At 46.0% G+C, this 72089-nt stretch overlaps 1 pseudogene; it reads left to right on the top strand.

Moving 5' to 3' along the window:
• Positions 1-49882: 49882 nt before the first annotated feature.
• LOC141155342 (alpha-1-antitrypsin-like) lies at positions 49883-67922 on the top strand (annotated as a pseudogene).
• Positions 67923-72089: the final 4167 nt, after the last annotated feature.

The following is a 72089-nucleotide window of genomic DNA, read 5'->3' as shown; positions in this document are numbered from 1 at the left end:
CTGTTTTAAAAAGGGACCAAAAGTAATTGGACAGATTAAATAATTGTAAATAAAATGTTCATTTCTAGTACTTGGTTTAAAACCCTTTGTTGGCAATGACTGCCTGAAGTCTTGAACTCATGGACATCACCAGACTCTGTGTTTCCTCCTTTTTGATGCTCTGCCAGGCCTTCACTGCGGTGGTTTTCAGTTGCTGTTTGTTTGTGGGCCTTTCTGTCTGAAGTTTAGTCGTTAACAAGTGAAATGCATGCTCAATTGGGTTGAGATCAGGTGACTGACTTGGCCATTCAAAAATATTCCACTTCTTTGCTTTAATAAACTCCTGGGTTGCTTTGGCTTTATGTTTTGGGTCATTGTCCATCTGTAGTATGAAACGACGACCAATCAGTTTGGCTGCATTTGACATCAGAATTCATTCGGCTGCTTCTGTCCTGTGTCACATCATCAATAAACACTAGTGACCCAGTGCCACTGGCAGCCATGCATGCCCAAGTCATCACACTGCCTCCGCCGTGTTTTACACATGATGTGGTATGCTTTGGATCATGAGCTGTACCACGCCTTCGTCATACTTTTCTCTTTCCATCATTCTGGTAGAGGTTGATCTTGGTTTCATCTGTCCAAAGAATATTCTTCCAGAACTGTGCTGGCTTTTTAGATGTTTTTTTAGCATAGTCCAGTCTAGGCTTTTTATTCCTGATGCTTATGAGTGGCTTGCACTGTGCAGTGAACCCTCTGTAGTTACTTTCATGCAGTCTTCTCTTTATGGTAGATTTGGATATTGATACACCTACCTCCTGGAGAGTGTTCTTCACTTGGTTGGCTGTTGTGAAGGGGTTTCTTTTCACCATGGAGATTATTCTGCGATCATTCACCACTGTTGTCTTCCGTGGGCGCCCAGGTCTTTTTACATTGATGAGTTCACCAGTGCTTTCTTTCTTTCTCAGGATGTACCAAACTGTAGATTTTGCCACTCCTAATATTGTAGCAATTTCTCAGATGGGTTTTTTCTGTTTTTGCAGCTTAAGGATGGCTTGTTTCACCTGCATGGAGAGCTCATTTGACCGCATGTTTATTTCACAGCAAAACCTTCCAAATGCAAGCACCACACCTCAAATCAACTCCAGGCCTTTTATCTGCTTAATTGAGAATGACATAGCCAAGGCATTGCCCACACCTGTCCATGAAATAGCCTTGGAGTCAATTGTCCAATTACTTTTGGTCCCTTTAAAAACAGGGTGGCACATGTTAAGGAGCTGAAACTCCTAAACCCTTCATCCAGTTTTAATGTGGATACCCTCAAATGAAAGATGAAAGTCTGAACTTCAACTGCATCTGAATTGTTTTGTTTAAAATTCCTTGTGGTAATATCTAGAACCAAAACTAGAAAAATGTTCTCTCTGTCCAAATATATATGGACCTAACTGTATAATGTCTAATTAGCCCCTTTATGATGTACACATATGACCCTTTAGATAACGAATACCAAAAGGCCAATAATTTCAAAGCAATCCTGGTCAATAAATGAAAAAATACAGTGCTATCAAACATTAGTGATATGTGTGGATCTCACCCATTTTTTGCATGTGGGCATCATTCAGGGTTCTTCATCCCATTCAGTCGATTTGCTCTTTAGAAGAAATCTACCCTGTCGTGCCCCTGGTGTTAGCTCCCGCCCTAACAAGGGCAGTACCCAAGTATATCTTACAACATCACCCACAACAAGTACCTCCCAACGCGTTTCTTCCTCCTTATCGAGGATTCATCAGGGGAGTGTATTTGGTATTTTGGGGAGCACTAGCAGTACATTAGAGCAAAAAAAAAAGTGACTCTGTGCTATAAAGTGCCAAGTGACTTAAAAGACATAACTTACTGAACCTCACAATGGTGAGTGTACATTTCAGTGGTACAGAGTGCTGTTGCCACTTTCCACAAATGCAAAAAAGGGGGATGATCCCCCTTGCTCTTATGTATTGCTAGTGCTCCCCAAAATACCAAATACACTCCCCTGATGAATCCTCCATAAGGAGGAAGAAACGCGTCGGGAGGTACTTGTTGTGGGTGATGTTGTAAGATATACTTGGGTACTGCCCTTGTTAGGGTGGGAGCTAACTAGAGATGAGCGGTGTTCGACTAGAACTGTTCGCCAATCTCAAATTCGAGCTGTTTTGGGCGGTGTTCGAGTTGTTCGACGAACCCGAACGATTTGCAAAAAATTCGGCTGTTCAAGGTTATGTTCGATAACTGTTCGTGCACCAAAAGCGTGTCCTGCATGTCTGGCGCTATTTAGAGCACCAATCATGCAGGGATTGTCTGCCACTCACTGTAATGCCACAGCCATGGTGGTTGTGGCATTACAGTGATTGCCCAAATCGATGGGAACAGTGCTCACAGTGAAACATGAAAAGCCGGCAATTCAGCAGCGGCATACACCTGTACCCGACAATTTATAACAGAAAGAATAGAGAATCACACATAGATTAGATAGATAGAAACATGTCAGTCACATATATAAGAAGCACAGTGACAGTGTTGCTTACTGTACTTGTCATTTAGTGTAAAGGATTTATCAAAAAAAAAAATAGTGTTTTCATGCACCGTCTCTTTAAAAAAGCCGGCCAGCAATTCAGCATCTGTACCCGACAATTTAGAATAGAAGGAATAGAGAATCACACATAGATTAGATAGATAGAAACATGTCAGCCACATATATACGAAGTACAGTGACAGTGTTGCTTACTGTACTTGTCATTTAGTGTAAAGGATTTATTAAAAAATATAATAGTGTTTTCGTGCACCGTCTCTTTAAAAAAGCCGGCCGGCAATTCAGCAGCGGTACCCGACAATTTATAACAGACAGAATAGAGCTTCACACATAGATTAGATAGATAGAAACATGTCAGTCACATATATATGAAGTACTGTGACAGTGTTGCTTACTGTACTTGTCGTTTACTGCAAAGGATTTATTAAAAAAAATAATAGTGTTTTCATGCACCGTCTCTTTAAAAAAGTCGGCTGGCAATTCAGCATCTGTACCCGACAATTTAGAATAGAAGGAATAGAGAATCACACATAGATTAGATAGATAGAAACATGTCACCCACATATATATGAAGTACAGTGACAGTGTTTCTTACTGTACTTGTCATTTAGTGTAAAGGATTTATTAAAAAACATAATAGTGTTTTCATGCACCGTCTCTTTAAAAAAGCCGGCCGGCAATTCAGCATCTGTACCCGACAATTTATAACAGACAGAATAGAGCTTCACACATAGATTAGATAGATAGAAACATGTCAGTCACATATATAATAAGTACAGTGACAGTGTTGGTTACTGTACTTGTCATTTAGTATTAAAATAAAGGATTTATTATTAAAAAAAATTGGCGTGGGGTTCCCCGTAATTTTAGTCTCTAGCGGAGGTTAAGCAGACAGCTGGGGCAGATGTTTGAAGCCTGGGAAGGGGGTAATACCCACGGAGCTTCCCAGACTACTAATATCAGCCCCCAGCTGAATACCTAGCCTTTACTAGCTATTAAAATGGGGGACCCCCCAAAAAAATGACGTGGGGTCCCCCCTAATTTAATAGCTAGCAAAGGCTAGGCAGACAGCTGGGGGCTGATATTAATAGCCCAGGAAGGGAACCATGAATATTGGCCCCCTCCCAGGCTAGAAACACCAGCCGTCAGCCGCCCCAGAAATGGCGCATCCATAGGATGCGCCAATTCTGGCACTTAGCCTCGCTCTTCCACGCTGCCCTGGTGCGGTGGCAGGGGGTAATAGGGTTGGGGTTGATGTCAGCTTATAATGCCAGCTGACATCAAGCCCAGGTTAGTAATGGAGAGGCGTCTATAAGACACCCCCATTACTAACCCCATAGTCAAAGTTAAAAGAAAACACAAACACCCAGAATAAAGTCCTTTAATTGAAATAAAGACACATTCCTTTATTGTTCTAAATTAAACCATACTTACCGTCACGCCCATTCCAGCTGAAGCCAACGATCTCCTGCAATAAAAGAAAAATAATAAAGCAACCTCATCCTTACCTTTCCATGGTTCCCACGACAGCTTCAGCTCTCCTGCACTCAGCGCTTCAGCGTGAGAATTTTCCCACGCTGTCAGTGACGTGCATGAGGTGAGCTCATTCATGTCCAATGAACTCAGCTGACCTCATGTACGTCACTGACAACGTGGGAGAATTTTCAAGCTGAAGTGCTGAGTGCAGGAGAATTCTCCCACGCTGTCAGTGACGTGCATGAGGTGCGCCGAGTTCATTGGACATGAGCTTGTCTCATCTTTATGCCGTCACAGCGAGACACTGAGGAGCGTAAGCATGCCTGCGCTTCTGAGTGTCCGCGGGATGACAGGCTGGATGGCAGCGTTCTGCTGTGGTCCAGCCTGTCATCTCGATGTAGCAGAGCTGAAGCTGTCGTGGGAACCATGGAAAGGTAAGGATGATGTTGCTTTATTATTTTACTTTTATTGCAGAAGACATTGGCTTCAGCTGGAATGGGCGTGACGGTAAGTATGGTTTAATTTAGAACAATAAAGAATTGTGTGTTTATTTCAATTAAAGGACTTTATTCTGGGTGTTGTGTTTTTTTAAATACTTTACTAGAAATTCATGGTGGTCATGTCTAATATTGGCGTGACCCCATGAATTTCGGGCTTAGGGCCAGCTGATAATGCCAAGCTGGCCTTAACCCCTTTATTACCCAGTGAGCCACCGCACCAGGGCCCTGGATGAGTTGGGTACAGCGCCAGAAGATGGCGCTTCTATGAACGCGCCATTTTCCGGGGCGGCTGCGGACTGCAATATGCAGCGGGTGGGGTCCAGAAAGCTTGGGCCTCCCTGCGCTGCGGATTCCAGCCCCCAGCTGCCTAGTTGTACCTGGCTGGGCACAAAAATAGGGCGAAGCCCCACGCATTTTTTTTTTAAATTATTTCATGAAATTCATGGAATAATTAAGAAAAAAAGGTCTTCCCTATATTGTTGTGTCTGGCCAGGTACAAATAGGCAGCTGGTGGTTGGGGGCAGCCCGTTCCTGCCTGCTGTACCTGACTGGACACAAATATAGGGCGAAGCCCCACGTCAATTTTTTTTAAATTATTTCAGGAAATTCATGAAATAATGAAAAAAAAATTGATGTGGGGCTTCGCCCTATATTTGTGTCCAGTCAGGTACAGCAGGCAGGAACGGGCTGCTCCCAACCACCAGCTGCCTATTTGTACCTAGCCGGACACAACAATATAGGGAAGCCCTTTTTTTCTTAATTATTCCATGAATTTCATGAATTTAAAAAAAAAATACGTGGAGCTTCGCCCTATTTTTGTGTCCAGCCAGGTACAACTAGGCAGCTGGGGGCTGGAATCTGCAGCGCAGGGAGGCCCAAGCTTTCTGGGCCACCCCCGCTGCAAATTGCAGTCCGTAGCCGCCCCAGAAAATGGCGCCTTCATAGAAGCGCCATCTTCTGGCGCTGTACCCAACTCATCCAGGGCCCTGGTGCGGTGGCTCACTGGGTAATAAAGGGGTTAAGGCCAGCTTGGCATTATCAGCTGGCCCTAAGCCCGAAATTCATGGGGTCACGCCAATATTAGACATGACCACCATGAATTTCTAGTAAAGTATTTAAAAAAAACACAAACACCCAGAAAAAAGTCCTTTAATTGAAATAAACACACAATTCTTTATTGTTCTAAATTAAACCATACTTACCGCCACGCCCATTCCAGCTGAAGCCAATGATCTCCTGCAATAAAAGTAAAATAATAAAGCAACATCATCCTTACCTTTCCATGGCTCCCACGACAGCTTCAGCTCTGCTACATCGAGATGACAGGCTGGACCGCAGCAGAACGCTGCCATCCAGCCTGTCATCCCGCAGACACTGAGAAGCGCAGGCATGCTTGCGCTACTCAGTGTCTGGCTGTGACGGCATCCAGATGAGCCGAGGTCATGTCCAATGAACTTGGCTCACCTCATGCACGTCACTGACAGCGTGGGAAAATTCTCACGCTGAAGCGCTGAGTGCAGGAGAATTTTCCCACGCTGTCAGTGACGTACATGAGGTGAGCCGAGTTCATTGTCGGCTCATCTGGATGCCGTCACAGTCAGACACTGAGGAGCGCAAGCATGCCTGCGCTTCTCAGTGTGTGCGGCATGGCAAGCTGGATGGCAGCGTTCTGCTGCGGTCCAGCCTGTCATCTCGATGTAGCAGAGCTGGAGCTGTCCTGGGAACCATGGAAAGGTAAGGATGAGGTTGCTTTATTATTTTTCTTTTATTGCAGGAGATCGTTGGCTTCAGCTGGAATGGGCGTGATGGTAAGTATGGTTTAATTTAGAACAATAAAGAATTGTGTCTTTATTTCAATTAAAGGACTTTATTCTGGGTGTTTGTGTTTTTTTTTAACTTTGACTATGGGGTTAGTAATGGGGGTGTCTTATAGACGCCTCTCCATTACTAACCTGGGCTTGATGTCAGCTGGCATTATAAGCTGACATCAACCCCAACCCTATTACCCCCTGCCACCGCACCAGGGCAGCGTGGAAGAGCGAGGCTAAGTGCCAGAATTGGCGCATCCTATGGATGCGCCATTTTTGGGGCGGCTGAGGGCTGGTGTTTCTAGCCTGGGAGGGGGCCAATATTCATGGCTCCCTTCCTGGGCTATTAATATCAGCCCCCAGCTGTCTGCCTAGCCTTTGCTAGCTATTAAATTAGGGGGGACCCCACATCATTTTTTTGGGGGGGTCCTCCATTTTAATAGCTAGTAAAGGCTAGGTATTCAGCTGGGGGCTGATATTAGTAGCCTGGGAAGCTCCGTGGGTATTACCCCCTTCCCAGGCTTCAAACATCTGCCCCAGCTGTCTGCTTAACCTCCGCTAGAGACTAAAATTACGGGGAACCCCACGCCAATTTTTTTTAATAATAAATCCTTTATTTTAATACTAAATGACAAGTACAGTAACCAACACTGTCACTGTACTTATTATATATGTGACTGACATGTTTCTATCTATCTAATCTATGTGTGAAGCTCTATTCTGTCTGTTATAAATTGTCGGGTACAGATGCTGAATTGCAGGCCGGCTTTTTTAAAGAGACGGTGCATGAAAACACTATTATTTTTTTTAATAAATCCTTTGCAGTAAATGACAAGTACAGTAAGCAACACTGTCACAGTACTTCATATATATGTGACTGACATATTTCTATCTATCTAATCTATGTGTGAAGCTCTATTCTGTCTGTTATAAATTGTCGGGTACCGCTGCTGAATTGCCGGCCGGCTTTTTTAAAGAGACGGTGCACGAAAACACTATTATATTTTTTAATAAATCCTTTACACTAAATGACAAGTACAGTAAGCAACACTGTCACTGTACTTCGTATATATGTGGCTGACATGTTTCTATATCTAATCTATGTGTGATTCTCTATTCCTTCTATTCTAAATTGTCGGGTACAGATGCTGAATTGCCAGCCGGCTTTTTTAAAGAGACGGTGCATGAAAACACTATTATTTTTTTAAATAAATTCTTTGCAGTAAATGACAAGTACAGTAAGCAACACTGTCACAGTACTTCATATATATGTGACTGACATGTTTCTATCTATCTAATCTATGTGTGAAGCTCTATTCTGTCTGTTATAAATTGTCGGGTACCGCTGCTGATTTGCCGGCCGGCTTTTTTAAAGAGACGGTGCACGAAAACACTATTATATTTTTTAATAAATCCTTTACACTAAATGACAAGTACAGTAAGCAACACTGTCACTGTACTTCATATATATGTGACTGACATGTTTCTATCTATCTAATCTACAGTACAGACCAAAAGTTTGGACACACCTTCTCATTTAAAGATTTTTCTGTATTTACTTGACTATGAAAATTGTACATTCACACCGAAGGCATCAAAACTATGAATTAACACGTGGAATTATATACTTAACAAAAAAAGTGTGAAACAACTGAAAATATGTCTTATATTCTAGGTTCTTCAAAATAGCCACCTTTTGCTTTGATGACTGCTTTGCACACTCTTGGCATTCTCTAGATGAGCTTCAAGAGGTAGTCACCGGAAATGGTCTTCCAACAATCTTGAAGGAGTTCCCAGAGATGCTTAGCACTTGTTGGCCCTTTTGCCTTCACTCTGCAGTCCTCCTCACCCCAAACCATCTCGATTGGGTTCAGGTCTGGTGACTGTGGAGGCCAGGTCATCTGGCGTAGCACCCCATCACTCTCCTTCTTGGTCAAATAGCCCTTACACAGCCTGGATGTGTGTTTGGGATCATTGTCCTGTTGAAAACTAAATGATGGTCCAACTAAACGCAAACCGGATGGAATAGCATGCCGCTGCAAGATGCTGTGGTAGCCATGCTGGTTCAGTATGCCTTCAATTTTGAATAAATCCCCAACAGTGTCACCAGCAAAGCACCCCCACACCATCACACCTCCTCCTCTATACTTCACGGTGGGAACTAGGCATGTAGAGTCCATCCGTTCACCTTTTCTGCGTCACACAAAGACACGGTGGTTGGAACCAAAGATCTCAAATTTGGACTCATCAGACCAAAGCACAGATTTCCACTGGTCTAATGTCCATTGCTTGTGTTCTTTAGCCCAAACAAGTCTCTTCTGCTTGTTGCCTGTCCTTAACAGTGGTTTCCTAGCAGCTATTTTACCATGAAGGCCTGCTGCACAAAGTCTCCTCTTAACAGTTGTTGTAGAGATGTGTCTGCTGCTAGAACTCTGTGTGGCATTGACCTGGTCTCTAATCTGAGCTGCTGTTAACCTGCGATTTCTGAGACTGGTGACTCGGATAAACTTATCCTCAGAAGCAGAGGTGACTCTTGGTCTTCCTTTCCTGGGGCGGTCCTCATGTGAGCCAGTTTCTTTGTAGCGCTTGATGGTTTTTGCAACTGCACTTGGGGACACTTTCAAAGTTTTCCCAATTTTTCGGACTGACTAACCTTCATTTCTTAAAGTAATGATGACCATTTGTTTTTCTTTACTTAGAATTTGTATTATGGCAAGAAAAAAGCAGCTAACAGTCTATTCAGTAGGACTATCAGCTGTGTATCCACCAGACTTCTGCACAACACAACTGATGATCCCAACCCCATTTATAAGGCAAGAAATCCCACTTATTAAACCTGACAGGACACACCTGTGAAGTGAAAACCATTTCCGGTGACTACCTCTTGAAGCTCATCAAGAGAATACCAAGAGTGTGCAAAGCAGTCATCAAAGCAAAAGGTGGCTACTTTGAAGAACCTAGAATATAAGACACATTTTCAGTTGTTTCACACTTTTTTGTTAAGTATATAATTCCACATGTGTTAATTCATAGTTTTGATGCCTTCAGTGTGAATGTACAATTTTCAAAGTCATGAAAATACAGAAAAATCTTTAAATGAGAAGGTGTGTCCAAACTTTTGGTCTGTACTGTATGTGTGATGCTCTATTCCTTCATGTCTAAATTGTCGGGTACCGGTGTATGCCGCTGCTGAATTGCCGGCCGGCTTTTTTAAAGAAAGCGTCTTCTGAGCAGTTTGTCAGCTTTTGGACACCTTTGAAGGTGTTTTCTATGTGTTCCTATGTGTTTTTGTTTGCCTGCCATTGGTTTTAACGGTGTTCGACGGTGTTCGACGAACAGTTCAACGAACAGTTCGACGAACAGTTCCTCGAACATCCCGGTGTTCGACGAACCGAACCGAACCCAAACACTACGGGTGTGGCTCAACACTAGAGCTAACACCAGGGGCACGACAGGGTAGATTTCTTCTAAAGAACAAATCGACTGAATGGGATGAAGAACCCTGAATGATGCCCGCATGCAAAAAATGGGTGAGATCCACACATATCACTAATGTTTGATAGCACTGTATTTTTTCATTTATTGACCAGGATTGCTTTGAAATTATTGGCCTTTTGGTATTCGTTATCTAAAGGGTCATATGTGTACATCCTAAAGGGGCTAATTAGATATTATATGTCTTAGGTCTATTTGTCTATTTTTGACATTTTTGGCCTCTTTTTTGGTATGTTATCTAAGAGGTCATATCTGTTCGTCCTGATGTAAATAAGATGTAACGAGTAGCTAGTATCAGATATTGGAGGTATAAATGTTTTTTTAGAGATTTATTAAAGGTTATATTTTAAGAGATACCTCTTGGCTGTTATATGCATTCGGTAATGGAACAAAATGAGACATTTTACTGAATCTATCAACCACTACAAGGATTACAGTTTTCTCGGCCGAAATGGGTAGATCCGTAATAAAAATCAACCGATAATTGAGTCCAAGGTCTACTGGGAATCTCCAAAGTTTGAAGAGCCCCGACGGACGAGTATGAGGGGTCTTTGAACGCGCACTGCAGGCGGCTACATACTCTCGGACATCCTTATGAGCACCTGGCCACCAGAACCGCCGAGTAAGCAGATCCGCGGTGGCTTTATTACCAGGATGTCCAGCCAACACCGAATCATGTTGTTCACTGAGGACTCTAAGATGGAGATTTACAGGAAAAAAACAGTTTACCAAATGGACAGCAAAGACGTCCCCCTGAGCGTCAACAATCTCTCTTTCCAGATCAGAGCATATGGACGCCATAACTACCCCTTTTTGAAGAATGGGTACCAGTTCACACTTCTCTCCTTCCCCAGGAAAACAACGGGATAAGGCATCTGTCTTAATGTTTTTGTCCCCCGGTCTATATGTGACAAAGAAGTTAAACCTGGTAAAGAACAATGCCCACCTAGCTTGACGAGATGTTAAATGCTTCGCCGATTCCAGGTATACCAGATTTTTATGATCCGTGACTACTATCACAGGGTGGACCGCCCCCTCCAAAAAATGATGCCACTCATCAAAAGCCCAATTGATAGCTAAGAGTTTCCTGTTCCCAATGTCATAATTTGTCTCGGCAGGTGACAGTTTTTTAGAGAAATATGCACAAAATTGCCATTTACCAGGAGACGCAACTTGCGACAACACAGCCCCCACCCCCACCTCAGAAGCATCCACCTCCACTATAAAAGGATAAGAGACGTTAGGCTGTATAAGAATCGGCGCAGAAGAAAAACACCTTTTCAACTTATCAAACGCCTCGCTGGCAGGACTGGACCATCTGGAGACGTCCATCCCCTTCCTGGTCATATCAGTGACAGGTTTGGCTACTACCAAAAAATTCTTTATGAACTTGCGGTATTAGTTGGCAATACCTAAAAACCTTTGTAACGCCTTCAAATTCTCCGGATGATCCCAATCCAATACCGCCCGGACTTTCGCTGGATCCATGCAAAAACCAGTGGAAGACAACACGTATTCAAGGAAAGGAATCTCCTCAACAGAAAACTGTTAGAACTCTCCTGTTAGGTTTTTTTGAGTTTGCTGGTCACATGACCATTTTTGTCTATTTAATCCGGCTCCGCCCTCCTTGCCTTGCTGGACTTCATTGTATTTACTACTCTTGAGCTAGCTTGGTGCTCTGTTGCCGTTCTCTGTTAGTTTTGCTAGGTCTTCTGACCTCTATGCTTTTTGTTGTGTGTTTGTCTTTGACTGCTACTATTTCTGCTAGGAGGTGTCCAACTTATCCCAGTCCCTAGTTCTTGTAGGGATACCTCCCTCACATCTATAGGTCTTCGTACAGACTAGCCGAGGACTTTAGCGGGTCTGATCGCAGGATCAGGTTCCCCGTTACATCGTAGGGATCTAGTTTAGTTCTATTGTAGGGACAGATCACCTGTCTTTCCTTAGTCTCTGTAGCAGATCATAACAGTAAGTCCAGCCCTAAAAAAAAAAAAAAAAATTTCTCTAAGGAAAGACCTCCAGTTTTCCATCATGGTCTCGGTTCAAGATTTGGCTCAACGCTTGCAGGGACTCTCTCTGGAGGTGGTCAAGCTCCAACAACACGTGAGTAGCTGTACTGGAGCACATTTTGTTGAACCAAAGGTACGTCTGCCTGATTTATTTTTTGGCGAACAACAAGATTTTTTTTCTTTTAAAAATGCTTGTTTATTGTATTTTCGTTTGAGACCCGGATCCTCTGGTGATGAATCACAGCGCATTGGGTTCATAATGTCACTTTTGCGCAAAGATCCTCGGGGATGGGCCTTCTCTCTCCAACCTAGTGATCCGTGCTTTAGAACAGTGGATAGTTTTTTTTCTGCTTTGGGTTTGTTGTACGATGATCCTGATCGTGTCTCATCTGCTGAGTCTGAATTAAGACGTTTGAGGCAGGGATCGGGTAATGTGGAAAAATATTGTTCTCACTTCCGTCGGTGGTCTGCCCAGGTGGGGTGGAACGATTCAGCTTTGAAAAGCTTGTTTCTTGCAGGGCTAGGTGAAAGGGTTAAGGATTTACTGATTGCTTATCCCACACCTGGAAACTTGCAGGAGGAAATGCAATTAGCTATACGGGTGGACAGGAGACTGCGTGCAAGAATTAATGAGAGCAAATCCTCTGCTATGTCAGCTCCAAGTCTTGAGAGGGTCTGTGCTGACAATGGAGAGCCAATGGAGATTGGGGCGATGGCACCCTGCTCTCAGGAAAAAGACCGCAGGCTTTCTGAAGGCTTGTGCTTCTATTGCGGAAATTCTGGTCATTTTATTAAGAGCTGTGTGCTTCGTATGAAGAAAGAAAAAAAAAAGGTCAGTCATGCCCGTATTGCCTGTTTAAATTCTAAGGGAGTATTCCTATCTGCCACTACTGCTGCTCAGGATGAATTAATTGAATTTCGGGTATTTTTGGATTGTGGTTCTACTCTGAATGTGATTGATGGCGGATTCTTGGAAAAACTTAGATTAGAACCTAAAACTTTGTCATCCCCTATTTCTGTGGTTTCTGTTGATGGCTCTCCCTTGAAGAGTGTTACTCACAAGGTCTGTGAATTTCCCCTCACTATTAATGGTATTCATCAAGAGAATTTGGATTTGGTGGTATTGGATAATTTGCCTTCTCCAGTAATATTGGGGTTACCCTGGTTAAAATTGCACAATCCTGTATTGGATTGGTCTACCAATAAAAATTAAGTCCTGGAGCCCTAAGTGTTATGACAAGTGTTGTAACGGGCGCATTGCTGCTGTGGAAAAGGGGGAATTACCTGTACCTATTCAGGATTTTTGGAGAGTTTTTTCTGAGGAGGAGTCGCAAATTTTGCCTCCCCATAGAGACTATGATTGTACCATTGTATTTGTCCCTGGAGCGACTCTTCCTAAAAGTCGTTTATTTAATCTGACTATTCCTGAGAGAAAGGCTTTGGAGGAATACATACAGACAAGCTTGGCCGCCGGTCACATTAGGCCTTCCAAGTCTCCTGTGGCTGTTGGATTTTTTTTTGTAAAAAAGAAAGATGGCGGTTTACGTCCTTGTCTGGACTTTCGTGAGATTAATAAAATTACTGTACGCAATCCTTACCCACTGCCATTGATTCCTGATTTATTTAACCAGTTAGTGGGGGCCAAGTGGTTCTCTAAAATTGATCTCCGGGGGGCATACAATTTGTTGCGCATGAAGGAGGGTGATGAATGGAAGACTGCTTTTAACACTCCTGTGGGTCATTTTAAGAATCTGGTGATGCCTTTTGGTCTTACCAATGCTCCAGCATTTTTTCAGAATATTATTAATGACATCCTTAGACCTTTAATCGGCAAAAATGTGGTTGTGTATTTGGATGACATTCTGATTTATTCGCCTGATCTGGAATCTCATTGGCGGAGCGTACGTGAGGTATTACAGTTATTAATGGACAATTCGCTTTTTGCTAAGCTGGAGAAATGTGAGTTCGCTGTACAGAGAATTAGTTTTTTGGGCTACATTATCTCCAGTGAAGGTTTTGAGATGGACCCGGTTAAGGTTCAAGCTGTGCAGGAATGGCCTAGGCCTATTGGTTTGAAATCGATACAGAGGTTTTTGGGTTTCGCCAATTATTACAGAAAATTCATTAAAAAATTTTCTATTATTGTCAAACCGCTGACCGATCTCACCAGGAAAGGTGCTAATGCGGTTCAGTGGACTTCTGAGGCCATTGAAGCTTTTGTGTTTCTAAAGGAGAGGTTCACCTCTGCTCCCATCCTTATGCAGCCTGATGTGACTAAGCCGTTTTTGGTTGAGGTTGATGCTTCTTCGGTGGGGGTCGGTGCGGTGCTGTCTCAGGAAAACAAGGATGGAGTACATCCCTGTGCCTTTTTTTCAAAGAAATTTTCTGAGACTGAACTTAATTACGATATTGGTAATCGGGAATTGCTGGCGATTAAACTCGCATTTGAACACTGGCGTCACCTCTTGGAAGGTGCTGAATTTCCCATTCAGGTTTTCACTGATCATAAAAATCTGATCTATCTTGATGCTGCCAAGCGCTTGAATGCCCGTCAGGCTAGGTGGGCACTTTTTTTCTCGCGGTTTAATTTTTCCGTTACTTACATCCCGGGTACCAAGAATGTTAAAGCGGATGCTTTGTCTCGCAGCTTTTCTCCCATGGTCGGTGTTGAGGAGGAAGAGGAGACCATTTTACAAGAAGGTGTTGTGATTGCTGCTTTGGACTCCGTTTTGGAGGATGAGATTCTTAAAGCTCAGGAGAATGCCCCATCAAACACTCCCCATGGGAGGTTGTTTGTGCCTAGGACCTTTAGGAGAGATTTGTTTGTTGAGTGTCATGAGTCTCGGTTGGCAGGTCATCCAGGAATTTCTGAGACCAAGAGACTTGTGGGTCGCAGTTTTTGGTGGCCTGGATGGCAGAAGGAAGTCATTAAGTGGGTGCGCCAATGTACTGTGTGTGCAAGATACAAGTCTTCGCATGCTCCTGCTGCGGGGTTGCTTTGCCCTCTGGAGGTTCCTAGTGCACCTTGGACACATCTAGCTATGGACTTTATTACTGACCTTCCCCCCTCTGAAGGTTTCACGGTCATCTGGGTGGTCGTGGACCGTTTTAGCAAGATGTGTCACTTGGTTCCCTTCATCAAACTGCCCTGCGCTAAGACACTCGCTAAGGCCTTTGTCAAGGAAATTGTCAGACTACATGGTGTTCCTACTGACATTGTTTCTGATAGGGGACCTCAGTTTGTGGCTCGTTTTTGGCGTGCCTTTTGTGACAGGTTTGGAGTTCATTTGTCGTTTTCATCCGGATATCATCCTGAGTCTAATGGCCAGACAGAAAGGAATAACCAGGATGTTGAGCAGTTCTTGCGTTGTTTTGTGGCAGACAATCAAGAGGGGTGGTCTGAGTTTCTGCCACTTGCTGAATTTGCTCTTAACAACCATACATCCTCTTCTGCTGGGTGTTCGCCTTTTTTTTGTTGTTCTGGGAGACATCCGTCTTTTGGGTCATTCTCCAAATTGGTTTCGGCTGTGCCTGAGGAGGAGAGTTTTTCCGGTGATTTGGAGAGAGTTTGGACGGATGTGCGTGGTAATCTTCAGGAGGCTAACAAAAAATCTAAGAGGTACTTTGATAGGAAACGGCAAGAGGTTTTGTTTGCTGTTGGTGACATGGTTTGGTTGTCCTCTAAGAATCTGCGATTGAGGATTCCTTCTAAAAAATTGGGTCCCAAGTTCGTAGGGCCCTTTAAGGTGCTTCAGATAGTTAACCAATCTGCTGTTAGGTTGGAGGTCCCTACGTCCTGGAAGATTAACCCAGTGTTTCATGTTTCTATATTGAAAAAAGCTGATGTGTCGGATGGTGACGCCTCTGCCACTGTTCCTCCGGTGGTGGAGGACGGGGAATATGAAATTTCCCGCATCCTAAATTCTAGACGGTATAGAGGGAGTTTGCAGTATCTCGTCGCTTGGAAGGGTTTCGGACCTGAGGATAACTCATGGGTGAGGGCGGATGATGTTTCTGCTTCCAGACTTGTCAGAGCGTTTCACAGGAGGTTTCCTGGTAAGCCTGGGCCTAGGGGATCCGGAGGATCCTCTTAGAAGAGGGGGTACTGTTAGAACTCTCCTGTTAGGTTTTTTTGAGTTTGCTGGTCACATGACCATTTTTGCCTATTTAATCCGGCTCCGCCCTCCTTGCCTTGCTGGACTTCATTGTATTTACTACTCTTGAGCTAGCTTGGTGCTCTGTTGCCGTTCTCTGTTAGTTTTGCTAGTTCTTCTGACCTCTATGCTTTTTGTTGTGTGTTTGTCTTTGACTGCTACTATTTCTGCTAGGAGGTGTCCAACTTATCCCAGTCCCTAGTTCTTGTAGGGATACCTCCCTCACATCTATAGGTCTTCGTACAGACTAGCCGAGGACTTTAGCGGGTCTGATCGCAGGATCAGGTTCCCCGTTACATCGTAGGGATCTAGTTTAGTTCTATTGTAGGGACAGATCTCCTGTCTTTCCTTAGTCTCTGTAGCAGATCATAACAAAAACATACACTTCTCAGGTTTGACATGTAATTTATTATCTCAAAGTATACGTAATACCTACCTGATGTGTACCTGGCGTGACTCCAAGTCAGGAGAATAAATTAGTATGTCATCAAGGTAGATAACCACAAACCTGCCTATAAAGTGGCTAAAGATGTCATTTATAAAGTGTTGAAATACGCCGGGCGAATTCGTCAACCCAAAAGGCATCACCAAATTCTCACAGTGTCCCTCTGGCGTATTGAACGCGGTCTTCCACTCATCTCCCTTTTTAATACATATGAGATTATATGCCCCCCTGAGGTCCATTTTAGAGAACCATTTAGCCCCGACAATTTGATTAAAGAGGTCAGGAATGAGCGGAAGAGGATAGGGATCACGGACAGTGATTGCATTGAGTTCACGGAAATCCAGGCAGGCCCCATCCTTTTTTTTGACAAAGAAAACACAGCGGCAATGGGGGAAGAGGATGGTCTGATATGACCCTTAGCCAGGCTTTCCGTGATGTAATCCCTCATGGCCTGTCTCTCAGGACCAGATATATTATAGAGCCTGCTATTGGGCAGCTTGGCCCTAGGCACAAGATTAATGGCGCAATCATAGGGACGATGGGTAGAAAGTTCTTGGCACCCCTGCTCCGAGAACACATCCCCAAAATCCGACAGGTAACTAGGCACAGACCGGGTATCCACCCTAGTCAACCAGGTACTCAGACATTGTTCTTGGCAATACTCACTCTATTTTACTACCTCCTGAGCTTGCCAATCTATCACTGGATTGTGCAGAGCGAGCCACAGGAGTCCCAGTACCACAGGTGAAGGTAGACCCTCTAGCACATAACAGTTTAACACCTCTATGTGTATGTGTGCCGCCCCGGCAGGGCCGCTGCAGTCACGGTACTGGTGCACGGCGGTCCGAGTGCTGGTTTGGTCCTACCGGGGGCGCGCGCCAGTCTTTATTAATTGTGGGGGGGTTAATAAAATAATAAAAAGGTTTGTGACGCCAGTTGGGATGTTCTGCCTGGTATGGCCAGGTACTAATGAGGGCCCCTGGGTGTTTGGTGGTGATGAGCAGTGCCAGATGATTAACCCTTCCCAACCAGGGCTGTCTCCCAGGGGAGATGGAGCAGGAATGGCGCAGCAGGAAATAATCAGCTTGAGACAGGGTGATAACCAGTTTGTACCTTTTACTGGAATCCAGCACACAGCTCCAACAGCTTCTGTACAATTCACATACAGGGTTTTGGTCAGACCTGCATGGTGAGGGTTCAGTTTCTCTGCTGTGAGGTTGTGTAGCCTTCCTGCTGCTAATTTTACCTCTGTTAGATGATTCCTTGGATCGACCAGAGGTCCAAGGTAAACAGTTACTGGATCTGTGATCCCTTTCAGCAAGCAGGGAACATGAATCCGCTCAGAACACTCACTTTCTATTGCAGCAGTGTCTCTGTGACTCCATGTGGCTGCTGAGCTCCTGGGAAAACACTTCACTGCTCGTTGTATGAAGACCGAGCAGGCTCACAGTTTAGCACAGACTCTGGAAGTCTCTGTGCTCTAGGGACTGGACCCGGCCTTGTGCAGCCAAAACATGCAGAGAGCAGACTTCTCTCTCTTGCACAGTGGACTTCAGGATGCTGCTTATTCCTCACATACTACAAACTACAACTAACAACTAAGCATCTCCTCCCCTCTAAGGGATTGTGCATAACTTCCTGGTTTAGTCAAAAGTGTACAGTCCTTCAGTAAGGGATCGGGTAACAATATGTGTATGCAATGAAAACAGCTGAGAACTTGCCCCTCGCCATTGCTGGCAATATATATGAATTATATTACACATGCAGGCATTTTGTGGCACTATAGACACGGGCGCCACATATGGCCCCCACCTGGAGCTGCAAGTCACGGACGTTGTGCGTAAAATACTCCTGTCTCAAGGGGGCGAAGTTGATGGCAATTATAGGTATGGGTCTGAACAGAGTATGTAAACAGAGGTCTTGGGCATGGGCAAACCTGGAGTCAATCAAATTAAATCCCGCCCCACAAGTACTACGGCAGGGAAGAAAGAACTGTGTCCTACCCACGGAGGTGATAAGTACACCCGGGTCACTAACCTCCCCGCAACCCGGGCCTTCTAGTTTTCCGGCGGTTGCTTACTCTGAGGATGGGAAGGGCACGTACCCACGAAGTGGCCCTTTTTCCCACAAAAAAAAAACACACTCTCCCCTTTCGCCGGACTACCGGCAGTTTCCTAGAGGAAGGTGTCGCACCCACCTGCATGGATTCATCAAGTGCTCCTACGCTGACCTCCCTGGGCCCCTGACCCCCCACACACGGGGTTGACTCCTTATGTTTCTGGCGAAGTTGGCGATCAACTCGAATCGCCAGTGATATGGCTGTCTCAAGGAAGTCAAGAGTCTCATACATGGCCAAGGCGTCACTCACCGTTAACCGTAAGCCCCTCACAAAACAAACTACGGAGTGCGGGGTCATTCCACTTGGTATCCGTGGCCCACCTCCTGAACTTGGAGCAAAAGTCCTCCGCCGACTAGTCTCCCTGTCAAAATTGGCGCAATGTGGACTCTGTTAAGGAGACACAATCGGGGCCATCATATATAAGGCCCAGAGCACAAAAAAAAAACTCCATCGTCTGGAGCGACTGTGAATCAGACAGGAGAGAAAATGCCCACACGTTGCTCCTCTGAACCTGAGGAAATGGGATGTAGCCTGAAGTACAGTTTACAGGCCTCTCTGAAGACCACAAACTTGTCCCACCCCCCAGAGAACCTCTCAGGCAATGCGACCTTGGGCTCCATGTTACACGCACGCCAATAGGTTCAGATAGGGTGAGACGGGTTTCATTAATTCGTTGGAATCCTGGGTGAACCGTTATTCTGGTCGACCATAGGCGGCAGTGTCTCTCATGCACACGATAGATTCAATTGCTGACCAGACACATTTGACAAGAGTCCTCATAAATGGTAGAACAGTAACATTTAATGAGGCACGGCCAGTGCAATGTAAATGTGTCTTTGAGCAACAGGCTCCAGTAACAACAGTACAATCTCCTTTGCAGCACAGCAGTACACCGTCTATTATCTTGTAGCACAGCACAGTTTTAATGCATACACAACCACAGGCTTTTCCTTCACAAAGACACAATAGTACACAGCATTCTTTATCCTGCATGGAGATGGAGGGGGGACAGTTTGATGAGGGAGATGATCCCTGTGACACAATTCCTTCCAGTCCTTATCTTCCTGCCTGATAAAGCTCTGCACTGTTAGTTCAGGGGGTCTATCGGACCTGTATTTAGTTTCTCTCCTGACCTGAATCCTTTTCAGTTGCCTTCTGTCAGATCCATATAACACACCAACTTTCTCTTCGGCTTCAGCCAGACTACAATAATAAGTTCCCCACGATCCCCCCAGGGGCTCTGCTAAAACACTCTACTTCTCCTGTGACTGCGTTAACCCCTCTAGTTGCTGGATGCTTCTGGAGCACAACACTTCCTGTCTCATGTTCTTGTGTTACTTCTTATAGTTGCTGAATGCTTTTAAAGCAACAGCACTACTTCTGCATGTCACACTCTTCCCTCCTTTTTAAATGTCGTCCTCGACATTCGTCTTAATTAGTCAATCTGACAATCTGACCAATTCTGAGACAGCGGTGAAAGTTGGATAGCTTTATATACAAATTGACATTGTGAAATTGGTATAACATTCCTAAACATTGATAACAACCTAATCTTACAACCTTTTTTTGTAGGATGCCTGTAAGAAATAAACAATTAGCACAATCAGTGTCTCTTCAGCTGGAGCATTTCGTACATCTTCAACCAGCTTTCTCTCTCTCTCATTAGGCCTTAACAGTTATTTGTTTCTACAAAGCCTTTTAAGGAAAATCCAAGCATTAAAACAAGTCTTTCCACCAGGCAACATCTTCCATACTGCCTCTTGGTGTTGACTACCACTCCAGTGGGCTTACTTTGTCGATAGGCAGAGATACCTGTTTCCAGTCAACAGTCCTTGGCACTTGACTCGGTTCACCAAGTGTCTCATACGTCAGCATCACAGCCCTCCTCACTTCTCGAGTCGACATCCTCCTGGTAAACTTGTAATGCTTGGGTAGTGCTCTCAATTGCTACCAGACTGACTTCCTCCGAGCATTCTTGCATAAACTCCTCAGGATCCAGTGGCATTCTCGACAATCCGTCAGCATCTGCATTGCATTTTCCTGGCCTGTACTTGATGCTGAAATTGAAGTCAGCTAGTTCAGCGACCCATCTCTGACCCATTGCATTCAGTTTGGCTGTAGTAAGGAGTTAGGTCAAAGGGTTGTTGTCAGTGTATACCTCAAACTCTTTGCTGTAGTAGAGATAATCTCTAAAACGTTCACAGATAGCCCATTTCAGTGCCAGGAACTCCAATTTTCCGGAATGTAGATGGTAATTCTTCTCGGCGTCTGTCAATGTTCTAGAACTGTAGCCGATGACTCTCAATTTTCCATCTTGATGCTGATACAGGGCTGCTCCCAGTCCAACTTCAGAAGCATCACAATAAAGAACAAATAGTAAATTGAAATCACGATATCCCAAGATGGGTGGTTTTACCAGTTAGTCTACTAGTTCTTCCAATACCTCTTGGTGTTCTACTGTCCAGAGAATGGGCTGTTGGGACGAAACGGCGTTGTTTCTTTTAAGCCTGGTTCTACCTGCATTCTTCTTTTTCTCCATGGGTGTTGTCGTCTCTGTCTTCTCCCCCAAGAGGAGGTATAGCAGAGCGGCAATCCTGGAGAAGTTCCGAACATAAGTACGATAGTAGGAGAGGAATCCTAATATCTGCCTCAACTCCCCGATAGTAGAGGGCCGCTTGTCTTTTAGGGCCAGTACCAGAGCTATTTCTGCTGGGTCCATGTTATATCCTTCTCTGGACACAATTTTCCCTAGAAATCAGACTTGTCTTTTGAACAGTTCACACTTCTTTGAGGTCAACTTAACTCCATGTTGTTGATACCGCTGTAATACGGTCCTCACGTGTTCAACATGCTCCCGGAAGGTTTTGCTGTGTACCACATTGTCATCCAAGTACGGCTCGCAGATATCGTCCCTCAATTCTTCCTCTGAAATTCTGCTGGAGCTGAACTGAGCCCAAGCGGTATGCGGATCCACTCATATAACCCCCCAAGGTGTGATGAATGCTATCAAGGGTCTACTGGACTCTTCAACAAACCCTTGATGGTATGCTTTACCCTGATCAAGGACAGAGAACCAGGTAGTTCCTGATAGGCTATCCAGCATATCTTGAATCTTTGGTATTGGGTGCTGAATGATCAGGTACTGACTTTCGGTTTAGTTCCCGGTAATCACAACAGAGTCTCAATATACCGTCCTTCTTCCTAATATAAACAATAGGAGAGGAATAAGATGACTTCAACTTTTGGACCCAACCTCTGTTGATTAGATCTTGTAAATACTCTTTCACTTCACAGTGTTATGGTTTCGGCACAGACATGTAACTTCTGGTTACTGGGGTCGTGTCTTTCAAATTGATTTTCAACTGCAACGACGGGATACAGCCTATATCAGAGTCATCTTTAGAGAATGAATGACATTCTTCTCTCAGCATCTGCTTTGCTATTGCTATATCTTCAGCACACAAGTGTTCCAGGGATACTTGGGGATCCCAGGACCCTGAGGTGGGTCATGCAATTTCCTCCCTTGGGCAACTCCTGTTCCTTGGTGGGGAGACTGAAATCACGGTAGACCCCGGGTGGGTCTCACACTGGCTGGATATACCGTTTTAACGGTTTCAAAGTGACCTAACACAGTCTTTGGATCCAGTCTAATTTCGTGTTTCGTAGTATTCATCACCGGTACTGTCACTCGAGCAAACCCACCAGTAGAAATCTAAAGCACAGTCTCACCTTGAACTAGACCTTCCCGAAGTTCTGAGGAGTCTTTTGGCACAAACAGTATTTTCTGGACTTTTCTTCCCGGTTCTACCCGGACTCCACACCTCACCCCCACCATTTGGTTTGCATGGATGGGCACCAGCCTACCTTGACTTCTTTTAGGTCCATTGTATTCTGTGCTTTCTTTACTCTATGAATCACGTTTTCCGGCACGGCGTTGGGTATGGCAATCGATGTGGCAATTGCATCCACCACCAGTGTCCCTGACTTGTGTTTCGTAATGACCTCACTGATTACATTATAACCCAGGATAGGATCCTCTGCCATGTTCTGATCACTGATCGCGAGAAAAGGTACCAAAAGCTCAATGGTGTTGCTGTTCTTTGTGGCCCTCAGTGGGAAAGTCACTTCCACCCAGCTTATAAAAGGGATTTCGGTCTGGTTGACAGCTTTGCCGTGGAGTTCCACTGGTCCTAAGAGTTCTTTTAGCAACCGAAGGCAGGTATGTGGCAGGTAGCGCCATCTACATTCTTCATTTAAAAGGCTCGCTTGGGCTCCTGTGTTCTAGAGTGCTTTTACCAGTAGTCCATCTAGCTGGCATTGTATAAAGCTCCTGACTAGCCCAGGGGGAGATGGGGATGACTCGGTACCCGGGCCTTTAGCCTGGCCTTTAGGGATGTCGCGGTGGTCAGCTCCGGGGCCCGTACCCTGGGCCTCTCCTTTAAAAAGGGGTTGGTGATTTGTTAAGTTTATAAAAATGTTCGTGACGCCACCTATGGTTTCTGATGATATTCACCAGCGCTGCGCAGTCCACTGAGGCCGGTGATAAGGCAGCTAGATGGTATGGCTCCCCACAGGTGGAGCTGGGCCTCAGGGCAGTATAAGAACGGGGATGCAGGACAAGGAGACTCAGCCGAGTCGGAGCAAGAACAGGGACGGACACAAAAGTCACTTCAGTACCTTTTACTGATAGAAATTCAGGCACTCCCCGAAGCACTGTAGGGTGAAGGGTGTATGTCCGGATCCTCCCCAATGAGCAGGTTTTGGGCCTCCTGGTTCTTGCTGCTGCGTAGTAAGTTTCTGACCTGCCTGGAGCTAGGCCTAACTTTGTCTCTGTCCTGCGCTGGCTGACCTTGTGGTAGGGCCTTCTCTTGGAGTGCACGCTCCCGACCTACGGGGCCTATGTGTCTCCTGGCTCTGGTACGTATCAGCACTTTTAGCGATCCTGGGACTTGTAGTTCTCCAGGGATTAGTTCTCCCAGGTTTATCTTACTGGGTCGTGGAGATCCCGGCAAGCTTCGGACCCGGTGTCCGGTAACTACTTCTTCTTCGGGGTGAGCTAATTAAGCTCCTCTGCCCCCCCTATGAACTAACTCTCTCTACTCCTTCGCCTTCGGCCTACTCGGACCCTCAATAGGCTACTCACACTAACGGCAGCGTGCCGCTCTTCACCGATCTTATGGCGCCAGCACACCTAAAGCTCACCTCACTGAGCTACACCGAGTCTTGATCTGGATAAGCTCCACTGCAGGATAGCAATTGCAGGAGCTGAACAGGCTTTTGTCCTCTGAGGTAACTCCTCTCAGGCTGCACTGGACGCACTGTTAAACCAGACTCTCACTTAGACTCACAACTGACTTAGACTAACTGCTGCCTGGCTCCACCTTCCCTTTTATATCTCCCTAACGGGCTCCCTCTGGTGGTCTGAGGTGGAAGGTGGAGATGTGTGAATGGTTATGGGGGCCTCTTGTAGAGGAATCCTTCAATACACCCTTCTAGGATTTGTGATACCAAGCACAGCTGGGCTTCACATTCCCCCTAGTTAAACTCAGCACTCCCGGGCTGAAGTACATTTTATAACAACAGGAACAATGGGAAACATAAGCAATACTAAAACAATAAGGACAATCTTCCCTTTATGGGAGGCACGAATCTTAAACGTTGCATAACAAAACAATTACAGAGTGTCCTCAGAATCCAAGTCTCTTGTGGTGAGGTTCCCATACAGGATGTCCATCTCACAAGGTAGAGTACTTTGGTGGTTTTGAGGGACCTGTCCTAAACCCTCTATGTAGGCCCTGGGGTGGCTGCAGGGCATGAAGATCCCGAATCGGACCTCCACACGTGCCACTCCAGACAGGTTTTGCTTCTGAGGTCACCTATAGGGCACTCCAGGGAGCGCAATTATATACAATAAAAGTTTTTGGGCTGCACACAGTCCTCAGCCACGAAGTTCATTATGTAGGCATAAAGAATTAATAGCAAAGAACACAAATTGATTAGCATGCATGAAATTATACAACTATGCAGTACATCACAATTTAACATACAATACCCCAGTGTAACGGGTCCGGGAGGCGGAACCTCTGAGCTACTATACAAGGGGGCGGCCCTTGTAAGGGAGCGGGTGGCAGTCTCTAGGTAAGGGGTAGGTACGACCTGTGATGGCAGAGCCTCCGGGTAGGCTAGCAGGCAGATGGTAGAAGTGTGCTCCCAGGTGAGCAAGCGAGAGTCTCTGGAATAGCAGGTGGTCACGGCACGTGACGGCGGAACCTCCGGGCTGGCAGGCAGGTAGGTAACGGAGAAGCGCTCCCAGGTGAGCGGGCAAGAGTCTCTGGAATAGCTGGTGGTCACCGCACGTGACAACGGGACCTCCGGGCTGGCAAGCAGGCAGGTAACGGAGATGCGCTCCCAGGTGAGCGGGCAATAGTCTCTGAGATAGCTGGTGGTCACAGCACGTGACAACGGAGCCTCCGGGCTGGCAAGCAGGCAGATAACGGAGAAGCGCTCTCAGGTGAGCGGGCAAGCTGGTCCATAGACAGACTGACCGGAGTAGTAAGGCAGACCGTCGGACCTCAGGCAAGCAGGCAGGTAGCTGATATGCGCTCCCAGGTGAGCGGGCAGGCTGGTCCTTTAGACAGACTGACAGGAGTAGTAAGGCAGACCGTCGGACCTCAGACTGGCAGACAGGTAACAAGTATTCAGGCAGGAATCAGGCAGGTAACTAGCAGGAAACTGGCAGGAAACTGGCAGGAAACTGGCAGGTAACTGGCAACGGGACCTGAGGGCTGAAGCACAGGTGAGACACAGGTGCAAACAACATTGCTCGGGCACCTCCATTTTGGAGGAGGTGCCTTATATATGATGAAGTCCTCCGGCCATTGGCCGGGGACTCCTTAGGACGGCGCGCGCGGCCCCTTTAAGAGGAGGGGAGCGCGCGCGCGCGCGCGCTAAGCACAGGGGCCGGGAAGGAGCGCGCGCTGAGAGCAGAGCGGGAGGAGGACGCCGGGAAGGAGCGCGCGCTGACAGCAGAGCGGGGAGAGGACGCCGGGCACGGAGCAGAGCGGTGAGGGGAGCAGCGTCCCTGCCTAGCAGAGGGCAGGGACGCCAGCGCTACAGTACCCCCCCCTTTAGGCCCCCCCTTTTTTAGGCCAGACAGAAATTTAGCTAGGATGAGAGGGGCATGGATGTTCTCCCGGGGCTCCCACGTTCTCTCCTCAGGACCAAACCCCTTCCAATCTACCAGAAAAAAGGTCTTTCCTCTTACCCTTTTGGTGGCAAGAATGTTCTCTACCTCAAACTCGTCCTCAGCAGAAACCGGAGCAGGAGGCGTACCTGTAGACTTGGAAAAAGAGTTAAGCACCACAGGTTTGAGGAGAGACACATGGAAGGAGTTAGGGATCCGTAAGTTGGCCGGGAGTTTCAATTTATAGGCCACCGGGTTGATCTGACTGATGACCTCCAGTGGACCGATGAACCGAGGCCCTAACTTATAGGAAGGGATCTTGAGCCGGACATATTTGGACGAGAGCCAGACTTTATCCCCAGGGCGGAATTGAGGAGGGTCCAGACGTTTTTTGTCAGCGTGTCTTTTCATACGCTCGGATGACAGAAGGAGTGCGGACCGGGTACTCTCCCATATGGAGGAAAATTTGTTAACAAGAGATTCCGCAGCCGGATTGTCCGCCGAGGTGGAGACGGGAAACGGGATCCGAGGATGCTGACCGTAGACTACAAAAAACGGGGATTTGGAGGAAGACTCGCTCTCGTGATTGTTGTACGAGAATTCGGCCCATGGCAGGAGATCCACCCAGTCAGAATGGTGGGCATTAACGAAGTGCCGAAGGTAACTGGTCAGGTTCTGATTGATCCGCTCCACTTGACCATTAGACTGTGGGTGGTAAGCGGAGGAGAAGTCCAGGGTGACGTCCAGCAATTTACAAGTGGCTCTCCAGAAACGGGAAGTGAACTGTACCCCACGATCCGACACGATGTGACGGGGCAGGCCATGAAGACGGAAGATGTGGCGGATAAAGACTCTAGCCAGCTCGGGTGCAGACGGAAGACCTGGCAGGGGAATGAAGTGAGCCATCTTGGAAAAGCGGTCAGCGACCACCCAAATGACCGTACAACCGGCAGAGACGGGCAGATCAGTTACGAAGTCCATCGCTATATGCTGCCAGGGGGCAGCAGGTGCTGGCAGAGGAAGAAGGCGGCCGGCCGACAGGTGTCTCGGAACCTTGTTGCGGGCGCAGGACACACAGGCAGAAACAAAGTCCATAACATCCTTGTGCAGGTTAGGCCACCAGTAGTGCCGGGTAATAAGCTGGAGGGTCTTTTTCTGACCGGCGTGGCCAGCTAGTTTAGACGAATGACCCCAGTGTAGGATCCTCTCCCGATCAGGTACCGATACGAACGTCTTACCAGGAGGGAGACAATTTAGACTCACGGGAGCCACCTGCATTACTCTGGCGGGATCGATGGGGCAGTCACATGGTCTATGAGGTGGTAATGTCTCTGCCTCCTCCATATCAAAGACATCAGCACAAGACCAATAAGGAATCGGAAGTCCAGGTAGATTAGCTGGGATAGGAGAGGGACGGACGGAATGGACGGGAACCAGACAGGTTTTATGACAGTCTTGTCCCCAGCGAAGGACTTCTCCGGTTTGCCAGTCAAGCACGGGTGCATGTCTCTGGAGCCAAGGCAGACCTAGCAAGAGGGCGTGAGAGAGTCCAGGCAGAACGTGAAGGGAGATACTCTCTGAATGCAGCATACCCACTTGCAGAGTAATGGATTCGGTGATGAATTGGATGGGGCGAGATAAGAGGCCCCCATCCACGGCAACAACAGACAAGGGTACAGCCAGAGGTTTGGTGGGGATGCGGTATTTCTCCACCAGGGACAGTGAAATAAGATTTCCGGCTGCTCCAGAGTCAAGTTGGGCTAGTTCGGAATAACGATTCTCCCCGCAGATGATTGAGACAGACAGCAGCAGGGATGGAGAGGATTTATTTTTGTCTAGATCAAGTCCTCTGAGCGAACCTAGACACAGGCGTTCTCCCGACCTCTCCGGGCAGGCACGGATCCGATGCTCCTTACTGCCACAGTAGAAGCAGCTCCCCTCGGCACGGCGAAAGTCCTGACGGGATTTGACCATCTTGGTCTGGTCGACCTGCATAGGCTCAGGAGAGTGTACCTGGGGAGAAACGGAAGGAGTGACGGGTTTCAGAAAAGTAGGAACCAGACGTGGAAGCCCCTTTTCACGGGTGACCTCTTTGGCACGTTCCTGGAACCGTAGGTCAATCCGGGTGGCAAGAGTTATTAGGTCATCGAGAGTGGTAGGAATGTCCCGACCAGCAAGTTCATCTTTAATACGGCCGGACAGACCCTCCCAGAAGATGGATACCAGAGCTTCGTTATCCCAGGCCAGCTCCGAGGCAAGGGTACGGAACCGTATGGCATATTGACCCACGGTGAGGCTTCCCTGACGGAGGCGTAGCAGAGATGATGCGGATGAGGTCCTCCGTCCGGGTTCGTCGAAGGCTTTCCGGAAAGCCGTGAGAAAGGCAGGCAAGTCGGACACCAGGGGGTCTCCTCTCTCCCATAGAGGATTTAGCCAGGCCAGAGCCTCCCCGGTGAGATGGGACATGATGAATGCAATTTTGGCTCGGTCGGAGTTAAACTGGTGGGACAATAGTTCAAAATGCAGGGTGCACTGATTTATGAAGCCCCGAGCCAGGACGGAGTCGCCTCCGAAGCGAGGAGGTGCAGAGAGCCGGGGTCCGGAAAAGGATACCATGGTACTGGCCGTAGTTGCAGGTGGTGTTGTCAGAGTATCCAGGCGAGTATTGACATTCCGCAGGTGACCCAGGATGGACTCCTGTTGGGACCTTTGACGGGACAGTTCATGACACAGGTCCGTGAGCGAGGGAGCTTGGGTGCCACCGGGTTCCATGGCCCGAGCAAACTGTAACGGGTCCGGGAGGCGGAACCTCTGAGCTACTATACAAGGGGGCGGCCCTTGTAAGGGAGCGGGTGGCAGTCTCTAGGTAAGGGGTAGGTACGACCTGTGATGGCAGAGCCTCCGGGTAGGCTAGCAGGCAGATGGTAGAAGTGTGCTCCCAGGTGAGCAAGCGAGAGTCTCTGGAATAGCAGGTGGTCACGGCACGTGACGGCGGAACCTCCGGGCTGGCAGGCAGGTAGGTAACGGAGAAGCGCTCCCAGGTGAGCGGGCAAGAGTCTCTGGAATAGCTGGTGGTCACCGCACGTGACAACGGGACCTCCGGGCTGGCAAGCAGGCAGGTAACGGAGATGCGCTCCCAGGTGAGCGGGCAATAGTCTCTGAGATAGCTGGTGGTCACAGCACGTGACAACGGAGCCTCCGGGCTGGCAAGCAGGCAGATAACGGAGAAGCGCTCTCAGGTGAGCGGGCAAGCTGGTCCATAGACAGACTGACCGGAGTAGTAAGGCAGACCGTCGGACCTCAGGCAAGCAGGCAGGTAGCTGATATGCGCTCCCAGGTGAGCGGGCAGGCTGGTCCTTTAGACAGACTGACAGGAGTAGTAAGGCAGACCGTCGGACCTCAGACTGGCAGACAGGTAACAAGTATTCAGGCAGGAATCAGGCAGGTAACTAGCAGGAAACTGGCAGGAAACTGGCAGGAAACTGGCAGGTAACTGGCAACGGGACCTGAGGGCTGAAGCACAGGTGAGACACAGGTGCAAACAACATTGCTCGGGCACCTCCATTTTGGAGGAGGTGCCTTATATATGATGAAGTCCTCCGGCCATTGGCCGGGGACTCCTTAGGACGGCGCGCGCGGCCCCTTTAAGAGGAGGGGAGCGCGCGCGCGCGCGCCCTAAGCACAGGGGCCGGGAAGGAGCGCGCGCTGAGAGCAGAGCGGGAGGAGGACGTCGGGAAGGAGCGCGCACTGACAGCAGAGCGGGGAGAGGACGCCGGGCACGGAGCAGAGCGGTGAGGGGAGCAGCGTCCCTGCCTAGCAGAGGGCAGGGACGCCAGCGCTACACCCAGGGGTAACTATCTACACTCTCTGAAATTTTGCTACTTTACTCAGTGTACCTAGCAGGGGGTTTACCTCTCGTGCTGCGTACTGATCTGCGTAGTGCTGTGGTTGGTGGAGTGTCAGTATCTGTATCCTCAGTTACTCTACCAGTTCTACGTGTAACCATGTTGTAAAACTGCCTTAACCTCTCTCTTGGACTGGCAAGTCTACCATTGGCTGGGCCCTCTTGCTCTGCTCCTGCCGGGGATCCTTCATCCGGGGACACTTCTTGAGCTGGCTCTTCTGCAGCACTTACAGGTACAACTTGCTGTGGAGGGTTTTCTGGTTGTTCATAGAATTGGAGTACTGGAATGATTACTGCACCTCCTATCTGAGGCCAATCTGCTGGGAAGTCTCCTAAATCAGTATGTATTACTGCTTCTTCAGGTTCTTCCTGGATTGTGAGAGGCAATTCTTCCTGAGTTCTTAGTAGATGTGGACACAATTTTAGATGGTCCCTGGACACTGTAGCAGATGTTTTTCCTCCATCACGACTGATTATACAAGTCTTTTTGTTGTCAAATCTTGACGGTAACACAGTGTAGGGGTCTTTTTCCCACTGTTCATCAAGTTTGTGGTTACGTCTTTTCCTTTTTAGTACTGTTTCACCTGGTGTGAAAGGTTCTGCTGGTGCGTTTTTGTTGTAGTGCATTTCCTGCTTTTCTCTCACCCGAGTAAGACTGTCCTTGACACAAGCTTGTACCCTTCTGTACTGCTCTTGTCTGGTGGTGTCCCACTGGTCATCAAGTTTGTGGTTACGTCTTTTCCTTTTTAGTACTGTTTCACCTGGTGTGAAAGGTTCTGCTGGTGCATTTTTGTTGTAGTGCATTTCCTGCTTTTCTCTCACCCGAGTAAGACTGTCCTTGACACAAGCTTGTACCCTTCTGTACTGCTCTTGTCTGGTGGTGTCCCAGTCCTCAGTGGTCATATCAGCTTCAGGTTCAACAACACCAAGCTCCAAATCCATGGGCAGCTTTCCTGGCCTTGCCCGCATGAGATATGCCGGAGTGCAATTGGTGGAACTGACTGGTATATGATTGTACAGATCCACTAGGTCTGGTAGTAGGTCTGGCCACTGGTTTCTCTCCTCAAGTGGTATGGTCTTTAGCAGGTCGATGATGATGTTGTTCATCTTTTCGCAGAGACCGTTTGTTTGTGGGTGGTAAGGTGTAGTTCTTGTCTTTTTACACCCGTAGAGATGGCAGAACTCCTTGAACAATTCAGCCTCAAAGGCCGGGCCTTGGTCCGTCAGCACCTGCTCAGGGTAGCCGTGGGGTCTGCAGAAATACGCTTGGAACGTTTTTGCTGCTGTCTCTGCCGTCAGATCTTTGACGGGGGCGACCACCAGGAAACGTGAGTAGTGATCTACCATGGTCAGAGCATAGGAGTACCCTGACCTGCTGGAGGAGAGCTTGACATGGTCCAGGGCCACGATCTCCAGGGGCCGAGTCATCTTGATGGGCTGCAGGGGTGCCTTCTGGCTGCTGAAGTCTTTCCTTCTTAGGCCGCAGGGTCCACAGTCCCGGCACCACCTTTCAATGGAGCTGCGCATTCCTACCCAGTAGAATCGACACTTCAGCAGGGTCTCTAGCTTTTTACAGCCAAAGTGCCCCGCCTGATCGTGGTAAGCTTCCAATACCATCTGGATGTCTGTCTTAGGGACTACTATCTGCCATACCATCTCATGGGTTCTTGGATTAACGTACCTCCGGCACAGCTTCTCACGGTAGATAAACAGCCGGCTTCTCTCGTTCCACAGCTGCTTTGCTTGCAGAGACGCATCTTTCTCCAGGGAGGCACCTTCTTGGGTTATCAGCTGTTTGATGCGGCTAACAACCGGGTCGCTGTCCTGGGTCTCTTTTCAGCTGTGGTGAGGCAGGGGGTTTAACGTTTTTCCATGCTGCTTCCTGGAGGCTCGTTGCTCATGGATCATCCCACTCCGGTGAAAGGCAGGTAGCTCTATCTCTTTCAGGTCATCCACTTCTTCTTCTGTGTCTGACTGGTGAGGCATCCTAGACAGGGCGTTGGCGTTCTTGCGGCCCGCCCGATATTTGATTGTAAATTGGTAGTTTGACAGCCGAGCCATCCATCGTTGTTCCAGAGCCCCCAACTTAGCTGTTTCAAGATGGGTCAAGGGGTTGTTTTCAGTAAAGGCAGTGAACTTGTTGGAAGCCAGATAGTGCTTGAATATTTCAGTGATGGCCCAGACTAAGGCCAGGAACTCCAACTTGAAACTGCTATAGTTCTCTGGGTTCCTCTCAGTCGGACGGAGCTTCCTGCTTGCGTATGCAATGACTTTCTCTTGCCCATTCTGCTTCTGACTTAAGACAGCGCCCAGGCCTTTGTTGCTGGCATCCGTATACAGCAGGAACGGTTGGCTGTAGTCAGGGTAGGCTAGGATCTCATCACCTGTCAGGATCTCCTTCATCTCCTCAAACGACTTGGCTTGCTCCTTACCCCAGTGGAATGGAGGGTTTTTGCCTTTGGGGGACTGCCCTACCAGGAGGTCTTGCAGAGGAACTGCTTTCTTTGTGTAGTCCTTTACGAACCTCCGGTAGTATCCTACTAGTCCCAAGAACTGACGCACCTCTTTGAGGTTCTTCGGCTCCAGCCACTTCTGGATGGCTGTGACTTTCTCCGGGTCTGGTGCTACGCCTTCCGGACTGACAATGTGTCCCAGGTACTGTACCTTCTTCTTGAGCAGGTGGCACTTTGAGGGCTTCAACTTCATCCCGTACCGGGACAGTGACTCAAATACCTCTGCCAGGTGTTTCAAGTGGTCCTCGAACGTTCTGGAGTACACAATTACGTCATCCAGGTAAAGTAACACAGTCTCGAAGTTGCGGTGTCCCAGGCAGCACTCCATCAATCTCTGGAACGTTCCGGGGGCATTGCAGAGTCCAAACGGCATGCTGTTGAACTTGCAGAGTCCCATCGGGGTGGTGAAGGCCGTCTTCTCCCGATCCTCCTCAGCCACAGCTACTTGCCAGTACCCACTAGTGAGGTCAAGGGTGGAAAAGTAATTTGCAGACTTTAAGGCAGCTAGTGACTCCTCTATGCATGGTAAAGGGTATGCATCTTTATGTGTAATGCGATTTACTTGACTTTAATCTACACACATTCTCATGCTCCCGTCCTTTTTCCTAACCAGCACTATGGGAGCCGCCCAGGGACTACAACTATCCCTTATCACTCCCGCCTTCCTCATGTCATGCAGCATTTCTTTTGCCTTCTGGTAGTGAGCTGGGGGTATAGGCCTATAGCGTTCTTTGATTGGGGAATGGCTGCCTGTGGGGATATGATGTTGAACCCCCTTAACCCTCCCGAAGTCTAGTGGATGTTTACTGAACACCTGCGAGTATTCCTGAACCACCCGGTGTACACCCTGTTTTTGATGGGCAGGAGTGGTGTCTGTCCCAACATGGAGCTGTTGACACCAATCCTCCACCTGGGTTGCAGGGTCATTATCCTCTACTTCATCTGGTGAGGTTAAGGACTCCGCCTCATGGATGCAGTTATTATTGACAGCATGTAATTTGGCAACAGTGGCATAACGTGGCAGTCTGACCTCATCTTCCCCTAAGTTGAGAAGACGGACGGGCACCCTCCCATTACGTACATCTACCACTCCCCTGGCGGTTAAGAGCGTGGGTCTATGCTCGGAGCAAAGGGGTTCTACTACCGCCTGGTAGCTCTGTCCTCTAAGACCTATGGCAGCTCTACACCAGATGAGCATTTCACTCATTGGGGGGATGACAATGGGTATGGGGTCTGTTACCCTCACGTTACCGATTTCACCGTCTGTTAGCCTTACTTGCTGTTGACACATCAGGACTCGGATCTCCTTCTGTAGCGCCCTCCTCTGTCCTGGTTTGGCAGTGTCAGCTATCTGTTGGAGTAAGAACACAACCTCTCCCAAACAGTTACCAACAATGTTAGTGCCAAGTACCATGTACGGATTAGTGTCATCAGGATTGGTCTCTACTACAATTAGTCCCTGGTCCTTCAGCTCCACTCTCCCCACCTTTACAGTCACATTCTTAACCCCGAGTAGGTTAAGGGGGAGTCCATTTGAAGCATATACAGACAAATTTGGAGCTGGCGGACGTAGATCGTCCATGGACCAGAACCTCTTGTAGAGGACTTCAGGCAGGATGGTTACATGAGATCCTGTGTCCAGCAGGGCATGCGTCGGGATCCCGTCCAGTACAATGGACAGGAAAGGTCTTCCTCAGACGAACCTGTTGTACCAGTCTGATGGGCCTGGTGAATCTATTCCTGGGTGTCGGCCCTCGGACCCAGGGTTTTCTCGTTTAAAGGACACTTCTGGGCGAGGTGTCCGGTCTTGCGGCAGCGGTAGCAGGTCGGGTCCCTCGTTGGACGGCGCTGGTCACTGGTCCTTGGCGAGGGTGGTGTTGGCCTCCTCCTCCTCCGCATCCAGAGGACATCCTCAGGGCTGTTGGCTAGCAGGATCTTCCCTCCTTCCTCGGGCTCCGTCCGCAGCTGCAGAGCACTCAGCACGGTGGTCAGGGTTTTGCTCAACTGACGCACCTCAGAGCGCAGACTGTCCAGTTCTTTAGGGAACGTTGCTGGGACTTTAACTTCAGCTGCCACTGGGGAAAAGGTGGGTGTAGCAGGCACTGGGGTAACCCCACCCTGGTAACCTTGGATGGCATTTGTTTCCAGGGCCTGCAGTCCTTTTATAGCCATGTCCTTAAGATTGTCAAAAGTGGCATCCGGATGTCTGGGTTAGTACATACTTCATTAATAATGCACCTTCTGTTTCTGTACGCCTTATTGATTTATTTATAATGTAGCACATTTCTATTATTCTGGTCCATCTTTAGCACTATGCACCTTACTGTGGACCCCATTTAAAACACTGGTTTTATATATATTGTCCCACTGATGTATAGAAACTGAGCACACTATGTATCTATCATATATCAAGTATTGTCTTACCCAGTAGCCTCCTCTTTGTGTTATCCTTTCCCTTATTTTATCTTGCTATGTATTTTATTATATCTATTCAATAAATGTTATTTATTTTAACAATATAGTTGATGTGTCACACATACATGTCCTTAAGATTGTCAAAAGTGGCATCCGGATGATCCAGGGACCACCAACGCACAGTCCTGCTCTCCTCTGGAGACTTCAGTCCCCGGACAAACTGTTCCTTCAGCATTTTGTTCTCATTCTCAACGCTGGTTGGACTAACTTGGTTCAGAGCCCGCAGGGCCCCTTGAAGACGCCAGGCGTAGTCCCGAACATTGTCCTCTGGTTGTTGGGAGCAGCTGTAAAACCTCATCCGGAGGTCCGCCTCAGTAAGGTCCTCAAATACAGTCTGTAGTTTTTGGAATATTGCGGACACTGACTCCTGGTCTGCGGCTGACCATGTTTCCACTTCCCGTTCCGCAGCACCGGTCAGTTGTCCTAATACAGCGGCAGCTCTTTGTTTGCCGGTCATAGAGTACATGTCTAAGATACCACATATCTTCCGTTTGAATCCAGACAGGGTATCTGGTTTGCCGTTGTACTGGGGGAGCCACTTTGCTCCAGGAATGTACGGTAAAGTCAAAGGAATGACGGGTGTTACAGGCACTGCTGGTGGAACAGCGGCTTCGGCCTGCTCATCATCGGGCACGGGTTGAACTTCAGGGACGTTGACCGGCAGGTCGGCATTCTGCTGCTCGTCGGACATCTTAGCGCCCCCTAGTTAACCGTGGCCTACCTTCTGGTTTTTCTTCCGGTAGGCCGCAGCTCCGCAGGTGACGGTTATCTTCAGGACCTTGCGTCGCTTGCGTCCTATGTCAGAGCGTTCAGCGACGCTCCGTACAGGACCTGGCGCTTCCTGATTTGACGTCAAGGCGTGGGGCGTGTCCGGGACTTCGCGCTCTTTTGCAGGTACGCCCCTTATTTTCTCACGGTTACGCCCTTCTTCTTGCTCAACGGCCCAAAAATGGCGGCTATCTTCACCACAACTTTACGTACACAGTTCAAAATAAAGGCGCACAGTACCCGGTGGCAACGGGCTGAACACTTCGTCGTTGCAGCGGTCACGCAATCCTGTTCGTGACGCCAAGTAGGAGATGACTAGCCCAGGGGGAGATGGGGATGACTCGGTACCCGGGCCTTTAGCCTGGCCTTTAGGGATGTCGCGGTGGTCGGCTCCCGGGCCCGTACCCTAGGCCTCTCCTTTAAAAAGGGGTTGGTGATTTGTTAAGTTTATAAAAATGTTCGTGACGCCACCTATGGTTTCTGATGATATTCACCAGCGCTGCGCAGTCCACTGAGGCCGGTGATAAGGCAGCTAGATGGTATGGCTCCCCACAGGTGGAGCTAGGCCTCAGGGCAGTATAAGAACGGGGATGCAGGACAAGGAGACTCAGCCGAGTCGGAGCAAGAACAGGGACGGACACAAAAGTCACTTCAGTACCTTTTACTGATGGAAATTCAGGCACTCCCCGGAGCACTGTAGGGTGAAGGGTGTATGTCCGGATCCTCCCCAATGAGCAGGTTTTGGGCCTCCTGGTTCTTGCTGCTGCGTAGTAAGTTTCTGACCTGCCTGGAGCTAGGCCTAACTTTGTCTCTGTCCTGCGCTGGCTGACCTTGTAGTAGGGCCTTCTCTTGGAGTGCACGCTCCCGACCTACGAGGCCTATGTTTCTCCTGGCTCTGGTACGTATCAGCACTTTTAGCGATCCTGGGATTTGTAGTTCTCCACGGATTCCGGTTTATCTTACGGGGTCGTGGAGATGCCGGCAAGCTTCGGACACGGTGTCCGGTAACTACTTCTTCTTCGGGGTGAGCTAATTAAGCTCCTCTGCCCCCCCTATGAACTAACTCTCTCTACTCCTTCGCCTTCGGCCTACTCGGACCCTCAATAGGCTACTCACACTAACGGCAGCGTGCTGCTCTTCACCGATCTTATGGCGCCGACACACCTAAAGCTCACCTCACTGAGCTACACTGAGTCTTGATCTGGATAAGCTCCACTGCAGGATAGCAATTGCAGGAGCTGAACAGGCTTTTGTCCTCTGAGGTAACTCCTCTCAGGCTGCACTGGACTCACTGTTAAACCAGACTCTCACTTAGACTCACAACTGACTTAGACTAACTGCTGTCTGGCTCCACCTTCCCTTTTATATCTCCCTAACGGGCTCCCTCTGGTGGTCTGAGGTGGAAGGTGGAGATGTGTGAATGGTTATGGGGGCCTCTTGTGGAGGAATCCTTCAATACACCCTTCTAGGATTTGTGATACCAAGCACAGCTGGGCTTCACACACCTTTCACAGATTAGGCTGATGAGGCTATCTTTCCTGACCGAGGAATCCTCCTCCCAGGAGTACATTGTTTGACCTCCGCACTAGGCATTAAGTAACTGATGCCCCTGTCTCTCTTGCAGCTGTTGTAGACGGGTACACACTTGGCGATAGTAATGAAGCAGCCATTTTAGCTCATGCGCCGTTCTGGAGTTTGGTGAGATTTGGATTTGCTTCTGGGGCCTCCTCTGTGTCGTGGTTACCAGTCACCCCGCACTGGCATCCTCCTGTCTTTTAACCCAAACGACCGTGACCATTGGCAATCCTTGGCATAGTGTGCTTCCTCGCCACATCTTAGACAGTGGACTCACACCGTACTCTGATTTGATGAACGCCACGCTTCAAAAGCCTGGTATCTTCTGTTTTCGAACCCACTCCTGGGTCTGAGGGATACAAGTTCTGGCTTGGAATGAATCAACTTTTTCACCTCAATCAACTCGGCTCGCAGTTCTCCTATTACTTCCTCCCAGTCAGTGCTGGCGGTCCTCCCTTTAGTTGGTGCTTTAAGGTTCCCTCTCAAAGGTGGCACTGGAGGGTCTCCATGATGATCTTCGGACTGGCCACTGGGGGTCTCCAACTTCAGCTGACTCATTTTGGTGATTTTAGGAGCAGAGCCTTTCTTTAACTTCTGTTCTCTCTCTGACTCCAAACTAGCTGCCTCATTCTTTTTTTCAATTAGGACTTTGTCCACAATGCCTGGATCTTCTAGGTACTGTTTCAGCTGCAACTTGATGTCTTTGCTGATTAACCCCATTCCCAATAATCTCAAGAACTTTTTCTGGACTAGTCCAGCATCATACTTCTCCTTCGCTTCTACATCTCTGGATGCAAACAGTCTATCCTTCAGTTCAATTGCTCTGAACAAGAAACTTTGGGATGATTCATTATTTTTCTGTGAGAGGTTAATGAGTAGGTGGAACAATTCTGAAGTACTCTCTTCTTTATAGTGCCCTTTTAAAATCATCTTCAGTTGTTGAAAGGTCAATTGACTCTTCATTTCTAGCATACTACAGAGGTTCAATCCTAGGCTGATCGCTTTCACCACCCCCTCACCGATCTCATCTGGCTGGTAGGCTTTCTATAAGCCTGCATCGATCTGGTGCAACAAATTCATATAAGACCGTTTCTCTTTCTGTTCAAATTCTATTTGTCCCAGGATCTTGAATTCTTTCCTTATGGTGATTTGTGGTGCTAGAGAGGACTGTCTCCCTGATGTATCTAACAAGAGCAGGTTGAATGTTCTGTCTGAGCCTATCACCTGTTCAGAGGTTTTAGTCGATTACTGTAGGGCTGTTGTTAGGGATTTGAATTGTTCTTTCAATTCCTGTAGTTCTGTCTGTGGACGGAGATTCCCACTTTTGGTAATTGGTGCCGCCCCTCCATTATCCAACTTCAACCTGGTTAGAAACTGTGTTAGCTCCTGGAGGAATGTCCCCATGACGTCTTCAGCTTCTTCCAGTCCTTATCTTCCTGCCTGATAAAACTCTGCACTGTTAGTTCAGGGAGTCTATCTGACCTGTATTTAGTTTCTCTCCTGACCTGAATCCTGTTCAGTTGCCTTCTGTCAGATCCAGATAACACACCACCTTTCTCTTTGGCTTCAGGCAGACTACAATAACAAGTTCCCCATGATCCCCCTGGGGCTCTGCTAAAACACTCCCTGTTTCCTGTGACTGTGTTAACCCCTCTACTTGCTGGATGTTTCTGGAGCACAACAATTTCTGTCTCCTGTGCTTGTGTTATTTGTAACAATTGCTGGATGCTTTAGAAGCAACAGCACTACTTCTGCATGTCACATCCACTACGGTTTGTCTGAGAGATGAGACAACCACACTAGATGTATTAGGGGACTGCAAAACTACCATGCGTAAATCCGCCACCTAGAAACTGAGCTGCTGCAATTGCCTTGTCAGAGCAGTGATTGGATCCATAATGGATCAAAGTAATGGTTGCGGACAGAGCTAATGTCACGACACAGCTGTCGAGTGACCAGGGATCAGGGGCTCCTACCCTGACCCTAACACTAGGGGGCGCCCTAGCTTGCCCTATTCCCCAGAATACCTCTGAAGGTGAGGATGCTGATGCCTCCGCCCTCGCCCTAATGCTTGAGTTAGCCCTCTGCTTGTTCTCCTCCCCTACCTGGGGAAGAGGGGTGCTACTGTGCACTGAAGTACACCCACCCGACAAATAAGGCAACACAGACAGGGATAAACAGAAAACTCCAGGCACACAAAATATTCTCTCATATGTAACAGAGGGAAGGACAAGGGTGTGTAGGTAGGGGGAATAAACCAAAATGGAGGAGGACAAGGAATAACCACACATACAAACCAGTCACAAGTTATTCTTCCCATACTCCTTCTCATAGAACTCCTCACTATCCTTAGCCATGCAGCAAATGCTAGCTCTGACAAGGACTTAGTATCAGAGTCCAGGTTATAAAGAGAAAGCGAGTGGCTAACCGAGCTCAGCTGTGAGCACAGGGAAATCCAACATGGCCGCTTAACCCCTGTTCTGTTGGAAGAAATAAATATATTTAAAATGACGGAGAAGTGCTTCTTCTCGGAGTTGGAGCAGGAGCCCTCCGGCGCTGAGGTCTCCTGGCTCCAACCTGTCGCAGTAACTCAGTGACAGGGACATTACTACATACAGACCCCCAGTAGGACAGCACTACATACAGACCCCTAGTAGGACATTTCCAAATATAGAACCCCAGGGCTCAACAGGAAAAAAGCAGCCATGTTTTTTTTCACTTCTGAATATCATATTTCAGCTGCTACCATTGGACGGTTTATTATCCCCTCCACCAAACAGTCACATCTTGGGTTTTGCCTCATTTTTTAAAAAAATCTTTACATATTTTTTAACAAAGTGTCTTGACAATCAAATAAAAAAAATCTAAATTAAATAATTACCAGCACATATAAATCCAACTCTAAATATATAGTTTAACACTATTTCCAAATAATAAATCATTTCATACAAACTGAATATAGATTAAAAAAAAAAACACACGCCTTGTGGTAGTTTATTTTTTATTAATATTCAATGGGTATGAAATTATTTATTTTTGGATAGCATTAAAATATACATTTAAAGTTGTATTTATACTTTAATTATTTTATTTTCACTTTATATGTCAAATCCTAACTTTGTGTGGATGTCGGGGTATACTAGCGCCCTATAATCCGCTTGCATTGTTCTTTATCCCTATAGTGACATCATTCATTATTTATCAAATATAAAATTGCCTCTGAATGCTGATGTCACCCCCGTCTCTATGTGATTATTGCAGGGTCATAGAGAAAGGTATATAGACAACATAATTTTTCTAAGTAAATGTATTTGTAAAAGTGCTATTGATATGAAATTCTCACAAGATGTCGGCAACAACCCATCCAATCCACACAGGCAAAGAAATCATCCAAAGATGTTCATAAATTATGTATAATAATGAGAATGACACGGCTTCAAGACACCTCCTCTATGGAGAAACTAGTCGCTGGCATTGCTCAGGTGTGATATTGGCCCATTCTTCCATACAACACTCTTTTCATCCTGAAGCCTCCGTGGGCTCCTTCTATGAACTCTGAGCTTTAGTTCCTATCATATATTTTCTCTTGGATTCAGGTCCGGTGATCGGCTCAGCCATTCTAGCAGCTTTATTTTTTTTTTCTGGAACCAATTGAGAGTTTTCTTGGTTGTGTGTTTGGAATTATTGTCTTCTAAAATGTCCACCCTCGTTTCATCTTCATTTTCATCATCCTGGTAGATGGCAGTAGATTTTTATCAAGAATGTCTCGGTACATTTGTCCATTCATCCTTCCTTCAACCCCATGAAGTTTGACAGTGCCGTATGCTGAAAAACAGCCCCACACCATGAGGTTCCCACCTCCAAACTTCTCTGTTTTAAAATGGTGTGTATTATGGAATACAAAAAGCTCAATTTTGGTCTAATCTGAACAGACGATATTCTTCCAGTATTTCACAGGATTGTCAAAATGTTGTTGAACATACTGTAAATGTGCTTGAACATGCTTTTTGTTCAGCAGTGGAGTCTTGCATGGTGAGCATGCATACAGGCCATGGAGCTTGTGTTGTGATCGTGCATACAGGCAATGGAGGTTGAGTGCATGACTTAGTTTTCTTTTAAACAATTGTACCTGCTGATTCCAGGTCTTTCTGTAGCTCCCAACAGGCGGTCCATGGCTCTTGGACAACTCTTCTGATAATTCTTTTCACTCCTCTGTCTGAAATCTTGTGGGGAGTAGCTGGTCATGGCCGGTTTATCGTGAAATTATGGTCTTTCCACTTCCAGATTACAGCCCCATTAGTGCTCACTGAAACCTTCAGTAGTTTAGAAATTATTTTGTCCCCAATGCCATCAGCTTGTTTTGCAACAATAAGGTTGCAAAGGTATTGAGACAGCTCACTGGTTTACCCATCATGAGATATTTCTTGTGTGGCACCTTGGTGATGAGACACTTTTTTATAGGCATCAGTTGAACCAGCTGATATTTTTCGTCAGTAAGTGGCAGGATTGCTTTCTAATTACTGGCGAACATGGGACAAACTTTCAAAAAACATCACAGAAAAAGATAAAGCCTTGCCAACACCAGGTCAGATGACCAATGCACTAGCAGCATGCAGCAGGCCTTCATGATAAAGGCGGGGACAGCATATGTGCAAAATACTAATGCGACAGCCACTCACTAACCTACAATTCATGGAGGGGGTGGCTGTGTAATATTATACATGCACACAGATGGAGCTTGCATAGGACACCAGTCACACAGGTATGTGTGATGCACAGTGTCTGGCTTACAGCCTATTGATGATGCCTATACGGGCGGACTGGCGGGCTGGCCAACACTATATAAGCACACCCCACAGTACAGACGCCCCATTTGTAGATGAAAAATAGTGTATATAGAACTTGCAAATGTGAGGACCCTTGACATATTTTGGCCAAAATATCGACAAATACCTCATGTGGTGTATTTATTTTATACACTATTTTTCATCTTTTTTGCACATTTTTATGCAGGATGCGGCCAGGCCCCTTTAGTGTTGGTTGGGTGATTTGGGGCATCTGTCCTGTGGGGTGCGTTTATAAAGTCCTGGCCAGCCCGCCCGAATAGGCATCATCAATAGGCTGTAAGCCAGACTCTGTGCATCACACGTATCTGTGTGATTGGCATCCTATGGAAGCTCCATCTGTGTGCATGTATAATACTACACAGCCACCCTCTCCATGAATTAGGTTAGTGAGTGGCATCAGTATTTTGCACATGTGCTGCCCCCGCCTTTATCATGGAGGCCTGCTGCATTCTGCTAGTGCATTGGTCATCTGACCTGGTGTTGGTCAGACTTGATATTTTTCTGTGCTGTTCTTTCTAATTACTGATAGATTTCAGCGGATGTCAGGACTTTCCAGGGCATTTTGCACTCCTTCTTTATGTGTTCAATACTTTTTCCTGTGTCATTTCTCATTATTACACATAACCTAATTTATGGACATCTATGGTTCGATCTATTTGCCTGTGTAGATTGGATGAGTTGTTACTAGTGTTGAGTGAGCATGCTCGACACTGCTCGGTACTTGCCCGAGGATTTCACGACTCGGGATGTTCGGCGAGCACCGAGCATTTCCGGGTTACTCGGGCGGGAGCTCGGGTCTCCGCCCTGCATGTTTGGCGCTCTTTACAGAGCCAATGAACATGCAGGGATTGCCAGCCAGTCACTGTAATGCCGCAGCCATGTTGTTTGTGGGCATTACAGTGATTGGCTGGCCGCACAGCGTCACCTCGAGTATTTAAAACTGGGCGCCGCCGTCTTGGACACAGTCGCTCCGGATCAGACAGTGTAGGGAGAGTGCTGCTGAGCTAGGGAGAGCTTTATACTGCGAAATAGGTAGTGTAGGGTCTCTAAAGCCTGCCAAATCAAACAAACAGTCCTTCTCAGGACTAATATCCATCCCAGATATCAGGACGGCAGGCAGGCAGGCTGTATAGGAGACGCAGTGGTTATACCAGCAAACGCTGCATTACAGTCCTGTGTGCTCCTGCTGGTCAAATTGCTAGACTTATCCCCAGGTCTCAGGGGCCAGGAAAAATCCTTTTTTTTCATCTAAATCCTGTTTGTTTGCCTTTTTTCCTCACTCACACTGTACAAATACCCGCCTTATTAACCTTTTGGTATTCCCCCCCCCAAAAAAAAATTGAGTGTGTCTGTGAGTGTTCAGACACAAATATATCTGTTTAAAAGAGTCTGGTGTAGGGCAGAGAAATAGAACTGTGGTTTTCCTCTTCCACAGTTCAAATCTGGGTGTTATCAACCTGCTTGCCTTTTTTCCATAAAAAAAACAGTTTGACTGTGTCGCTGACTGTTCAGACACAAATATATCTGTTTAAAAGATTCTGGTGTAGGCCAGAGAAATAGAACTATGTTTTTCCTCTTCCACAGTTAAAATCTGGGTGTTATCAACCTGCTTGCCTTTTTTCCATAAAAAAAAAACAGTTTGAGTGTGTCACTGACTGTTCAGACACAAATATATCTGTTTAAAAGATTCTGGTGTAGGCCAGAGAAATAGAACTGTGGTTTTCCTCTTCCATGGTTCTAATCTCCTTTTTATTACCCTTTTGCCATTGATAGTGCGAGTGTAAGCTATTTTACTTAATTTACAATGGGCAAGGTGCGTGGCAAGGGATGTGGAACTGGACGTTCTGGTGATGGTGCGTGCAGACGACGGGGCCGTGGCCAAGGTGAAAATGTGCCACAACCAACAGCCACATCTTCTCGCTCCAAGTTCTTGACCGAATTACTAGGGAAGCACACAACAACAAGACCACTATTGCGAACTGATCAGTGTGAACAGGTTATTAATTGGATAGCAGATAATACTTCCAGTCATCACCTGGGCACCACCACCTCCGGTCTGTCTTCCACACGGTCAAGTGTTAGTAGTCGTGAGTCTCGACCGCATACTCCTCCTCACCCTGATGCTCCTTCCTCCCACCATGCCGAGTGTCGTCAGACAGCAACTGATCCTACACTTGGACACTCTGAAGAGCTGTTTACTGGTCCATTTCCATATTTGGGCCCCTCGCCTGCTCCGCTTGCAGTGGTGGAAGACGAGATCCCATGTAGCGATGGCCAAATATTTGAACAGCCACGGCTACAGGAAGGCGACGCTGGCAATTTGTCACAAGAGGTGGACGATGACGAGACACAATTGCCACGAAGTGATTAGGAGGACCGTGGTGCGGAAGTGGAAGAGGAGGAGGTGGTGGATGATCTAGTAACTGACCCAATGTGGCAGGAGGACACGCAGAGCGAGGCCAGCAGCACACAGGGAGAGGGAGGCAGAGTACCCCAACAGGCAGTGTGGTGGCCGCAGACAGAAGGCGGGCAACCGTTCCCCGTAACACCAACACGAGGGACGTTGCCAGTACAACCGGTAGGTCTTTCAGAGTCTGGAATTTTTTTAAAGACTCTGCTGATAACCCCAAAAAGGCCATTTGTACCACCTGCCAGGCCAGCATCCCGACGGGCCTGGCGGCTTTCAGCATCTCTCCAGCAGAATTGCAGTGATGCCGACGCCGCCGGTCCCCTCGATTATGGTGGCACGCCTGCGTCACTTCCGGTTTACGGCGGAGGCTCGCTGGGTAGCGGGGGTCGCTACCATAGATACGGTGACGCAGGTTGCGTCATTTCCGGGTGGGTGGTCTTTATGGCACACGTGCCGCGACCATGTGACTAATGAGGAAGTGTATTTAAGGATCATAGTAATGATAGCGTGACATCCTATGAAAAAGGCTAGCGCCGAAACGCGCGTCGGGAAGCCCATGTGCAGGACCTAATTGGGGGCCACCTTTTTGAGTGGGTAAGATACTATGCTAATATTATGTGCTGATACACTGAGACATATGGGGAAATTTGAACTTTGTTCTTTCTCCTTTTTGGTGTGCTATTTACCCTGCTTTTTTGTCTATGCAAGTATGCTATATATGTAATATGTGGTCTACAAACATGTGGCATGTGATTTGGTGGTGTTTTGGATACATGTCTGTGTATGCACCTTCTTTCAAATATCCTGTTCAAATAAAGATATATATTTTTATTATTAAGGACCTATGGATCGTCTATTTTTAGCTCTTGAACTTCCCCCTCCACAGGCCAGCATCAGCAGGGGTGACAAAACTACCAGCCTGACCACCACCAGCATGATCAGGCACATGGCAGAAAAGCACCCCACTTTGTGGGGCGAACCCCAGGGTCCACTACCAGTGTCAGCGGGTGTCACCACTGCTTCTTCCACTGTTGTGCCTGTAAGAGAACGCCCTGTTGTGCGTGCAAGGCAATCTCCTGTCCATACTGCATGCAAAGATGCCCCCTCCTCTCAGTCTTCACTTGGAATGGCAGTTTCTCAAGAAACAGCATCAAGGTCCATGTCCCATCGCAGAGTTCAATTGTCCATATCCCAGACCTTTGAACGAAAGCGCAAATTCGCAGCCAACGCCCCACAGGCCACAGTCCTAAATTCGCACATTTCACGACTACTTGCGTTGGAAATGCTGCCTTTTAGGCTGGTGGAGACGGAATCCTTCCGCAACCTTATGGCGGTGCCCGTCCCTCGGTACTCGGTCCCCAGCCGACACTATTTTGCCCGGTGTGCCATCCCCGCACTACACAAGCACGTGTCCCAAAACATCTGCCGTGCCCTCAACAACGCAGTTACTGGGAGAGTCCACCTGACAACGGACACGTGGATAAGTGCTTGTGGCCAGGGATCGTACATCTCCCTGACGGCACACTGGGTAAACATAGTGGAAGCCGGGACCCAGTCGGACCTTGGGACGGAACACATCCTCCCCACACCGAGGATTGCGGGCCCTATGTCAGTCAGAGTTGCCCCCACAGTGTACAGCTCCTGCGCATCATCCTCCTCCTCCTCCTCATGTTCAGCCTCCATCTCAGATATCACCACATCAGTTACAAGCTGGAAGCACTGCAGTACTGCCTCAGCCAAGCGGCAACAGGCTGTGCTGAAACTCATAAGCTTAGGTGATAAACCTCACACTGCTTGTGAGTTGTGGACAGCTGTGAAAGAGCAGGCAGATCTCTGGCTAAGACCGCTGAACCTACATCCAGGCATGGTCATGTGTGACAATGGCCATAACCTGGTGGCGGCTCTCAGGCGAGGCGAGATCACACACATACCATGCCTGGCTCATGTGCTTAACCTCGTCTTGTTAAGCTACTGTGACCTCCACCACTCTTCCAAGGGGCATTGACATTGTCTTTTTATTCCACTGCGACCTCCACCACTCTTCCAAGGGGCATTGATATTGTCTTTTTATTCCACTGCGACCTCCACCACTCTTCCAAGGGTCATTAAAACCGTCTTGTTAAGCTACTGTGACCTCCACGCCTCTTCCATGAGGCATTGATATTGTCTTTTTATTCCACTGCGACCTCCACCACTCTTCCAAGGGGCATTGATATTGTCTTTTTATTCCACTGCGACCTCCACCACTCTTCCAAGGGGCATTGATATTGTCTTTTTATTCCACTGCGACCTGCACCACTCATCCAAGGGGCATTAAAACCATCTTGTTAAGCTACTGTGACCTCCACGTCTCTTCCACGGGGCATTGATATTGTCTTTTTATTCCAGTGCGACCTCCACCACTCTTCCAAGGGGCATTGATATTGTCTTTTCATTCCACTGCGACCTCCACCACTCTTCCAAGGGACATTGATATTGTCTTTTTATTCCACTGCGACCTCCACCCCTCTTCCAAGGGGCATTAAAACCGTCTTGTTAAGCTACTGTGACCTCCATGTCTCTTCCACGAGGCATTGATATTGTCTTTTTATTCTACTGCGACCTCTACCACTCTTCCAAGGGGCATTAAAACCGTCTTGTTAAGCTACTGTGACCTCCACATCTATTCCAAGGGGCATTAAAACCGTCTTGTTAAACCACTCTGAACTGCACAGCTCTTCCAATGGCCATTGAAATGTTGTTTTTAATTACCTCTAACCTCCACGACTCTTCCAACGGGCATTGCATTTCCTCCTAATTTTAGTCAGCTTTTTCTTTTCAATGCATAGGCGAACACTAAGGGAGACCCACTCCCCAATAATGGGTAGAAGGTTTTTAGTATGCTGTAATCCACGTCTATTTCAAGGGACATTGCAGTTCCTCATAATTTTTGGAAAGCCTTCCATTCACTGCTTAGGCCAACAGTGCACAGGAGACCCATGGAAAAAACAGTTTAGTTAAGGCCCTCTGACCTCCATGTCACTTCCAAGGGGCATTGGAGTGCTTCGAAAATTTTGGTAGGCATTGCACTCACTGTATGCCCTATAACTGTGTAGCCGAACCACTCCTTTTGGTACAGAAACATATCCTACAAGACGTGTGGTTGACTGGCCTGATATTGATGTGAATGGTCCCTGTTCCTCCTACTCTTTCTCCTTTGCCATCACCTCATCCATCATTCATCACCTGAAGCTTTGTTTTAACGGGAGTCATAGAACTGGGATAGTAGCAGGAAAACATCCAGCAATCCTCGGATGAGGTAGGATATGCGCCAAAACGCTGACCACCTCAGGCCTAGCCGCTACTACATACATGTGCTTGCATTCCAAGGAACAGAAAGCTAAGGAGATGGATGGCCTCATGATCATGAATAATTTACTTGTTGTGTAGGAGGCCGACCACTGCTGCTGTCTACCTTCAGAACTTTGTGTTGAAGCCTGATTGACGCAGGACCCGCAATCCTCTATGTCTGGAGGACGTGTTGCATCCCAGTGTCCAACTGTGTCCCGGCTTCCACAATATTAACCCAGTGTGAAGGCGTCAGTGAGATGGACCATCCCTGGCCACATTCACTTGTCCACGTGTTTGTAGTTAGGCTGTCCTTCCCACTAAATGCACTGGGGAGGGCACAGGTAATGTTTTGGTATGCGCGCTTGTGTTTAAGGCGCACCGGGACAAATAGGTGTGGCTGGGGACCGTTTATGGACACCCGGCTGCCCCCAGGCGGCTGAGGACCGTGTATGGGCACCCGGCGGTGGGGCGGCTGGGGACCGAGTGTGGACACCCGGCCGCCGGGCGGCTGGGGACTGAGTATGGATACCAGGCTGCCGACGCAGCCATGACATGGTGGCTGGCGTCTGCCTCCACAAGCCTAAAAGGCCTCATTTCAAGTGCAAGCAAGCTAGCAGTATGGTATTACAGCCTGGGGGTGGGTGGGTGGGTGGCAGGCTGCACACTTATGCTTGCATTCCAAGAAAACAAAGCAGATGCTAACTTCTATCATCATCATCATGCTCCTCACCTTGGCACTCTCAACTCCCCTAATGGAGAAGCCAGGGCCCACCGGAGGAGTCTGGTTGTCTGGTGGGCTCGACCAATGCTGCCCTAAAGCAGGCTGGGCTAAGAAAAATGTGGGGAAGGTTACCGGGACAAATAGGGGCGGCTGGGGACCGAGTATGGACACCCGGCCGCCGGGCGGCTGGGGACTGAGTATGGATACCAGGAAGCCGGCGCAGCCATGACAAAGTGGCCAGCGTCTGCCTCCACAAGCCTGAAATGCCTCATTTCAAGTGCAAGCAAGCTAGCAGTATGGTATTGCAGCCTGGGGGTGGGTGGGTGGCAGTCTGCACACTTACGCTAGCATTCCAAGAAAACAAAGCAGATGCTAACTTCTATCATCATCATCATGCTCCTCACCTTGGCACTCTCAACTCCCCTGATGGAGAAGCCAGGGCCCACCGGAGGAGTCTGGTTGTCTGGTGGGCTCGGCCAATGCTGCCCTAAAGCAGGCCGGGCTAAGAAAAGTGTGGGGAAGGTTACCGGGACAAATAGGGGCGGCTGGGGACCGAGTATGGATACCAGGCCGCCGACGCAGCCATGACGTGGTGGCCAGATTCCGCATCCACATGCCTAAAAGGCCCAATTTCAAGTGCAAGCAAGCAAGCAGTATGGTATTGCAGCCTGGGGGTGGGTGGGTGGCAGGCTGCATACTTGAGCTTGCATTGCAAGGAATGGGGAGGTACAATTGAACACTGACCTGGGACAAGGACTTGCACGGGGATAGTTTCAAGTCTGCATCTTCTGATGCAGCAAGGATCACTTCTGATGGGCACACTTTTAGGCAGTGACCTGGGTGTCAGAGATGCTTCCAGGGGTCTTCCCTGTGCTGTTCCCATGTCTTTTCAGCACTGTATGCATGTGTCACACAGCACATGGCCAGATAAGGTTGTAACATGTTAAAATGACATTTCCCGGTGAATGCATTTGTCACAGTTGAAAGCAATACAAAAGTGCAAAAACGCAAAAAAAATGCTACTTGTGAACATAGCCCAAGGTGTGGAGGAGTATTTTTGCTTTTGGTTATTTATGTTACCTTATACACAAGTCTTTACCCTGGAAAGGATGTTCCTTAACATATTTCACAGGAAAACCGATTCAGTTTCGTTTTTGAACGTTTTATTGTGAGCCCGTAAAAGTGGCTTAATACCTCTGACAGCAGTGACCTGGGGGTCAGAAATGCTTCCTGGGGCGATCCCCATGCTGTCCCCATGTCATTTGAGCACTGTCTCTATCGTTTTGGGCACTTGTTAGGCTTTTAAAAGACTCCCGGGGGTGCCACCGCAAAAATGCTCGAGTCTCCCATAGACTAACCTTGGGCTCATTGCTCGGGTCGAGCACCCGAGTATCACAGTGAGCTCGGCCCGAGCTTCGAGCACCCGAGCATTTTAGTGCTCGCTCAACACTGGTTGTTACTGACATCTGGGGAGAATTTTATGTCAATAGCACCATAAGAAATAGATTCACTTAGAAAATAGGTGACGTGTTCAATACTTATTTCACCAGCTGTATGTGCAATATAAACTGACTGAAAGTGACATTTTCTTCTTCTTTCAGAAACATGAGGTTCTTTCTGTTTTTGGTAGTGGCTCTACTTTTTACATTGGTTTTGGCTGATCATCATGAGTCCGATAATAAAAATGAAGAGGATGACCAGCGCCAAAACATTAACGAGTCCACCCCCGGCCCCAAGATAGAGAAAAACACTTCCAAATTCTTCTTTGACCTGTATCGGCAGGTGGCTCTGGATCATCCTTCTGAGAACATAGCCTTTTCCCTGGTCAGTGTTTCTGCTACAATTGCTTACCTGTCTCTTGGTGCTAAGGCACAGACCCACTCACTGATCATTGAAGGAATTAGTTTCAAAACTTCTGAGATCTCAGAACAAGAAATTCATGAAGGTTCCCACCATCTTCTGGTTCTCACAAATCGTGAGCTGCAGCTCAGCGGTGGGAATGCACTCTTCATCTCCAAGGAACACAAGATTCTCCAGACGTTCTTAGATGAAGCCAAGAGGCTTTACCACTCCAAGGCTTTCTCTACTGACTTCAAGAACATTGAAGAAGTAAAAGACCAGTTCAACAGCTACAGGGAAAAGAACACCCATGGCAAGATTGCTGAGCTGCTGGACAGTGTAGGTAAGGACGCCTTTTTGTCCTCATCAACTACACTTATTTCAGAGGTAACCACTTACATTATAACACGTAACCCCCTACACCTGGTAGTGTAAATTCTGCCTCCGTCCTCCCTCAGTAGTGTCCTGACAGCTCACTTTTTGGAGAAGTCTCATCTAAAAGGAAAATATAGTAAAACATGTTCCTTCTCAACACTAATAAATCGTGCTGTAGTGGCCCTTGGGTCTTGGACATGGACGGCTGTAATAGCAGATAAGCTAAACTTAATGATACATCACAGTCAGCTCATATATTGGGTGTAAATAATATCGGCCACATAATATCACACCTTATAATATACTGTGTTATTTTTCATTTCTTCATAGGAAAATGGGGAAAAACATTCAATGAAGAACTGACCGAAGAAGGAGATTTTTATGTCAATGAGAACACAACTGTGAAGGTGCCGTTCATGAGAAGAATAGGGAAGTACAAAGTGGCTTTCACCGATGAGGCCACAGTGGTCTCCATACCCTGTAAAGGAGGTGCTGAGGCCTTGTTCATCCTGCCAAATAAGGGGAAGTTGTCCGAAATAGAACAGAATTTTAATGAAGACTCAATTCAAAAGTGGAAGAAATCAATGGACTGGCGGTAAGGAAATATTTATCTCATACCTATCTATTTATATGTCTACCTATTTTTCAAGAGGGCATCGGTTCACTGCTCAGAGCAGTTTTTCTTACATTAACTAAGACTATGGAGGACTGTGTGGAACTATGGAGTACTATGGAGGACTGTGGAGGACTATGGAAAACTAGAGAGGACATTGGAGAACTGTGGAGGACTATGGAAGACTAGAGAGGATTGTGGAAGACTATAAAGGACTGTGGAGGACTAGGGAGAACAACAGAGGACTGTGAAGGACTGTCTTTAGTCATGGTTCTTAATGTGAGTTATTGCAGCACCTTGAATCATCAGATCGGTCTTGTGCTGTTATTTGAGGTCATCAATTTCAGTGTCACATAATCTGCATGAATGTTCCAGGTGCTCAATTACAAGATAAGAAGCCGATGAGTGACCTAAGTTATATAAAGGACTGTAGATTCCTAGAGAACCGTAGCTGAAGTTCAGTGAATGTCAGTGACAGCAAGTCCTGCAGAAATGGAGAAATCCAAAAGTTCAATGATGCTGAAATTGGTTTCTATATTTTTTTTATTTAATTTTTTTACAGGTTTAATACAAAAAAAAATGTCAATAATAAAATACAATGCAGCGAGGTACCCTAATGTGAATACACTTAAAAGCAGCTACAAAAATGATAAAACTGCCACAAAAGTGGGCACCAAAGTGTGCACCGAAGGGCTTTATTGAAAGGGTTAAATGATTTGGGGACACTGAATCAAAGTAATGTCACTCCAGCCTGGCCCCAATAATTTCTGGGCACAAGAATTGGCGTCAAAGTGAACAAATAGCCAATTCTCCCAGATTCAAATAAGTAACTGAGGTTTTTCAGTCATTTAACCCTTTCAATAAAGCCATTCGGTGACCACTTTGATGCCCATTTTTATGCCAGTTTTATAATTTTTGTAGCTGCTTTTTAACATATTCACATCACGGCACCTCGCTGAAGTGCATTTTATTATTGCGATTTTTGTTGCTAAACCTGTAAATAACAGAAAAAGAAATTGGCGAATATGAAACCAGTGTAAAGTGTCAGCAGTACTGATCCAGAAAAAGTGAACACAGCTCAGTGTAAGTCAGGAGATGCCCTAGGAGAAAAATCAGAGGGATCATCTGTGGAGCAGAGCTGCAGGGAGTCCTGAGAGAGTACTGAGACCTTGTCATTACCAAACAAAAGAGCTAGGTGTCAGCTAATCCCATTCACACAATCTTCATTAGCATTTCCATTCATGTAACTTCTGGGGCAGCTGTGAGCTGCTATTTTTAGCCTAGGAAGGTGCCATTAGTCAAACAATGGTCCCTGGCTATTATTAACAGCTCACAGCTGTTTCTTTAGCTGCTACGTCCCCACGAACTGCAGTAAGCCGCGCTTTGAACGCATTGTATTTTTTCTGTGTCCAAAACGCGGTGTTCTAATGCCGCACTTTTGTTGTTGGTCCACCACATATAATGACACTTAGCGTGTTCGCTACAGAAATTGACATGCGGTGAGTTTGGGTACGTGGCCATGATCAGGAGCCGCTGCAGGTTTGATGCTGCGTGTTTATACAGCGTCAAAAACGCAGCGTCCAGATGTTACAGCATAGTGGATGGGATCTCTAGAAATCCCATGTCCACTATGTGTACATCAGAGGCTGCGGATCACCCGTGGACATTGACATGCGGCGCATCTTTCAGGACGGCAGCATGTCAAATTCACTTGCGAAGTCGCTAGTCTCCACAACAGAAATTTAACCACTAGAAAGTATTGAATGCGATAAATCTGCATGGTTCAGTAAACACATGTGGATTTACCTGCGTTCAACAGAATGCACCGTTTTGGACACAGCAAAAATATGCGTCCAAATCGCTGCTACATCTGGATCGTGGGCACAAAGCCTAAAATTTAAAAAAAAAATGGCGTGGGCTCCCGCGTGATTTTTATAACCAGTAGAGGGAAAGCCGACCGCTGGGGGCTGATATTAGTAGCCGGGGAAGGGGCCATTAGCCAACAATGTTCCCTTGCTATTAATATCAGCCCACAGCTGTTTGTTTAGCCTTTACTGGTAGATTACAGGGGGGCCCCAGAAAAAAAGTGATGTAGGGTCCCCCTATAAAATCGAACCAGAAAAGGCTAAACAGACAGCTGTGGGCTGATATTAATAGCCAGGGAAGGAGCCAAGAATATTAACCGCCTCCGCGGTTAATATCACCCCTCAGCAGTCCCAGAAATGGCGCATCTTCCCACTGCCAGGTAGCGGTGGCGAGTGGGGTAATGGGGTTGGGGTTCACGTCAGCCTTGAATTGGCGGCTGACGTGAAGCCCAGGTTAGTAATGGAGGGCGTCTATAAGACGCCCCCATTACTAATCGCATAGTAACGTTTTCACCGCTTTTTCAATAAATACACGGCCAGAATAAAGTATTTTAATGAAATAAAAAACACACGTTTTTTGTCAGGGATCCCCACACAGGGATGGCACTGGGGAGATCACACGATATCTCACCGTGCTGTCACGCTGTCCGTATTTCATCTGGAATCTCGAGCACGTGATCCAGACTACTCGCTACGTGGATATCGGAAAGCGACCAGTGAGAGTATGGCGTCACACCTCTGGGTTCCAAAGCAGGGAATCCGTGTTTACGCCCTCAGTACCATCACTGTCAGCTTCACGATAGCCCAATTATTATTATTCTTTGCCACCACAGGCCAAGTTTGAAATATAATACAGGCCTGGCCGGACGACTGCGTTTTGGTAGCGTATATGGCTTCGGGGAAGGGAACGATTACAGGACAAAAGAAGCCGAGCTATTCAATTTTATAATTAATCCAAAAGGGAGGCAGTGTTCAGGAAAAATATATACAAGGCTGTTACAAAGGAGACATTAAAATACATAAGCAGTTACATAAAATAAACAGGCTAAAAGAAGAAAACTTACACTATATGATCTCAGAGACGATCCAATATAGGTGGAGGAGGGGCTCCCCAGTTTGATTATGCTGTTATCGAACAGGACCCGTTGCTTATAATCCTTATACCCCCTGGTAATGAGTGAGTCTGTATTGTCCATGGGTTCTCTTATACCTAAGGGGAGATCTGTCCACACGCCCCTTGTGGTGACATCATGTGGGCTGGACTCCAGCCTGTACATTTTATTAAAAATGCTAACTTCTGTGATGACTCATCGCTTTTTGATCGCAGAAGCGTGCAAACAACGGCTTTTTTTTGCCTTCTGATTTTATCTTCAGTTACAGACCACACATCGCATAGCTGCAGTCTGCTCTTCTGGTGTTTTTGCGCTATGGCTCTCTGATTTGGCTTGCAACAATGAAAAACTATGTATGCATTCATCGGCTGTTTCTGTCACTAGAAATATGGGTCCCATTATTGTCAGATGCATGTAACTTACAATATTTCATATTTCGTTTCGTAGTTGGATTGTCTGGAGATTTCTTTGTTAAGCTCGGTAAAGCAACTTTCCCAGTGACAAGCAAATTAGTGCAATCCTGCCAGTAATTACCCCCCTGCGTGTGCCAGGGACAAGAGGCTCACATCTTAACGAGGTTTGGTGACACCTCTTGGCTGGCATTTGTTTGTGTAAGGCCTTTTGGCTGTGGGTGATAATTTGCAGGAAGATACTGTATATTTTCATGGAGACAACTCTGAAAAGATGGATAAGGGAGGGGGGTGAATATCTATGTCAGGCAAATATGGAAGAACATTTTCCTGACATTAATATTTCCCTGACAGCTTTAAAAAAAAAAATAATTGCACGCTCAGTCCTCGAAGCCTTCGTATCCTGAAAAAAAAGTAAACTAAAAAACAACCATATCCCTCACCTGTCCGACGTCACGACGTAATCCATTGGATTGTCCCTCGGCGATCTGGGTCACTTCTACAGCAGTGAAATCAGCAATCACTGATGTCATTGCTGTAGAAGACCGCAATGTACACTGGGGTTCACCAGCTGATCAGCCCTGGTGACCTCAGCACCAGTACTGGTGGGAACATTCTTCAGAATGTTCCCATGCAGCACTGGTGCCTTAAAGTGAGGTCACGAGAGCTCTCAGCTGATCTTCAGCTGAGAGCTCACGTGACCGCAGGTCCTGGCAGTGCAATGCACTGCTGGGAGCGAGCGCGCTCCCAACAGTGTATCCCCATCCGCCGGGCTGAAGTCATCGCCGGGGGACATCGTGAGTACCGGGGGCGGCTGCAAAGGTGAGAATAAGGTTTTTTTAAAAAAAATAAATAAATAAAAAAATAAAAATTTACATTTTTTTTAACGCACGCAGTCCCGGCTCTGCTGGGGGGACTACTGCTTCCCTCAGCCGCACCGCTCTCGCTGTTATCAGCAGGAGCGGCGGTCGGATGAGGAGAGTAGTAGTCCTCCTCTGCCAATGCGGGCACCACTCGCAGCATTTTTGCAGCGTTTCACCGCCCCTTGACTTTAATTGAAAGGCAGTAAATCCGCAGGAATAAATATTATACCTGTGGATTTGCTGCGGTTCAATTAAAGTCAATGGGCGGGAAAAGCTGCGGGAATGCTGCATATAAAGGACAAGCTGCGGTTTTTAACACAATGGCAATCCTGAGCGGAAATTTCCGCATCATGTTCACAGCACATCAGGATTACCATTGCAATAGCTGGCAGACCGATTACCAAGCGTTTTCGCTGCATTTCCGCGGCGTAAAACCACCGCGAAAACGCATCAAAAACGCTACATGTGCACTTAACCTTACAATGGTGGACGGAGCGATGCCAACCTAGTGTGGAGGAGCTGTTCTAGTGTTTCCCCATGGGAACATCTGAGGGAATAGCCGCTCAAGCCGGATTGCTGGGAGTTTAAGAACTGATATGTAGGAGCCGGATCTGTCCCATGGTGAATTCATACTGTAACCTGCTGCCATGTGTAACCATCGGGCTGAAGTCACGGCCAATATCAGATGAGCAGAATATCAGGCGCTGAGCCACTCTCCGAAGTGAACAGCGAGTTACTGGTAAATCCAGAGACAAATTGTTTCCAAGACTCCAGAGATGCACGGAGCCTCGGGAGCGGTGCAAAGGGAACTACCATTACATACTCGTTACCTCTAACTATTTTATAAAGCAGCCAGAGATGAACATGATAAGGAAGGCGGCAACTCATGGACCACGGCTGTGTGCTTCCCCCCAGGGTAAAATGTGCCAACCAGCCCCTTGCACACAATGTCATCCTTACTCTCTCCTCGGTCTTTGGTTTGTGTGAGTGTTTATATGTAGAATCCCAATGTGCATCGCTATCCCCTCTCCATATAAGACCACCATTGTGAATCCATCAATGTATACGTACAGATCAGTATGTCTGGTGTTATGATAAGTATCAGTCTAATACTGTTCCTCTTCATTGCATGCAGCCATGTGGACTTATTCCTCCCTAAATTCAAGATCTCTGGCACTATGAACCTTAAAAAGACATTAAGCAAAATGGGCGTAGAAGACATCTTCTTAGACAACGCTGATCTATCTAGTATCACCGTAGAAGCCGACGTAAAGATTTCTATGGTAAGGTCTATATATCTAAATAGAAAAAGTGAAGCAGAACAAAATGCAAAAAAAAACCTCACGGTGTCTCCTGGACTAACAATCACATAATCAGTCAGATATATAAAGATAAGAAGAGGCAGCGCTCCATTAATAGGCAAAGGCTGGACCTCATCAGCCCATGTAGAGACGTTTCAGTCCTATCACAGAACATTTCTCAATCAAGAGCATATAAGTATATTTATAGTGACCAATTATTACATAATTTACATTAAAATTTCAAATCATCACAGACAATTCCATTATAGTTCATTTACTTTGTGTAATCACATGTGACATACTGTATTATAGCAAAGCCACCACAAATCCATATTTACCTACTGTGTATATTCACAGTAAAGTGCATTTGTGCATAAATAGTTGAAATGATACAAGTGTTAAATTGATTCCCCTTTAACAACCCTGGGATTTTCCGTTTTCGCATTTTCGTTTTTTGCTCCCCTTGTTCCCAGAGCCATAGCGTTTTTATTTTTCTGACAATGTGGCGGTGTGAGGGCTTATTTTTTGCGGGACGAGTTGTACTTTTGAAAGCCATCACTGGTTTTACCATATCGTGTACTGGAAATTGGGAAAAAAATTCCAAGTGTGGTGAAATTGCAAAAAAAAATGCAATTCCACAGTGGTCTTTTTTTGTTTTTTTTACCACGTTCACTAAATGCTAAAACTGACCTGCCATTCTTATTCTCCAGGTCATTATGAGTTCGTAGACACCAAACATGTATAGCTTCTTTTGCTGAAAAAAAAAATGGCACCATTTTCCGAGACCCGTAGCGTTTCCATGCTTATTTTTTGTGCGCCAAGTTGACGTTTTTATTGATACCATTTTTGGGTAGATCCGATGTTTTGATCGCCTGTTATTGTACTTTATTGCAATGTTGCGGTGACCAAAAAACGTAATTCTGGCGTTTAGAATTTTTTTCTCATTACACCGTTTGCCGATATGATTAAGTATTTTTTATTTTGATAGATCGGCCAATTCTGAACGCGGCGATACCAAATATGTGTATGTGTTTGTTTTTTTTTATTACTATTTTATTTTGAATGGGGCGAAAGGGGGATAATTAAAACTTTTATGCTTTTTATTTTTTTATATTTTTAAAAAAATTTTTTTTTTTACTTTTTGCTTGCTTCTATAGTCTCCATAGGAGATTAGAAGCAGCACTTGTCTGATCGCCTCTGCTTCATACAGGGAACGAATAGATCCCCTGTATGCAGCAGAAATGCTCCTGGGCTATGAGCGCCGACCACTAGGCGGCGCTCATAGCAATCAGGAGATGACAACCACAGGGGTCTGCTGCAGACCCAGGGTTGTCATGCCCACCCATCAGTGACCCGCGATCACGTGACGGGGTCACTGATGGGTGGGGCTAACCACGCGCTTCCCGGAAGTGCGAGTTAAATGCCGCTGTCAGAGATTGACAGTGGCATTTAACTGGTTAACAGCCGCGGGTGGATCGCGATTCCACCCGCGGCTATTGCAGGCACAAGTCAGCTGTATAGATCAGCTAATAGTACTAATACGGCAAAGGCTAGAAAGAGCTTCAAATAATGATTCACCCAGAAAACATATAGATAGAATCAAAAGATTAAAGGTAAATCACGCAAACGGCGTTTCCAATTAGTGCCGTGTCTGCATTTCCCCGGTCATTAAGAAATAGGAAGGAAATCACTGGTGCATCGTGGAGCTCGCTCTCTGCAGCATAGGAACTCAGGGCCACCATCTTGGTTGTGGAAAAGCTTCACTTCCAACATAATCCTAGAGTGCATGCTCCTAGATACCAAAAACACCATATTTACTATGGGAAACCCAGCGGACAAGCCCTCAATAGTAACGCCAGTAATCTTATAGTGTATATCATATTCATCAGATTGACTTGCAACAGCCATCTTAAAGAAACAGGATCACTTTTCTAGTACAGCACTGATCTATCACTATCCGCAGGACCGCAGCAGAACGACCCTAATGGAGCCACAAAACTGCAGTCCACGGATTAGATGGGAGTCATGATCTTGTAGGATACATAAAGGTGTGCAATTCAACAAAGGACCCTACGATTGGCATTATTAGATGGGCATAAGCTGGTGGTTTCCACAAAAATAATTTATGGAGAAAAACATATAGCAAAATATAAATAAAACACTTTTTAACCCCTTTACCCCCGAAGGTGGTTTGCACGTTAATGACCATGCCAATTAATACCTCTGAAACGCTTCACTGATTCTAAGATTGTTTTTTCATGATATATTGTACTTCATGATAGTGATAAAATTTCTTCGATATGTCTTGCGTTACTTTGTGAAAAAAAAAAAATTTGGTGAAAAATGTGAAAATTTTGCAATTTTCAAACTTTGAATTTTCATGCCTTTAAATCAGAGAGATATGTTACACAAAATAGTTAATAAATAACATTTCCCACATGTCTACTTTACATCAGCACAATTTGGAACCAAAATTTTTTTGGTTAAAAGTTATAAGGATTTGCAAAACCATTTTTTTAGGAACCACATCACATTTGAAGTGACTTTGAGGGTCCTTTATGACAGAAAATACCCAAACGTTACACCATTCTAAACACTGCACCCCTCAAGGTGCTCAAAACCACATTTATAAACCCTTCAGGTGCTTCACAGGAATTTTTGGAATGTGGAAGAAAACAATGAACATTTAACTTTTTTTCACAAAAATGTTAATTTAGAACTATTTTTATTTATTTTCGCAAGGGTAACAGGAAAAAATGGACCCCAAAATTTGTTGTGCAATTTCTCCTCAGTAAGCCGATACCCCATATGTGGGGGAAAACTACTGTTTGGGCACACGGCAGGGCTCAGAAGGGAAGGAGCGCCATTTGACTTTTTGAATGTAAAATTTGCTTGAATAATTAGAGGACGCCATGTTGCGTTTGGAGAGCCCCTTATGTGCCTAAATAGTGGAAACCCCCCACAAGTGACAACATTTTGGAAACTGGACCCTTCAGGGAACTTATTTAGATGTGTGGTGAGCACCTTGAACCCCCAGGTGCTTCACAGAAGTTTATAATGTAGAGCCGTGAAAATAAAATTTTCACATTTTTCCCACAAAAATGTTTTTCAGCCCACAATTTTGCATTTTTATAAGGGTAACAGTATAAATTGCACCATATCTTTTGTTGTGTAATTTCTACTGAGTAAGCTGATACCTCATATGTGGGGGAAAACCACTGTTTGGGTGCACGGCAGGGCTCAGAAGGGTTAAGTAGAGTCGTGAAAATAAAAAAATCTAACTTTTTCCACAAATATGATTTTTTTAGCCCCAAATTATTTATTTTCACAAGGGTGAGAGGAGAAAATGGACCCCAAAAACTGTTGTGCAATTTCTCCTGAGTACGCCGATACCCCATATGTGGGGAAAATGCACTGTTTTGGCGCACGGCTGGGTTCAGAAGGGAAGGAGAACTGTGTGACTTTTTGAATGCAAAATTGGTTTGAATTGAGAGTGGACGCAATGTTGCATTTGGAGAGCCCCTGATGCACCTAAACTGTGGAAACTCTCCACAAGTGACCCCATTTTGGAAACTAGACCCCTCAAGGATTTTTTTAAGGGGTATAGTGAACATTTTCAACCCAGAGGTACAACACAGAATTTGATAACATTAGGTCATCATATTGAATAAGCTCAAGTTATTAGTCTTGAGTGCAAGTGCTCGCTACTTGAGCTTGCATCGGGTACTCGGGTATGAACCATGTATCGCGGGTGCTCAAGTGACATGCTCGAGTCCCCACCCTGCATGTTTCACGGTTTTTAGACACCCAAAAGAAAACATATGGGTATCGCTTGCGCATGGCAGGCAATCCCCGCAAGGTTTTTTGGCTGTATAACAGAAACATATGGGGCAGAGACTCGAGCACCCGTGATACTCAGTGCATACCCAAGCACCCGATGCAAACTCAAGTAGAGAGCACTTGCGCTCAACACTAGTCGCCATATCGTCATAATTTTTTTTCTTTACTTTTGAAATAATCCCAAACCTAACACAACCTAACCCCAACCCTAATACAACCCTAACCCTAACACAAACCTAACATGACCTTCACCCTAGCACAACCCTAACTCTAGAACAAGCCTAACCCTAGCACAGCCCTAACCCTAGCACAGCCCTAACCCTAACACAACCCTAACACAACCCTAACCCTAGCACAAGACTAACCCTAGCACAAGACTAACCCTAGCACAAACCTAACCCTAGCACAACCCTAACCCTAAAACAACCCTAAAACAACCCTAGCACAACTCTAACCCTAGCACAACCCTAACCCCAACCCTAATACAACCCTAACCCTAACTCAACCCTGACCCTAGAGGTTTTTTTTTATGCTATTCCTCGTGGGGTACAAGTGATTAGACGACTTTATTCTTCAGGTCGGTGCGATTACCGCAATACCAAATTCATATCGGGTTTTTATGTTTGTCAGCTGTCACACACTAAAAGACACTTTTTTTTTGCAAAGATTAGTTTTTGCAATCATTTTTCCATATTTTGGCCGACAAAGTCATGTGACGGCTTGTGTTTTGCGGACAAGTTGACATTTTTATTGCTACTATTTTCGGGCACGTGACATTTTTTGATCACTTTCTATTCTGATTTTTGGGAGGCAGAATAAACAAAAACCAACAATTCAGAAATTGTTTTTTTGTTTTTTTTTCACGCCGTTCTGCATGTGGTAAAATTGATAAGGCAGCGTTATTCTTCGGGTCAGTATGTTTACAGCGGTACCACATTTATATAGTTTTTTTATGTTTTGACGCTTTTACACAATAAAAAATATTTTATGCGAAAAATATTTTTTTTTGCATTGCTTTATTCTGAGAGCTATAACTTTTTTACATTTCAGCTGATGGAGCTGTATGGTAGCTTGATTTTTTGCGGGACAAGATGACGTTTTCAGCGGTACCATTTTTATTTACATTAGTCTTTTTGATCTAATTTTATTCCATTTTTTGTTTGACGGTATGATGATAAAGCATCGTATTTTGCTTAGTTTTTTATTTATTTTTTTTACCGTGTTCACTAAGGAAGTTAACTAGTGGGACAGTTTTATAGGTCAGGTCATTCCGGAAGCGTCAATGCCAAATGTGTGTAGTTTTATTGTTTGTTTTTGCTTTTTTTTCATAATAATATTTATTTATGGGTACAGTATATATATATACAGTTATATGAAAAAGTTTGGGCACCCCTATTAATCTTAAGCTTAATGTTTTATAAAAATTGGTGTTTTTGCAACAGCTATTTCAGTTTGATATATGTAATAACTGTTGGACACAGTAATGTTTCTGCCTTGAAATGAGGTTTATTGTACTAACAGAAAATGTGCAATCTGCATTCAAACAAAATTTGACAGGTGCATAAGTATGGGCACCCTTTTCATTTTCTTGTTTTAAATACTCCTACCTACATTTTACTGACTTACTAAAGCACTTTTTTTGGTTTTGTAACCTCATTGAGCTTTGAACTTCATAGCCAGGTGTATGCAATCATGAGAAAAGCTACTTAAAGTGGCTACTTGCAAGTTGTTCTCCTGTTTGAATCTCCTCTGAAGAGTGGCATCATGGGCTCCTCAAAACAACTGTCAAATGATCTGAAAGCAAAGATTATTCAACATAGTTGTTCAGGGGAAGGATACAAAAAGCTGTCTCAGAGATTTAACCTGTCAGTTTCCACTGTGAGGAAAATAGTAAGGAAATGGAAGAACACAGGGACAGTTCTTGTTAAGGCCAGAAGTGGCAGGCCAAGAAAAACATCAGAAAGGCAGAGAAGAAGAATGGTGAGATCAGTCAAGGACAATCCTCAGACCACCTCCAGAGAGCTGCAGCATCAACTTGCTGCAGATGGTGTCACTGTGCATCGGTCAACTATACAATGCACTTTGCACAAGGAGAAGCTGTATAGGAGAGTGATGCGAAAGAAGCCGTTTCTGCAAGCACGCCACAAGCAGAGTCGGCTGAGGTATGCAAAAGCACATTTGCAGAAGCCAATTTCTGTTTGGAAGAAGGTCCTGTGGACTGATGAAACCAAGATTGAGTTGTTTGGTCATACAAAAAGGCGTTATGCATGGCGGAAAAAAAAACACAGCATTCCAAGAAAAACACTTGCTACCCACAGTAAAATTTGGTGGAGGTTCCATCATGCTTTGGGGCTGTGTGGCCAATGCCAGCACCGGGAATCTTGTTAAAGTTGAGGGACGCATGGATTCCACTCAGTATCAGCAGATTCTTGACAATAATGTTCAAGAATCAGTGATAAAGTTGAAGTTACGCAGGGGATGGATCTTTCAGCAAGACAATGATCCAAAACACCGCTCCAAATCTACTCAGGCATTCATACAGAGGAACAATTACAATGTTCTGGAATGGCCATCCCAGTCCCCAGACCTGAATATCATTGAACATCTGTGGGATCATTTGAAGAGGGATGTCCATGCTCGGCGACCATCAAACTTAACTGAACTGGAATTGTTTTGTAAAGAGGAATGGTCAAAAATACCTTCATCCAGGGTCCAGGAAATCATTAAAAGCTACAGGAAGCGACAAGAGGCTGTTATTTTTTGCAAAAGGAGGATCTACTAAATATTAATGTCACTTTTCTGGTGAGGTGCCCATACTTATGCACCTGTCAAATTTTGTTTGAATGCAGATTGCACATTTTCTGTTAGTACAATAAACCTCATTTCAAGGCAGAAACATTACTGTGTCCAACAGTTATTACATATATCAAACTGAAATAGCTGTTGCAAAAACACCAATTTTTATAAAACATTAAGCTTAAGATTAATAGGAGTGCCCAAACTTTTTCATATAACTGTATATATATATATATATATATATATACAGTACAGACCAAAAGTTTGGACACACCTTCTCATTTAAAGATTTTTCTGTATTTTCATGACTATGAAAATTGTACATTCACACTGAAGGCATCAAAACTTTGAATTAACACATGTGAAATTGTATACTTAACAAAAAAGTGTGATACAACTGAAAATATGTCTTATATTCTAGGTTCTGCAAAGTAGCCACCTTTTGCTTTGATTACTGCTTTGCACACTCTTGGCATTCTCTTGATGAGCTTCAAGAGGTAGTCACCGAAAATGGTCTTCCAACAATCTTGAAGGATTTCCCAGAGATGCTTAGCACTTGTTGGCCCTTTTGCCTTCACTCTGCGGTCCAGCTCACCCCAAACCATCTCGAGTGGGTTCAGGTCTGGTGACTGTGGAGGCCAGGTCATCTGGCGCAGCACCCCATCACTCTCCCTCTTGGTCAAATAGCCCTTACACAGCCTGGAGGTGTGTTTGGGGTCATTGTCCTGTTGAAAAATAAATGATGGTTCAACTAAACGCAAACCGGATGGAATAGCATGCCGCTGCAAGATGCTGTGTAGCCATGCTGGTTCAATTTTGAATAAATCCCCAACAGTGTTACCAGCAAAGCCCCCCACACCATCATACCTCCTCCTCCATGCTTCACGGTGGGAACCAGGCATGTAGAGTCCATCCGTTCACCTTTATTGTGTCGCACAAAGATACGGTGGTTGGAACCAAAAATCTCAAATTTGGACTCATCAGACCAAAGAACAGATTTCCACTGGTCTAATGTCCATTCCTTGTGTTCTTTAGCCCAAACAAGTCTCTTCTGCTTGTTGCCTCTCCTTAGCAGTGGTTTCCTAGCAGCTATTTTACCATGAAGGCCTGCTGCACAAAGTCTCTTCTTAACAGTTGTTGTAGAGATGTGTCTGCTGCTAGAACTCTGTGTGGCATTGACCTGGTCTCTAATCTGAGCTGCTGTTAACCTGCGATTTCTGAGGCTGGTGGCTCGGATAAACTTATCCTCAGAAGCAGAGGTGACTCTTGGTCTTCCTTTCCTGGGGCGGTCCTCATGTGAGCCAGTTTCTTTGTAGCACTTGATGGTTTTTGCAACTGCACTTGGGGACACTTTCAAAGTTTGCCCAATTTTTCGGACTGACTAACCTTCATTTCTTAAAGTAATGATGGCCACTCGTTTTTATTTACTTAGCTGCTTTTTTCTTGCCATAATACAAATTCTAGCAGTCTATTCAGTAGGACTATCAGCTGTGTATCCCCCTGACTTCTGCACAACACAACTGATGGTCCCAACCCCATTTATAAGGCAAGAAATCCCACTTATTAATCCTGACAGGGCACACATGTGAAGTGAAAACCATTTCCGGTGACTACCTCTTGAAGCTCATCAAGAGAATGCCAAGAGTGTGCAAAGCAGTCATCAAAGCAAAAGGTGGCTACTTTGAAGAACTTAGAATATAAGACATATTTTAAATTGTTTCACACTTTTTTGTTAAGTATATAATTCCACATGTGTTAATTCATAGTTTTGATGCCTTCAGTGTGAATGTACAATTTTCATAGTCATGAAAATACAGAAAAATCTTTAAATGAGGTGTGTCCAAACTTTTGGTCTGTACTGTATATTTATATATTTTTACCCCAAAAATTTTTTTCACTTTCTGACACTGTTTTTCACTTTTACACTTTTTCCCACTTTCATTCTTTTGCAGGCTGAACGCTTGTATAGCATAGAGATGCAACAGCAGCATCCCCTATGCTATGCAGGCTGTCAGCCCTGCAGACTCAAGTTAGATAGATCATGCAGAGTGCACGATCTATCTAACTTCCTGATGCCTTGTGACGACATCGGGTCACCATGGCAACGATCGGGACCCCGCGTACAGAGCAATTCAAGGTTAGAGGGGCGCTCTTACCTCTGCCTGCCCCGGAAATGTGGCGATCAAGGTGAACCTCCGTCCCAGTCTCAAGTCACTAACAGACTGAAAGAGGTTTTGCTGAAGAACATCCCTGTATTTCGCATCATCCATCTTCCCCTTGACTATGACCATTTTTCCTGTCCCTGCTGGAGAAAAACATCCCCACAGCATGATGCTGCCACCACCATGTTTCACTGTGGGGATGGTGTTCTTGGGGTGATGAGCTGTGTTGGTTTGGTGCTAAATATAGCGTTTACATTGGTGGCCAAAAAGTTAAATTTTGGTCTCATCTGACCACAGCACCTTCCTCCATACATTTGGGGAGTCTCCTACATGTCTTTTGGCAAAGTTAAAACGAGCCTTACAATTTTTCTGCCCACTGTTCCATAAAGGCCACCTCTATGTAGTGTACGGCTTATTGTGGTCGTATAGACAGATACTCCAGTCTCTGCTTGGGAACTCTGCAGTGCCTTCAGGGTTACCTTTAGTCTCTGTGCTGCCTCTCTGATTAATGCCCTCCTTGCCCGGGCTGAGAGTTGTGCCTTCTCTTGGCAGGTTCGTTGTGGTAGCATGTTCTTACCATTTAATGATAATGGATTTGATGGTGCTCCGGGGGATCATCAGAAATTGGGATCTTTTTTTTTATAACCCAACCCTGATTTGTACTTCTCAACAACTTTGTCCCTGACTTATCTGGAGATCTCCCTGGTCTTCATGGTGCTATTTGGAGATCTCCTTAGTCTTCATGGTGTTGTTTGGAGATCTCCTTGGTCTTCATGGTGTTGTTTGGAGATCTTCTTGGTCTTCATGGTGTTGTTTGGAGATCTACTTGGTCTTCATGATGTTGTTTGGAGATCCCCTTGGTCTTCATGGTGTTTGGTTAGTCGTGCCTCTTGCTTAATGGTGTTGCAGCCTCTGTGACTTTTCAGAAAAGGTAAAGTCTATATACTGACAGATATGTGACACTTAGGACATCCATCTGTATGCAATCTGTCACTAAGCATGGGATTTATGAAGGGAATTGCTTGCACCAGAAATTTTTAGGGGTTTCATAGCAAAAGGGTGAATACATATGCACATGCCAATTTTTAGTTATTTGATCTCATAAATGTAATTTTTGTCTATATTTTCTCACTTCACCAACATAGACTATTTAGTGCTGATGCATCACAAACAAATCGATTACAAAGATATTTACACACAGGTTGTAATGTAACAAAGTAGGTGAAAAGCCAAGGGGGTGAATAGTTTTGCAAGCCTTTCGTTATCCTATTCATGAATTAATCACACTTAATCATAAGGGAGCAGTTCACACATGACAAACAGGGAAACCATCCCTTTCTCTGTGTCCCTGTTAGGTATAGTTGTACGGTACAGTCATTCTGCTGCGGTCCTGGGGATAGTGATATATCAGTGCTGTACTAGAAAAGTGATACTGTTTCTTTAAGATGGCTGTCATAAGTCAATTTGATGAATATGATATACACTGAGACGTGTTATCTAGGATTATCAGCTGTATATTTGTACTGGCGATACTACTGAGGGCTTGACTGCTGGGTTTCCCATAATAAATATGCCAGTTTTGGTGTCTAGGAGAATGCACTCTGGGATTATGTTGGAAGTGAAGCTTTCCCACAACCAAGGTGGTGGATATGTGTTCCTAAACTGAAGAAAGAGTGCTCCACGTGATTTCCTTCCTATTCCTAATGACCGGGGAAATGCAGACATGGCACTAACTAATTGGAAATGCCGTGTAAATCTTTGCTGGGTGAATCATTATTTTAATCAATTTAACACTTGTTCTTGATTATTGTGTTCATTTGCTTGAGAAAGGTTCTGTGATACGATCGAAACGTCGCCCCATGGGCTAATGAAGTCCACACTTTGCCCATTAATGGAGAACTGCCTCTTACCTATATCAATTATCCATCCATCTGTATTCCACATACAGCTGAAACCAGAAGTTTCCATCCACTATATAAAAAGACACATCTGCAGGTTTTTCTCATTATCTGACATGAAATCAGAATAAACCTTTCCTGTTTTAGGTCATTTACCATCATTTTTAATGATGCCTTAAAAAATTCTCTCTCTCTCATTATTCTGGCATTTGGAAAATATTAAAATTGATGGTAATCCTAATTGACCTAAAACGGGAAAGGTTTATTCTGATTTCATGTCCGATATTGAGAAAAACATCCAGATGTGTCTTTTTATATAGTGGATGGAAACTTCTGGTTTCAACTGTAATAAGTATGTTAATACCCCTCTTTTTCTGCTCCGCAGGTTTTCCGTAGAGCTGTGCTTAGTGCTGATGAGAAGGGGACGGAGGCGGCCGACTCTACAGTGGCTGAGATATCTCCTATCTCCCCCAATTTTGTTTTTAAGTTTGAGAGGTCTTTCACATTTTTAATATCTGACAAAGACAATATTGTTATCACTGCTGGAAGAGTTATAAACCCCCAGGAATGATTCCCTACAAAACTTTTCTCCAATAAAATGTTTCTTTTCATTGTTGTTGTCATTTTTTCTATATTTCTGCAATGTTTAGATGCCGAACACATCCGCCGCCATCTCCTGCCCCTCCACCCCATGTACGTATGCTGATCCCAATGAAGGCAGTGGCTGGCGGCTGACAGTCGCTCCTCCATTTCTTATCCATATTGATCTGTAAGAAATATATTTCGGTAGAGAAAGGAACGGAAAGAAGAACAGGATGAGACGGACAGCCAGAAACATCCAAGCAATTCACAAGTAAACCTGGGGGGTAAAAGACCACCGGACCTCAGCTGTCCTCTAGATCGGAGACTCACTTCTCATGGGCAGAGGGGTCAGATAAGCCCCTATTATATTATCCCCCCTATTATAACACATATTACACACACAAGTCCTTACGAGATGTTACTCCGTCTAAGTTATCATTATTAGGGCTCCTGGATGATACTTCTTGTAACTCCATAAAATAGCAAGAGTGGAGAACAACTAGAAAGTTCAATTACTGCTCATCATACTTAGTGGAATCACATATTAAATGGACACAACACATTGTACCTCAAGTAATATCTACTATAAAAGAATGATTTTCCTATAAGCTTCTCCTCTACACAATAGTGAGGGGCGACAATTTTGTATAAAGGTGACTCTATAACAGCAATGATATTGGCCCAAGCTGTGGTCTGTGGAAAGGGGCACTGGAAGGTGAACAGCTCTGTGGTGCAAGATCCACGGTTCAGAGAGGCCTTCACCACATTCTATATTGAGCGTATTACCACCCAGTGTATGTGTGATGATACAGCTGAGTGGTGGGAGATCATGAAGAGTGACATCAAGCAGTTTATTATACGAGCAGCCAGGAGACGTAGTAATATGGATTATATGAGATACACAGCCCTAAGACTGCTCCTCAGCCGGCTATACAGCAGGATGAATGGTGGTGAGGAGGTGGACGGACGGAGCGTCAGCCATATAAAGCAGCGGATGAGGGAGCTGCAGTACGATTGCCTCAAGTCTCTCAAGGCGGAGGGACAGTTTGATAGTTGGGGCGTCCATAACCCAGATCCCTTTATTGCCTGTAAGAACAGGGTCAGTAAGAAGCTGATCACTGGCTTGTTAGATGAGAATGGGGTGGAGCAGTCAGAGCCGGAGAAAGTCCACAGGATCATTGGGGATTATTATAGAGATCGACTGTATATAAAGGGGCTCATATCAATAAAGATGACATTAAAGCCTATCAGATGGGGGTGCCCCTGCCAATGTTAGACCCGCTGCAGGCAGATAGTATGGCCGATCCCATAACTCAGGATGGGGTGAAGAGGAGCATTGACTCCTTAAAGGCCAACAAGAGCCCAGGGCTGGACGGCCTGACCAACGAGTTTTATAGAGAGTTCAGGGACTTATTGGCTCCGGACCTGGTGCAGGTCTATAATGATTGCCTCTCTGCAGGGAAGCTCCTACAGTCCCAGTATAGATCTGTTCTGGTTCTCCTGGCAAAGAAGGGAAATCTAAAAGATATAAAGAACTGGCGTCCATTGTCTTTGCTAATCGCTGATTATAAAATCCCGGCCAAGATCTTGTATTATCGGCTGAGCGAGGTGGCGGGTGAGCTGATCATCGCCAACCAGACGTGTGGTGTGAAGGGTCGGAAAATAGAGGACGCATTGCGGCTGGTGAGAGAATCTGTGACATACATTAAGCAGCACAATGTAGGGGCGTGTCAGAAAAATATTAAGAATTTCTCCCCCTGAAGCCCCTCTCACCCCTTCCCTATAGTATTTGTCAGGAGAGAAGAGCTGATAATCAACCATCTGTCTGTATGCAAATTATCACCCACAGCAGAAGTGACTTGTAAATAAATGTTGGCACAAAAGGTGCTACAAACCCAATCGGCATAAGAGTGTATTTCCCCTTGGCAGAGGCCGGGGATAATTAGACACAGGCTTGTGAGAAATTTACACCTAGCAGAGGAGGACGCAGCTCGTTAAATTCAAACACAGTCACAAGTCCCAGCTGCAAATCTCCAGACTTTTGGGCACCGACACGAAATATTGAATATTGTGAATTCCATAATTCTGATACTAATGGGACCCATATTCTGAGTGGCGGGGTCAGCTAGGGAACAATATGGATATTTTCCTGTTGCTGTAAGCTTCTCCGGGGGGCTGTGGCTCAAAAGTAACAAAATAGCAGATCGCAACTGTGTCATTTGTGGTCTCTACCAGAAGGTAAATTCATAACGGAAAAGATGGTATCACTTTCGGGCCTCTATGATCAACCAACGATGAGTTATCACAAAAAAACAGATATCTTAATAATAATAGGAAGACTAGAGACCAGACCATGTGATGTCAGCACAGGGGGTGTGTGGGCAGGTTTCCCCTTAGGCATAAAAGAATCCACTGAGGTTGTAGTAGTATTTATTGCCTGAGGGGTATAGAGACTATAAGCAAAGGATCACGTTCTATAACATTCAAATCAAATTGGGGAGCCCCACCTCCAGCTATACTGAGTCGTCTCTGCAAACTTTATAGTAAGTTTCTTCTTTAATCCTTATTATTTTGTGTAACTGCATACATAATGTATTGTCTCCTTTTGTAAAATCTTGTATATTTTTCCTAAACACTGCATCCCTTTTGGATGAAATATAAAATTTAATAGTTCTGTTTCTTTTGTCCTGTAATCGTTCCCTCCCCCGAAGCCATATACGCTACCAGAAAGCAGGGGTCCGGCCAGGCCTGTATTATAGTTCAAACTCGGCTGGTGGTGGCAGCGAATAATCATAATTGGGCTATCGTGAAGCTGGTAGTAACCGTACGGGGATGTATACACATATAACATGCATTGGAATCCGGAGGTGTGACGCCATACGCTTTCTGCTCGCTTGCCGATAGCTACGTAGTGAGTGTGCTCGTGAATCCCTGCTCAATCCTGTGAATTATGGACAAAGTGACAGCAGCAGTGGGATATTGCGTGATCTCCCCGGTGTCATCACTGACAGTCCTGAAAGGGCGTATATTGTGGGCTTAGACTAGTTAAAGCCTTTGATAGAGTCCATCATAACTACCTGTACCAGGTGTTGTTACACTATGGCCTCGCGGTGCGGTTTGTGCTGTGGCTGCAGTTTCTGTATAAGGAGGCTATAAGCCTGCCGCTGATTAATGGTCACTTGGCTGAGCCCTTCAAGATCATGTCAGGGGTGAGGCAGGGTTGTCCTCTCAGCCCATTGTTCTATGTCTTTAGTCTGGATCCTTTCCTCGGGAAAATGCAGGATAATGGAGATTTTAGAGGGCTGAGGTGTCACCTGCAGAGTATAGTGGAGGATGTAAAGTTCTGCGCCTATGCGGATGACGTGTCGGTGGTGGTTTCTTCTAGAAATGACTGTGCGGCTCTACAGCAGGAGATCACAGCCTTCTCCAATGTGTCTAACTCCTCTGTGAACATGGAGAAGAGCGAGGCGTTGAGGTAGGGGGTGACAGTGATGTCTTCTCTGTGCCCTTCAGAACAGTTCAGGGTCAGATAAAGATTTTGGGAGTAGTGTTTGGTGCTGTAGATGATGGGAAGGTGAACTGGGAGGTGGTGTGTGAGCAGAAGGTGCAGAGCTGGAGACACTGGAAGCTGACGTATCTGGAAAAGGTCCATCTGCTGAAGACCTTCCTGCTCCCGCTCTTCCTCTATATCAGTGTGGTGTTCCCGGTGCCCGATGTGTTACTCCCCAGACTTACCAATGTCTTCTTTCACTTCTTGTGGGGTAACAGAGTGAATGTGGTCAGGAGAAACATTGTCTATCTCCCCCATAAGGAGGGTGGTCTCTCCATGCCCTGTCCTGAGCTCTTCTTTAATCTCATGTTTCTTATGAAGAATTTTTCATTTTGTAAGAATTCAGAGAAGACGCCATGGTCTTGTTTGTTTAAGAGCCAGATCCAGCAGTTTGTGTCCGTGTGGTCGGTAGGGGACACCATCAAGAGAATCTCAGGACGACTAGAGAATAATGTTTCTTGGTATGGTGTCCATATAATAAGTAAGGTCATTAGATGGAGGATCCTGTATGATGACGTCAAGCAGCTCAGTAGGAAGGAGCTGTATAAGAACGTGCTGTCATCTCACTTTAGTGTCCATGTACAACTGAGGGGCGCCTGAAGTAAA

The sequence above is a fragment of the Phyllobates terribilis genome, unplaced genomic scaffold (assembly GCF_046119375.1).
Source record: "Phyllobates terribilis strain yellow unplaced genomic scaffold, ASM4611937v1 Scaffold_7__3_contigs__length_470593459, whole genome shotgun sequence".
In the NCBI taxonomy this organism is placed as follows: domain Eukaryota; kingdom Metazoa; phylum Chordata; class Amphibia; order Anura; family Dendrobatidae; genus Phyllobates; species Phyllobates terribilis.
Note: the sequence above shows the minus strand (reverse complement) of the source record. Positions and strands in the feature narration are given on the sequence as shown.